General features: G+C 38.4%; 3 protein-coding genes and 1 pseudogene across 3 annotated transcripts; 1 reads left to right on the forward strand and 3 right to left on the reverse strand.

Moving 5' to 3' along the window:
* Positions 1-14,759: 14,759 nt before the first annotated feature.
* Positions 14,760-15,704, reverse strand: LOC133764465 (olfactory receptor 10A4). Its single transcript, XM_062198144.1, has one exon. The coding sequence runs from the start codon at positions 15,702-15,704 to the stop codon at positions 14,760-14,762; it is 945 nt and encodes a 314-aa protein (XP_062054128.1).
* An 8,503-nt stretch (positions 15,705-24,207) lies between these two features.
* LOC133763763 (olfactory receptor 10A5-like) lies at positions 24,208-25,176 on the reverse strand. The gene has a single exon (XM_062197513.1). The coding sequence runs from the start codon at positions 25,174-25,176 to the stop codon at positions 24,208-24,210; it is 969 nt and encodes a 322-aa protein (XP_062053497.1).
* Positions 25,177-31,724: 6,548 nt separating this feature from the next.
* Positions 31,725-51,123, forward strand: LOC133763765 (protein ecdysoneless homolog; annotated as a pseudogene).
* Positions 51,124-57,410: 6,287 nt separating this feature from the next.
* Positions 57,411-58,373, reverse strand: LOC133763766 (olfactory receptor 10A5). Its single transcript, XM_062197514.1, has one exon. The coding sequence runs from the start codon at positions 58,368-58,370 to the stop codon at positions 57,411-57,413; it is 960 nt and encodes a 319-aa protein (XP_062053498.1). The 5' UTR covers positions 58,371-58,373.
* Positions 58,374-72,089: the final 13,716 nt, after the last annotated feature.

Raw genomic sequence — 72,089 nt, forward strand, 5'->3', positions numbered from 1 at the left:
AAGGCATTTGGATCTGGCTGAAAAGCCCATGAGAGTATTTCAGGCCTGGAAAGCCAAGACACTCTGTCAAAAAAAAAAAATGACCTAAATGAAAAATCTCCGTGAGTGAGATCCCAATGGAAAGAACAGGTCATCAAAGAAGGAGGTACCTTTCTCTGAACAGAGGAGAAAACTTCCACTTTGACTATGACCTTGTCTTTTGAGTCAGCAAACTCAAAAGGCTTCCATAGCCTTGGCAACTCATGACAAGATCCTAGGGTGATTACTGATGCCATAAACAAGAGTGTCAATTTGTTAAGTCAACAACAGGAGTCACTATGCACTTACTCCTCATGTAGGATCTCTGTCCTTAATGTGCTGTACATTGTGATTTAATGCTATAACTAATACTCCAACAGTATTTTTCACTTTGTGTTTCTATGTGGATGCAAACTGTTGAAATCTTTACTTAATATATACTAAACTGATCTTCTGTATATAAAGAGAATTGAAAATGAATCTTGATGTGAATGGAAGGGGAGAGGGAGTGGGAAAGGGGAGGGTTGTGGGTGGGAGGGAAGTTATGGCGGGGGGAAAGTCATTGTAATCCATAAGCTTTACTTGGGAAATTTATATTCATTAAATAAAAGTTAAAAAAATAAATAAAGTTATAACTGCTTGAACTTTGTTCTCTACTATTCTACTTTTTCTGTCATTTTTGGGTTGATTTAAAACCATTGATTAGGTGCTGGTGCTATGCAGTGTGTTAATGCCCTGGCCTGAAGCGCTGGCATCTCAAATGGGCGCTGGTTCAAGATTCAGTTGCTCCACTTCCAATCCAGCTCTCTGCTATGGCCTGGGAAAGCAGTAGAAGATGTCCCAAGTCCTTGGGCCCCTGCACCTGCGTGGGAGACCTGGAGGAAGCTCCTGGCTCCTGGTTTTGGATAGGTGCAACTCCGGCCATTGTGGCCAATTGGGGAGTGAACCATCGGATGGAAGACCTCTCTCTCTCTCTCTCTTCTCTATCTATCTCTATCTCTATCTCTATCTCTATCTCTATCTCTATCTCTATCTCTATCTCTCTGCCTCTCCTCTCTCTGTGTAACTCTGACTTTCAAGTCAAATAAATAAATCTTAGAAAGAATTTCATTGATTATTCTCCTAATTATACATTATGCTTTCATGACTCTTTACATACCTCATAGTATGCATTGGATGCCACACTTTGTGAATTTAACTTTGTTTGGTGATGAGATTTTTTTTTGCATGCACCTAAATCTTTAACTTTGTTTTTAGGATTTAGTTAGGTTATTTGGAGACAATTTCATCTTGTGTTTTGCTGCATGATTTGTTAGGTGGATCTAGAATCATGCTTAGAATTCCTTCCTAGTATAACAGGACCATTTTTTTTTTAATATTCGGTCCAATATTCCATGAACTGAGTTTTTCCAGTCTGGCTAATGGGTACAGGAACTAATATGGACATTGTGAATGCCTGGAACTGTTTCCTCTAATCCTTTCTCATGGTCCTTTCCTCCCTCAGATAGTTTCTTCATATGGATATATGTGGTTCATTCTCTTGACTAGAGAGTGGGCCTTTGTACAGAAATGTTTGGGATTTTTCTCTTTGCAGAATTTTCTCCCTGTCATCCACTCATAGGGCTCACTTCATTTTTCTGCCTCTCAGTCACCATCGTCCTTTGTTGCCTAATATCCAGCATCTTGAAAGACCACTGTTTTATGTATTTTGCATTTATTTTATTGATTTAGATGAGAAGGCAAATGTAGTCCTTGTTGCTCTATTTTGACTGGAAATAGAAATGCTTAACATTGTTGTGAATGATAGTTTTGCTAATTTGGACGTTTATACAGACAATGCTTTTTTAGTCAGTTTAAAAAATTATTACAGGGCCAGTGCCATTGCTCACTTGGTTAATCCTCCACCTGCAGCACCAGCATCCCATATGGGTGCCAGGTTGTAGTCCCAGTTGTTCCTCTTCCAGTCCAGCTCTCTGTTGTGGCCCTGTAGGGCAGTGGAGGATGGCCCAAGTGCTTGGGCCCCTGCACCCGCATGGGAGACAAGGAAGAAGCACCTGGCTCCTGGCTTCGGATCAGCGCAGCACCGGCCATAGCGGCCATTTGGGGAATGAACCAATGGAAGAAAGACCTTTCTATCTCTCTCTTTCACTGTCTATAACTCTACCTGTCAAATATAAAAACAAAATTAATCCAATGCTTTGTCTTCCATTGAACATGTGTTTGCTTATAGTATATTCTGTGTGTCATTATTATTTTTCAGCATTTTGGTGTGATTTATCATTTTTTTTACTTGTTTGTTTTACCTAAACAGTTGATATTAACAGAGCAAGTATTTTTCCAGACATTGTGCCTCTTTCACCCTATTGCTAATTCCTCTGGAAACCTGGTTATACATTATTTAGAACTTTAGCTTGATTATATATTTTTTAATATTTATTTATAAGTCAGAGTTACACAGAGAGAGAAGGAGAGGCAGAGAGAGAGAGAGAGAGAGAGAGAGAGAGAGAGAGAGAGAGAGGACTTCCTTCTGCTGGTTCACTCCCCAAATGGCCGCAATGGCCGGAGCTGTGCCGATCCAAAGAAAGGAGCTTCTTCCGGGTCTCCCAAGTGGGTGCAGGGGCCCAAGGATTTGGGCCATCTTCTACTGCTTTCCCAGGCCATAGCAGAGAGCTGGATGGGAAGTGGAGCAGCTGGGACTCAAACTGGCCCCCATATGGGATGCCAGCACTGCACGTGGCAGCTTTACCCACTGCACCACAATACCGGCCCCCAGCTTGATTATATTTTAGAAATAATTTTACAGACTTTCTGATAGATTGAATATGAGGGATGAAAGGTGGTGTGTAAACAAGGATGACTTGCATCATTCAGTAAATAGTAATATTATTTACTGGTAAATGGATGAGTAAATAGAAAAACAAGTATAATAGAAGTCTTCAGCCCAAATTAAGTTTGAGATGTCTACTTGACAAACACAGAGACGTACATGAAGAATGCAACTGGATACTGGAGGATGAGCTCAGTGGAGCCATATCTGAAACACATCATAAGGAGTATCAAAGGCATGAAACTAGGTAATGTATTTCAGATTATCTCCAGCATGGAAATAATAATAATTTTAATTTATTCAATGTGCTGTTTTGAATGAAATTAGAATTTTAAACTATAGAAATGCATACATTTAATTATATTTTCTAATACAATCCTGTTATGTACTTTTTTCAGAAATGGCTAACTGATTTGGGTATAGAACAGATGGATAAATCATGCATTTTATAGGTTTTCTTGGCTATTATACTCTTTGGATAGGTATATATATACTGTTTTTGTCATTTTGACTATTTAATCAGAGATAAAAATTTGTCTCCTTCTTTAAAAAACTTCCTTTATGGACAACTTTAGATTTATAGAAAACTTAGAAAGATGGTATAGACAGTTCCTACAAAGTCTCCTTCTGCCCCAGTTTTCATATTACTAATATCTTATATTAGAATGGCAAATGCATTATAATTATGTATCAACTTTGATTTATTGCTATTAACTAAAGTTCATACTTTATTCAGATTTCCTTAGAACTCTCCTAAGTATTGGGGACTCTAAATATTGTCAAATCAACATTTCTCTGGAGGGATTATATGTGTATATATATACACATATATATATGATTATGAGGAATCTTAGGTAATTAAGTATTTGGACTTGTTAACATTTCAATTCATTTAATGGCAAATCAAATGTACATTTATTGTATTTTCACTATAATTAAGTTACATGTTAGGCTCTATAGGAGATATAAATATGATATAAAGCCTGTCCTTACAAAGAAACCACATACAGAAAAATGTGATAGGACAGAGAAGAGATAGAGTATGTATGTGTTTGTGTGCACATGTGTTGTGCACATGTGGGCATGTGTTTTCAGAGAAGAAAACACTCTCCGGTTGAAGGCGATTGAACTCATGTTATGAAAGAGATAAAGTTTAAAGGATGATGAATCTGTGAAAATCACAATATTTTTTTAAAAAATATGTATTTATTTGAAAGGCAGAGTTATATAGAGTCAGGGAGACAGATAGAGAGAGAGAGAAAGAGAGAGAGAGAGAATCTATCTGCTGGCCCACTCCCTAAATGGCTGCAAAAGATAGAGCTGGGCTGATCTGAAGCCAGGAGCTTCTTGGGGGTCTTCCATGGGGTGCAGGAGCCCAAGGATTTGAGCCATCTTCTACTGCTTTCCCAGGTGATAGCTGAGAGGTGGATTGAAAGTGGAGCTGCTGGGACTTGAATAGGCTCCCATAAGGTGTGCTGCCACTGCAGGCAGTGGTTTTATCCTCTATGCCACAGTGCCAGCCCTCTCACAATATTTTGAATGGATTGAATAGTAATATGATTTTTAAATAGGGAAAACATGTTGCAGTTTGAAAAAGCAGTAAACATAACTATTTTTTAAATATATTTTTAAGTTATGATCCAGAAAAAAATCCATATAGTCTTTACAGAATTTATTGAAGATTTTGTCTGATGCACTGTTGTGACACCATGATGTCAACAAGATGCTGGCTAGGAGAGGCTTTTTACCAGATTTCCTGGGGATTAAGGATGAGCCTCATTTGGCTATCAGGTTTCTAGCTTGGCTGACTAGGTAATATTAGAGATAGTCTCTGAAATAGGGATTCAGTTTGAGAAGATTTGGAAAGAAAAATAAGTATTTTTTGACATGAGTTAAATGATGTATTTAAAGTATCTTTGGGAAATAAATGTGGTTAAGTCTTATGAGCAGTTGCTAATACCTAACTCTGAAGCTCAGCGTTGATAAAGCATTCCCCACCCCAAAAAGAATGAAAAGTACTGTGACTGTTGTTGAAAATTTGTGTAGCACAAATTCCCAAATGGTTAAGTATTTGTCAGCCAGTTTCTTGAAGATTGAGAAAGTGTACTCAGAAATGCAGGAAGGAAATCAGGACAGAGTGGTATTTGGTAAATAAAAGGTACAGAAATTTTCAAAAGGAATGAATGAGTGCTGTAAGGGCTGCAGTAGAGAATGGCAAAAGTAAGATTAAATACTGGGGGCTAGCACTATGTCATAGCAGGTAAAACCACCACCTGTGGTGCCAGCATCCCATATGGGCACCAGTTCGAGTCCCAGCTGCTCCACTTCCAATCCAACTCTCTGCTATGGCCTAGGCAAGCACGGAAGATGGCCCAAGTCCTTGGGTTCCTGCACTCATGTGAGAAGACCGGGAGGAAGCTCCTGGCTCCTGGCTTCAGATCTGTGCAGCTTTGGCAATTGTGGCCATTTGGGGAGTCAATCAGTGGGTGGAAGACCTCTCTCTGTCTCTGTCTCTGTCTCTCTGTAACTTTGCTTTTCAAATAAATAAATAATTCTTTTTAAAAAAGATTAAACACTAATCATTGGACATGGCATTATGGAAGCCATTAATGACATTAAAGATCTATAAGTGATAGGGGCAGAATCTATATTTCAGTGAGAAAACAGTAAATGGAGAGAAGTTAAATGGAAATTATAAACTTTTCCCGCCAAGTGTCTGATAGTAATATGTATGTTTTATTTGGGATGTCAAAAATGTTCTAAGCTTAGGCTGTGATGATAACACCAGAAATATACTAAAAATCAATGAATTATAAACTTAAGAAAAGCTATATATATATATATATATATAGCTTTTCTTAAGTTTATAATATGCAGGGAGAGGGGGAGGGGGAAAGAGAGAAGGAGAGATCTTCCATACAAATTTTACTCCCTAAATGCTTGCAACAACTGAGGTTAGGTTGTACTTAAGCCAGGACTCAGGAGCTCAACCTGGGTCTCTCTCAGGGACACAACCATTTATTCAATACTTTCTACCTCCCAGAGCGTGCATTAGCAGGAAGCTGGAATTAGGAGTGAAGCCAGGACTCCAGTATTGGGTATAAACACCCCAACTGCTGTTTTAACCAGAATGAGGAAAGCCTGTCTTAATTATAAACTATCCATGGATGAATTTTGCAGTATGTGAGTTATCCTGATATATTTGTTTTTTTTTTAAATATTTTTTATGTATTTATTTGAAAGTCAGAGTTACACAGAGAGAAGAGAGGCAAGAGAAAGAGAGAGAGATAGTTTAAGACCCTACTACTGGCCCAAGTGCTTGGGTTTCTACACCTGCATGAGAGACCGAGATATAGCTCACAGTTTCTGGATTCAGCCAGATCCATCTTTCAGACCTGCATAATTTTCCTTCTTCCTGGAAAAAATCTTTAACCACGTGGAAGCCCGCCGCGGGAGCCGAGCCGCAGAATCTCGCCAGCGCGGGAACCAGAGGTAAGACAAAAGCCTCAGAAACCCGAGAAATTGGGAGGGAAAGGCAGACCTCTCTCTCCACTTGAGCAAAACAAAGAGCAGGCACCATTTTACATATGTAAAGCGGCAACGAGTACACAAACTCAGTAACTTTGGGTCTATGGTGAAACTTGAGAACACATTGAGGGCTGCATAAACTCTTTGTGTGGTCCCAGGGGTAGATCAAACGAATACTCACAGAGGCCAGATTTCAACTACCCTCAATTTCACTCAGCCATTCGGGATTACTTCCCAACTGAGTAAAAAAAAAAAAAAAAGAGAGAGAGAGAGAGAGAGAGAGAGATACAGCAAGGAGCAAGGGAGAGAACAATCTGGGTGAGTCACTTTTTGTACAGCCTTGAACCTGAAGAATCAAGCAGAGCTCTCTGGCCACACCCATCACAGCCTCTAAGGATCCATCAAAGCAGACAGCCCACTTAGAGGCATAGTATAACGAGAAAAAAACACCACAGCAAAAAAACAAAAAACAAAACTAAACAAAACAAAACAAAAAAAACCATAAATTATCCCCAACATGCCAAACAACAAACGTAGAAGCCGAGGTAACAAGAGCAAGGAAGACACTATGATGCCCCCAAATGAACAAGACACCCCAATGCAAGATTATGAAGATGAAGAGATAGAGGAAATGCAAGAAGCGGATCTCAAAAAATTGATAAGAACATTAAGAAGTTCTCAAAAACAAATTCTTGAACTACAGAAATCCTTAATGGACAAGATAGAAAATCTCTCGCATGAAAATGAAATATTAAGGAGGAATCAAAATGAAATGAAACAACTAGTAGAACATGAAACTGTGATAGTGACAAGAAACCATAATGAAATGAAGAACTCAATAGATCAAATGACAAACGCATTAGAGAGCCTTAAAAACAGAATGGGTGAAGCAGAAGAGAGAATATCGGAATTAGAAGACAGAGAACAGGAAAGGAAACAGTCAAATCAAAGAAAAGAAGAAGAAATCAGAAATCTAAAAAATACTGTCAGGAATCTACAGGATACTCTTAAAAAAACCAACATTTGGGTTCTAGGAGTTCCTGAAGCCATGGAGAGGGAGAAAGGATTAGAAGGCCTTTTTAGTGAGATACTAGCAGAAAATTTTGCAGGTTTGGAGAAGGACAGAAACATCCTAGCACAGGAAGCTCATAGAACCCCTAATAAACATTACCAAAAGAGATCCTCACAATGACACGTTGTAATCAAACTCACCACAGTGAAACATAAAGAAAAGATCCTAAAATGTGCAAGAGCGAAACGCCAGATTACTCTCAGAGGATCTCCAATTAGACTCACAGCTGACTTCTCATCAGAAACCCTACAAGCTAGGAGGGAATGGCGAGATATAGCCCAGGTACTAAGAGAGAAAAACTGCCAGCCCAGAATATTATATCCTGCAAAGGTCTCATTTGTGAAGGAAGGTGAAATAAAGACCTTTCACAGCAAACAGAAATTGAAAGAATTTGTTGCCACTCATCCAGCCCTGCAAAAGATGCTTAAAGATGTGTTACACAGAGAAACACAGAAACATGGTCACCAATATGAAAGAAGGTAAAGGAGGGAAAACTCACAGCAAAAGATCAAGGAATCTCAAACCATATATTAGAAAATATCTTTGGCAAATGACAGGGCAATGTTCCTCCTTCTCAATAGTCACATTGAATGTTAATGGCTTGAACTGTCCAGTTAAAAGACACCGATTGGCTGATTGGGTTAGGGAACAAAACCCATCTTTTTGCTGCTTACAAGAAACTCATCTTTCCAACAAAGATGCATACAGACTGAAAGTGAAAGGCTGGAAAAACATATACCATGCCAACAGAAATGAAAAAAGAGCGGGCGTAGCCATCTTAATATCGGACAACATAAACTTTACCACAAAAACTGATAGGAGAGACAAAGAGGGGCACTATTTAATGATTAAGGGATCCATTCAACAGGAATATATAACGATTATCAATGTATATGCACCTAATTACAGGGCACCAGCTTATTTAAAAGACTTGTTAAGGGACTTAAAGGGAGACTTAGACACCAATACAATAGTTCTGGGGGACTTCAATACTCCACTCTCAGAGATAGACAGATCAACAGGACAGAAGATCAACAAGGAGACAGTAGATTTAAATGACACTATAGCCCAAATGGATCTAACAGACATCTACAGAACATTTCATCCTACATCTAGCGACTTTACATTCTTCTCAGCAGTACATGGAACCTTCTCTAGGATTGACCACATACTAGGCCATAAAGCATGTCTCAGCAAATTCAAAAGAATTAGACTCATACCATGCACCTTCTCAGACCACAAAGGAATGAAATTGGAAATTAGCAACTCGGGAATCCCTAGAGCACATGCAAACACATGGAGATTGAACAACATGCTCCTGAATGAACAATGGGTCATAGAAGAAATTAAAAGAGAAATCAAAAATTTTCTGGAAGTAAATGAGGATAAAAGCACAATATACCAAAACCTATGGGATACGGCAAAAGCAGTGTTAAGAGGAAAGTTTATATCAATAGGTGCCTACATCAAGAAATTGGAAAGGCACCAAATAGATGAGCTTTCAAGACATCTCAAGGATCTAGAAAATCTGCAGCAAACCAAACCCAAACCCAGTAGGAGAAGAGAGATAATTAAAATCAAAGAAGAAATTAACAGGATTGAATCCAAAAAACATTGCAAAAAATCAGCCAAATAAGGAGCTGGTTTTTTGAAAACATAAACAGAATTGACACCCCATTGGCCCAACTCACTAAAAAAAGAAGAGAAAAGACCCAAATCAATAGGATCAGAGATGAAAAGGGAAATGTAACAACAGACACCACAGAAATAAAAAGAATCATCAGAAATTACTACAAGGACTTGTATGCCAGCAAACAGGGCAATCTATCAGAAATGGACAGATTCTTGGACACATACAACCTACCTAAATTGAGCCAGGAAGACATAGAAAACCTAAACAGACCCATAACTGACACAGAAATTGAAACAGTAATAAAGGCCCTCCTAACAAAGAAAAGCCCAGGACCAGATGGATTCACTGCTGAATTCTACCAGACATTTAAAGAAGAACTAACTCCAATTCTTCTCAAACTATTCAAAACAATCAAAAAAGAGGGAATCCTCCCAAATTCTTTCTATGAAGCCAGCATCACCTTAATCCCTAAGCCAGAGAAAGATGCAGCATTGAAAGAGAATTACAGACCCATATCCCTGATGAACATAGATGCAAAAATACTCAATAAAATTCTGCCAATAGAATGCAAAAACACATCAGAAAGATCATCCACCCAGACCAAGTGGGATTTATCCCTGGTATGCAGGGATGGTTCAACATTGCAAAACAATCAACGTAACACATTACATTAACAGACTGCAGAAGAAAAGCCATATGATTCTCTCAATAGACGCAGAGAAAGCATTTGATAAAATACAACACCCTTTCATGATCAAAACTCTAAGCAAACTGGGTATGGAAGGAACATTCCTCAACACAATCAAAGCAATATATGAAAAACCCACGGCCAACATCCTATTGAATGGGGAAAAGTTGGAAGCATTTCCATTGAGATCTGGTACCAGACATGGATACCCACTCTCACCACTGCTCTTCAATATAGTTCTGGAAGTTTCAGCCAGAGCTATTAGGCAAGAAAAAGAAATTAAAGGGATACAAATTGGGAAGGAAGGAGTCAAACTATCCCTCTTTGCAGATGATATGATTCTTTATTTAGGGGACCCAAAGAACTCTACTAAGAGACTACTGGAACTCATCGAAGAGTTTGGCAAAGTAGCAGGATATAAAATCAATGCACAAAAATCAACAGCCTTTGTATACACAGGCAATGCCACAGCTGAGGAAGAACTTCTAACATCAATCCCATTCACAATAGCTACAAAAACAATCCAATACCTTGGAATAAACTTAACCAAGGACGTTAAAGATCTCTACGATGAAAACTACAAAACCTTAGAGAAAGAAATAGAAGAGGATGCCAAAAAAATGGAGAAATCGTCCATGCTCATGGATTGGAAGAATCAATATCATCAAAATGTCTATTCTCCCAAAAGCAATTTATACATTCAATGCAATACCAATCAAGATACCAAAGACATTCTTCTCAGATCTGGAAAAAATGATGCTGAAATTCATATGGAGACACAGAAGACCTCGAATAGCCAAAGCAATCTTGTAGAACAAAAACAAAGCCGGAGGCATCACAATACCAGATTTCAGGACATAGTACAGGGCAGTTGTTATCAAAACAGCATGGTACTGGTACAGAAACAGATGGATAGACCAATGGAACAGAATAGAAACACCAGAAATCAATCCAAACATCTACAGCCAACTTATATTTGATCAAAGATCCAAAACCAATCCCTGGAATAAGGACAGTCTATTCAATAAATGGTGCTGGGAAAATTGGATTTCCATGTACAGAAGCTTGAAGCAAGACCTCTACCTTTCACCTTACACAAAAATTCACTCAACATGGATTAAAGACTTAAATCTACGACCCGAAACCATCAAATTATTAGAGAGCATTGGAGAAACCCTGCAAGATATAGGTACAGGCAAAGACTTCTTGGAAAAGACCCCAGTAGCACAGGCAGTCAAAGCCAAAATTAACATTTGGGATTGCATCAGATTGAGAAGTTTCTGTACTTCAAAAGAAACAGTCAGGAAAGTGAAGAGGCAACTGACAGAATGGGAAAAAATATTTGCAAACTATACTACGGATAAAGAGTTGATAACCAGAATCTACAAAGAAATCAAGAAAATCCACAACAACAAAACAAACAACCCACTTAAGAGATGGGCCAAGGACCTCAATAGACATTTTTTGAAAGAGGAAATCCGAATGGCCAACAGACACATGAAAAAATGTTCAAGATCACTAGCAATCAGAGAAATGCAAATCAAAACCACAATGAGGTTTCACCTCACCCCGGTGAGAATGGCTCACATTCAGAAATCTACCAACAACAGATGCTGGAGAGGATGTGGGGAAAAAGGGAAACTAACCTACTGTTGGTGGGAATGCAAACTGGTTAAGCCACTATGGAAGTCAGTCTGGAGATTCCTCAGAAACCTGAACATAACCCTACCATACAACCCAGCCATCCCACTCCTTGGAATTTACCCAAAGGAAATTAATTTGGCAAATAAAAAAGCCATCTGCACATTAATGTTTATTGCAGCTCAATTCACAATAGCTAAGTCCTGGAACCAACCCAAATGCCCATCAACAGTAGACTGGATAAAGAAATTATGGGACATGTACTCCATAGAATACTATACAGCAGTAAGAAACAATGAAACCCAGTCATTTGCAACAAGATGGAGGAATCTGGAAAACATCATGCTGAGTGAATTAAGCCAGTCCCATAGAGACAAATATCATTTGTTTTCCCTGATCGGTGACAACTGAGCACCAAAGGGGAAACCTGTTGAAGTGAAATGGACACTATAAGAAACAGTGACCTGATCAGCTCTTGTCCTGACTCTAGATGTACAATGTAATACTTTATCCTTTTTGGTATTTGTTGTTGTTGTTGTTGTTCTAGTACTGGTGGTTGAACTCTGTAATTAACACACAATTATTCTTAAGTGTTTAAATTTTAACTGAAAAGTGATCCCTGTTAAATTTAAGAGTGGAAAAAGAGAGGGAGGAGATGTACAATTTGGAACATGCTCAATCGGACTTGCCCCAAATGGTGGAGATAGAAAGGTGCCAAGGGATTCCAATACAATCCCATCAAGGTCGCATGTACCAATGCCATCTCACTAGTCCAAGTGATCAATTTCAGTTCACAATTGATGGCTCTGATAGGTCTAAGAGTCAAAGGGATCGCACAAACAAGACTAGTGTCTGCTAATACTAACTGATAGAATCAAAAAGGGAGAGAAAGATCCAACATGGGAAGCGGGATACACAGCAGACTCATAGAATGGCAGATGTCCTAAACAACACTCTGGCCTCAGAATCAGCCCTTAAGGCATTCGGATCTGGCTCAAGAGCCCATGAGAGTATTGTAGGCATGGAAAGCCAAGATACCATGGAAAAGAAAAAAAAAAAAAAGAAGAAGACCTAAATGAAAGATCTCTGTGAGTGAGATCCCAGTGGAAAGAACGGGGCCATCAAAGAAGGAGGTACCTTTCTCTGAAGGGAGGAGAGAACTTCCACTTTGAATATGACCCTATCGGAATAAGACCAAAGTCAGCAAACTCTAAAGGCTTCCATAGCCCTGGCAACTCATGACTAGAGCCTAGGGAGATTACTGACGCCATGAACAGGAGTGTCAAATTGTTAAGTCAGCAATAGGAGTCACTGTGTACTTACATCCCATGTGGGATCTGTCCTTAATGTGTTGTCTAATGTGCAGTGATGCTATAACTAGTACTGAAACAGTATTTTTACACTTTGTGTCTCTGGGTACAAACTGATGTGATCTTTACTAATTATATACTGAATTGATCTTCTGTATATAAAGAGAATTGGAAATGAAAAAAAATCTGGTGTTAAATTGGAAATGGCATAGAAAAATAATTAATTTTTTTAAAAAAAATTATGTAGGATCTCTGTCTTTAATGTGCTGTACACTCTTATTTAATGCTATAACTAGTACTCCAACAGTATTTTTTTCATTTCGTGTTGCTATATGGGGGCAAACTGTTGAAATCTTTACCTAATATATACTAAACTGATCTTCTGTATATAAAGAGAATTGAAAATGAATCTTGATGTGAATGCAAGGGGAGAGGGAGTGGGAAAGGGGAGGGTTGCAGGTGGGAGGGAAGTTATGGGAGGGGGGAAGCCATTATAACCCATAAGCTGTACTTTGGAAATTTGTATTCATTAAATAAATGTTAATAAATGAAAAAAAAAGAGAAAGAGAGAGAGAGAGGTCTTCCATCAGCTGGTTCACTCTCCAGATGGTCGCAATGGCTGGAGCTGCGCCAACCCGAAGCTAGGAGCCAGGAGCTTCTTCCAGGTCTCCCACGCGGGTGCAGGGGCCCAAGGGCTTGGCCATCTTCTACTGCTTTCCCAGGGCACAGCAGAGAGCTGGATGGGAAGTGAAGCAGCCGGGTCTTGAACCAGCGCCCATATGAGATGCTGGCGCTTAAGGCCAGGGCGTTAACCTGCTGTGCCACAGCACCAGACCCCTGATATATTTGTTTGAAAAGTAGGTTGTTTTAGAGTAAATGAGAAGGATGGGAGGAACATGGGACCAACATCGTGATCTATTTTTCTTTTAAGAATCAGGGCATTTTTATAGCTTGAGGGTAAACTAATACAAGGATATATTGAAGTAATTATTTTCCCCAAAGTTGTGGTGTCTATACATGAGGCTGCTGTTTACTAACAGTGCAGAGCTGAACTATGTTCACTGAGAAAAGTCACAAATAGAGGCTGCTGTGTTGATTGAATAATGTGCAAGATTGTAAAGGATAATTGATTTCATCTAATGACAATGAGATTGCAGAAGAAAATCTAAAATATGATAAACGAAGAATCTCTGGATTATTTACAAACTGTCCCCAAATTTATTCATTTGTACTTGATAAATGAGGGATTTATACTTGCAATTGGGAGTTCTTTATACTTTTATGTCAAACAGATTTCATATTGCAGGTAGATAGTGTGAGATGTAGTGGTCAGTGTGGAGAAGTTTTTCTTAAGATGAGGTACGGGTGGACTATGTGGCAGAAGAAGAATGGCTCAATTGCTAGCCCCCTGAGCATCCATACTTTATAAACCTCTGGAGATCTTGAGTGCCTTTTTATGTAAATTTTACAGGGCAAGAAGTTTATCTATTTATTCACCACTGTATTTTAAGACCTAAACAGGGCTTGGTAGTGCTTAGTGATGGATAAAAATCTATTTAAATTTTGGTTTCAAGTTCAAAAGTTGTTGAAGAAGTGAAAGAATTAAACAGAATTATGTTGTTTATTATCACAATTATTTAAATTACCTTGTAAACAAAGACATAGTAGAAATATGCAAGTAGTGATTCTGGATACATAGAAAAAAGTAGAGCAGAAGATTATAAAATGAAATGGATGAAAATTTTTGAGAAATATATAACTTTGGATTGTAGCAAAGTTATCAAGCTTCAGAGTCCTATAATTTATGAAAACTAGCAGAATTGTCAGTGATATTGGAACCACAGTCCCATAGAATACTGAACCTATCATAAGGCTTTCTTTCATTATTCATGTCTTTCATTTAGGAATGACTCCTGGGGGAAAATTCAAAGTCCCAGTCAGCATGCTGTATTTCCTGGAAAAAGTGGAGACCCACAACCCACAAGAACTAAGTTTCCTTTTCTTTGGTCTTACATTGTACTCCTTCAGGTTCCATAAGTCGGTTACAGTTTCTGAAGTCCCAGGGTCCTGTGGATGATCCGCCTCAGCGCAGCCTTCACTTCACTATTCCTTAAGCTGTAGATGATAGGGTTCAACATGGGAGTCACTACCGTGTAGGAGAGTGACAGTAGCTTCTTGTTCTCAGGAGAGGTGTTAGAGCGTGGGCGGAAGTATGTGAGGATGGCAGTGCTGTAGAAGAGGGAGACGACCAGGAGGTGGGAGGAGCAAGTGGAGAAGGCTTTGCGCTTCCCTTCAGCAGAGGGCATTCTGAAGATGGTGGAGAGGATGCGAACATAGGACCCCAGGATCAGCAAGAAAGGGAAGAGGATGAATAAAACGGTGGCCGTGAGGGCCTCTAGTTCAAACAGAGAGGTGTCAGCACAGACCAGTGCAATGACAGGAGGGCTGTCACAGAAGAAGTGGTTTACCTTGTTGGGGCCACAAAAAGGGAAACTGAAAATCCATGTGGTTTGCACAGTGGCCACTGGAAACCCTGAGAACCAAGAGGCAGCTGCCAGCTGGGCACAGGACTTGCGGCCCATGATGACTGGGTAGCGCAAGGGGTCACAGATGGCTACGAAGCGGTCATATGCCATGGTGGCCAGGAGGCAGCACTCAGCAGCCCCAAAGAAGAAGAAGAAATACATCTGGGTGGCACAGCCAAGGAAGGAGATGGTTGTGTCTTGGATGATCAGGGTCCCCAGCATTTTGGGCACAATGACCAAGTTGAAGCCTATCTCCAGAAACGACAAGTTTCTGAGGAAGAAGTACATAGGACTTTGTAGGGCAGAGTCAACTGTGGTGACCAGGATGATGAGGACATTGCCCATCAGGGTGACCAGGTAAATGATCAAGAAGAGCAGAAACAGTAAAGCCTGTAGCTCAGCGGACAGGGCTGAGAAGCTCACTAGGACAAACTCACTGACAGTTGTCCAGTTTCCCCACATGATTATTCTGCCTGGAATTTCTTTGAGCATTCAAACTCTAAGCAGGTAGAAGTCTCCATATTTACTCTTCTTAAGGGAACTCCCTTTGGTCTCATTCTCTGCCTTTCTTGTGATAGTTATTGAAGATCAAACATGCGTCCTCTCTAAAATGAAAAAAAAAAAAAAGAAACTTTACTGTAGGATTTACAAGTTTTTTTGGAATAATTTCATTTTGTTTTCATGAGAGTCACTATATGTATCTATACATGTTCTGACTTTTCTGTACAGAAGATGCCCAAAGCCACAGCTTCAATTTTCTGTTCTTACCCTATGTCTCAATAGTCAGTGTTGCTACATCAGGCAGTCCAAATGTTTCTAAAGAGCGAGGTCTCGACACCTAATGAACGGTGCAATAAGGCAGGTATCAATCTGCAAAATGGAAGGGTGAGAAGGAGAAAATCAGGGAGAGTGAATCAACAACTTCCAATTAAGTCCAGAAGAGGAGACTGAACATGTGTTAGGTCTCAAGAAGCACATACTTGGGAAGATTTCATTCTACATTCAGAAAATTTCAGTCTAAAGAGAAAGACACAATACAGAAACTGTGGTTTATCTTTATCCCAAGGCTAAATATTCTTCATGTGGCTGTATGTTATCAGACAAAAGGAAACAGTCTCAGGGTAGTGCCAGAACCACAGAGAGAATCCAGATGTTTTAAACGTAACCTGTCTCATCAGTTTCTCTTGGTTGACTTGTTTCTTGACTCCCAAGAAATATGAAGATCATATTTAACATGTTAATTAAGTTCAACTCAAAGACGTGGAAATTAGGATTAAGATAGAACTCCATGACAAAGTAACAGAAGATATCATCATTACATCAAGAACTAAGCTTCAAAATTGGGACCCTGAACTTCTTTCTGGTGACTATGAACTGAAACAAAGAGAGATGGCTAAAGCCTTTGGCATGTTGTCTGGTACATAAATGCTCAAGAAATCCTAACCGTTATAATTATTATGGTATAATATTACCTTCCAAAATTTTTTCTTATCTAACCCATTACCAAGATATACTGTAACTCTAATTATTCAATCCCTAGTACAAAGGAATAATTGATTCAATAAATGTCTTGTGTGTCAGGTACTGTTCTAGATACTGAAGATGATACATCAGTAAATAAATAAAAATATTTTTCCTCAAAGAACTCATCCTCTCATGGGGAAGACAGCTTACAAGCAAATTGTGTTCGTAAAATACATAGTCCAGTAGATAGAAATAAGAGCAAGGAGAAGAATAAAGTAGCAGAGAAGGAGATAGGCATCTGGGATGGGGCAGTGTCAAGCAGAGCTTTACTGAGAAGACGTTAATCGTTTCCCGTCCTGAGCAGCAGTGAGAGGTGAAGTCAGGAAGTTGAAGGAAGGAAAAAAAAAAACAGGGAAGTGCTTTAACATTTTTTGCAGGCTAATTCCTTTTTTAAACATGTTTATTTTTAAAAATTTATATAAAGGTAAAAGTCTCATGTATCTCATATATACAGTTTTAAGAACATAAAATATACTTCTACCCTACCCTCCCTTGCTCCCACTCTCCCTCCTCCTTCCTTCACTATTTTTCTTTTTAATTTTTGCAATGGCATGCTTTTAATTTACTTTATAATCACAAGCTTAACCCTTCATTGAATAAAGAATTCAATAAGTAGTAAGTAGAAAACCACACTGTTCCTCAGGAGGTGACAAGGGCTTGAACAATAATTAAATCTCAAAGTGTCAATTTCACTCCACTACATAAAAACTCAATCGCAGCATCACTTGTTCTATGAAAACTTCCTTGATACCTCATGCATTTTCATGGTAAAAATTAACATAATTCCTACAAATTATTTTTATGTTTGTTTTCCTCATATTATCTTTTTTTAATTTTCATAAACAACCTGAAGATAAAAATGCTATTTTTAGGCAGATTTTATAATCAAAGAGTTTGAGGTACAGAGAGGTTGAGTAATTTTTTCAATGGTAGGCAGTCAGCATGGTTTCAAGATATTCCTGTTGAGCGGAGTCTGACTCCAAGTCATGAGTTTAATCATCAGAGAACACATTCACTCATTCTTGCAGAATGGGAGTAGGTCTAAGTCCACAGATAAAGACAAGCTGGCATAGCATGGTATTAAGAGAAAAGCAAGACAGTTTCCAAAGATGAGCAGGAAGTTTTTATACATATCAGAAACTCTGGGAAGTGGAATGCCACGTTTGCAGTCATTATTTTGGAATAATTATTAATTTATGTTTTTTGCTCATACCATAGTTGGTGTGCTCCTCAAGAGTAGGAGCTGTGTTATTCAGGTTTTTATCCAAATTCTAGAGTGGTGGATGCTCAGGAAATTGTTTCTGATTGGATTATTGGATGATGAAGAAAATATGAATAACCAGGAAAACACCCATCTTGATAAAAGTTAGGTATGGTAACCGTCATTCATAAGCAATTTAGACACATACAGAAAAGAATATCACCTAGCCTCAGACAACATGAATTTAAAGAGGAGTAAGAGAAATAACCCGAACCTGATATTTGTATCCATCCCACGTTAGTAAATGGTAGCACCCGAAAGTACGAGCTGGAATATAATCATCGTTTAATCCACCCCCTCAGTGGGTTATGTGTGATCAGACTGATCCAAGCTACCTTCTCCATCTCTACCATCACTGCCTTTACTTTCTGGCTTTGGTTTTCTCTGGGCGGGGCAGGAGAACAGTTTGAACCCACTTCCAGTTCAATTTCTTTTCTTCTTGGGTTTTATGTGATCTGACAGCAACCCTGTATCAGTCACATAACAGGTTACCAGGGCAGTAGGGAGGGAAAATCAAATAAATAACTTTTTAAAAAAGATTTTTTTATTTTGGTGCAAAATTTGAAATCCAGGCATAGTTCTTTTCACAATACACACTTTTCATGAACTTTTTGAAGACCCTTTTGTACTGTCATCTGGGAACATACCACTAACATGGCAACAAAGATCTCGTGAAAGAGTTTGTCAAATGCCTTAGTGAAATGCAATTGAATCCATATCAATGATTATTCTTTAATATGAGATCTAACATCGATTTCTTTGAAATGCCTATTTTTTACCACCCAAATCTCTCTGCTAGATATAATTAATTACTCTTCCTCTGTGTTCATCATGGCATTTAAAATTATCCTTATGGTAACAATGGTTTTACATTGTTCTCTCCTGTAGACCAAAGCAAGTTATATTCATCACTGCATACATATTATATTGCCTAGTGCCCATACATTAATATTTATGAATTACCATTTAACATTTATTTTAATGACAGTTAATTAGACTAATATACTACTATTTATAATAAAAAGTCAATGAAATTATTTTTCATAAAATTGTCAGCAAATCCACGGTGGATTAAAGTTACCAGATGGAAACAAATGTGGAATTACAAAATAGTAGACAACTTTGAATTCTGGTCATTATTATTATTGATAAAATTATAATGTATAGTATTGTCACTAGTTATCATATACTTATTATCGCTTTTTAGCTGTGAAGCACTGAGCTCCTGAAGTATCTTTTTATGGTTTTCTCGACTGCAAAATGGTAGTGGTAATAAAAGCCCTAACTACCTGACAGGGTGGTTATCAGTGAAATGAGATAATATATCAACAAACACTGAGTGTTCTATGTGTACAGTAATCCCTATATGTATATATATATATATATATATATATATATATATATAAAATCATTGCTTTCTGTCCTTCCTCAGTTTCCTAATTTGACAAGTCCAGTAAAACTCCATATTCTTTACATGAGACACCTAATCTTTTTTCTTGTGCTTCAGAAGAGAAATGTCTCGAAGACACAGGTTTGTTAGTGAGCCATCATTCTCCTTACAAGAGATTTCACATCTGCACTCCACCTGTCACCCTTTACTCACCTCCTACAAGTGACACTGCGTGTTTAAATTCCAGAAAAGCCTTGGTCTCTATCAGTCACTCTGGAAAGTATTTCTAATGAGTAACTCCAAGGGAGTCCTAAATTACGGCTTTTCCTGTGCAAGCCATTGCAGAGACTTCCCAAGCAGCATCTGTGTCAGTCATTCTCAAGACACTCTTGGCTGTGCTCTTCTCAGTCCACATTGCTGGCCAACTGTGGATTGTGCCTCTGGCACATTCTCCATCAAGCTTTGTTCCAGATCTCACAGATAAATCCTGGGCTGAGGCTTGGTCAGTCCCTGTAAAGAAACTCTGAGCTGTGTAGCCTTTGTCACCCCAGAGAAGCTCTGGGCTGGGCCTGTGTCAATCACTCTTGAGGATTCCAGCCTGGGTCTCAGGACTATTCCATTCCCTGATGTTTACTGCAGGGAAGAGATTCCCCCAATGCTTCCTTTTCTTCAGATAAAGTAATGGATTCCGAGAGGTATGAGGTTTGAGGAATACCTAGGGGGACAAAGATTCATGAAGATTTTGAAGTCCTAAAATTGGATGAAGGACTTGATGGCACCTGAAACTTTTCTTACATTTGTGAGGCTAACAAGAGCAAGGGGACAGAACACAGTGATCTATCTATCCTCCAAAGTGCAGGCCCAGGAGATAATAAAGAAGAGTGCATTCTTTTTTTTTTTTTAGGTTTGCCTTCATTGTGATTCTCATTGGGTTCATTCTCAGGAGTGATTCTAAACTGGACTCTGGAGAAGTTATCAGGCATGGGGAAGAGAATCTATTAATAATGATCTAAACCAAGTGAAGAATGTTAACAAAAACCCTGAGCAGTTAGTTTGATGGTTGTGGAGGTTATTAACCTGACGCTATGATGAGGAGATGAATGTCAAGCAGTCTGAAATCTTAAACCTTTTGGAATAGAAATTGATGTTGCATGAGTAAGAAGAAGCTAATGCTTTAGGATAAAATCTGCCCAAGATGATAAGAGATTCATAAAGATGAATCTTTATGCAAAGATTCTCATGGGCATCTGAACAATCCTCATGGTGCTTTTGAAACAAATGTTTTATCGCATGTTTCTTTACCAAAAGCAATAACTGTATATGGCTTGTTATTGTTTGCTTGGTATCTGGTATGGTGCCTGTACGTTAATAACTGAATTTTCCCATGAGGTATTTAACATATTAACCATGTGTCGCAGTCTTACCTACTAACTTGGCATTTTCTATATTGATTGATGAGGATGACACATTCATATTGTTCTTTGTTGTATAGAAATGTTACATGGATAACAGTATTTCTAAGACAGATGTGATTCTATGGATGAAAAACAACAGCTATGTTGGGGACTACAACGTGGCTGGAATTCTGCTGAAGGCACACCTGGCCAGATTGCAAAGGTGATGGATGAAGTTATGTTGACAATGGCAAAAATCATTTGACATGTATGCTGAAGCAGCTAAGGAAATGCTGTGGTCTCCAGTTAATAGCAAGTGGGACATTTGCCCAGTTAATAATTAGTATCCCTCAAGTTTCCCCCATATTGTATTGTTTTCTTAATCCTAGCTTCTAAGCAAATGCGTCTTTCTTGTAAACACCAAACCTTCCCATTGTTTCCTGATTTTCTATGTTTAAACTCCTTCATCGTGAAATCCTGTTTTCACAAAACTGCACATTTTTTATAATTAATCGATCACATCACCATTGATTATGAATTCTTGGAGTAACCAGACATCTGGGCCTCTGCCTCTGCCTCCACCTTTGTCAGTGGACAGAGTATCCCCTGGTGTCCTCACATTAAAATCTCTAATCTGAGTCTGCTTCCTTAATCTAGGCAATGTCGTTCCTCTGTGATCCTCTGTCCAGTTAACCTGACACCTGGTCATGCTGACTGCAGTACAGCTACTATTCCCCATGGTGACTGTTTTCTTTGTCTAGTATTTACTTTAAATTCAAGGACCCTCCATGATTCTTTGGAATTACAGTTAGAGGTAATGTGAGAATAAGTATGACTACCAGATTTCTCTGTCATGCTTCCTCTCCCTCTCTCAAATTCACCCTTTACCATATGGAGGAAGAACACTTCTATTGGAAGCTCTAATGGACAATGAACTTTAAATATTTTCTTCTTTTACATATTTTATCACTCAGTCAACAAATATTTATTGGCTGCCAAATCTATGCTAGACACTAGAGATTCTGTGGCAAATTTAACAGACATTGCTCTTGGCCTCGAGGAACACTTCCTCGTGGAACAGGAAGACAAACATTAAAGAACCACATAAAAATGTGAAATTATTGTTGTGATGAACATGTAACTAGAAAAAATTATGTAGCTGGAAAAATACTGCCACCATGTCTTCTTTTCCTGTACATAAATATGAACATGTGATACTTGGATAATAATTTGATGAAGATGTTAATGGAAGCAACCTCAAGGCTTCAGCAATATTTTAGGATGGCTAGGATCGAAGATTTTAGAGGCAACTTAATAATCTATAGCTCTTTTCTCAGTTCTAGCAATCCCAAAACAGATAATATCAAAGTGGGTGGTAAAGAAAAAGAACTATCACTGTTCACTGTAATAGTGTATGGTTTTGAGTCCATTGTGAAAAGTCAAGATGTCTTGAAAACGATGATTTAATAAGAAAATAGTTTTCTACTTATGTGTCAGTGATATTATTCTTGATAATGTAATCTATATTTTTGGGAGATGAATTCAAATATTTGTGCTTAGTTGAGATTACACGTGGAATAATCTGGAAAAAATAGACATGTCAGCAACTTGCTCTGAGTTGATATTGATCATAGAGAGGTCATCACACATGTTCTACTTTTAGAGATTTCCCTACGCTCATTTTTTAATTCTGAAAGGACTGTAGTGGCCACTGTTAGAATTATTCTTCAATCCTTTTGGATAAACATAGTGTGCCATCTCTACAAAATAGAGTACTGTGAAGTTATAGCAAGAATGAGAACTCATTTTGTGGTTAAGGAAACCCTATGTTGGAATCAACCGTGCTGATGCTATACCCTTCCTCAGCTTCTGCAAGCTCTACTTTTTCAATTTCATCAAAGTAATAAACATATCTATCACCTCTAAAAGTGTGTGTGTGTGAGAGAGAGAGAGAGACAAAGAGAGAGAGAGAGAGAGAGAGAGAGAGAGAGAGAGAATGAGAACGTGACAAGAATGCTCAGGACAACTTTTACTCAGGACAACTTTCCATTATGAAAGCTTGTATCTGAGGTCTTGTGAAGCGTTTCCTGGGACCTCTCTAGAAGACAGAATGACCTGGCATTTCTTTTCTCCTTCCTCACCACCCCATACTTTCCAGTAATCAGCAGATGTCTGAGGCAGAAGTAAACAACCTTACTTCCTGTGACCTGACACAGAACAAACACACTGAGGATTAGTTTATGCTCTGGGGTTCCCTGATGTGTCAGGCTGAGACTGGGATTTCACCTGAAATTGCACTTTTGCTTAGCTCTCCATTCCTAATCTACTTTCATTAATTAGTTAATGGGTTCTCCTTGGTAAGTCAATCTCAGTTGCATCCTTGGCTCCACATTTGATTCCTGGAGAACCTGGCCTGGGATGAAAACCTGCAGTCCTGAGGAAAGATCAATTCCAGCATGTTGGCAGAAGATATTCTTAGAAGGTGGAAGGGAATGCATAACAGAGATACTAATGTAAAAGCTTTAGGCTTGAACTTCTGTAGAAAAAAAAAAATCATGTCTTTAACACTTCTTGTATGGGTCTTCCACAGACTTTATTAGAACACCTGTGTTCTACCACAGGAATTGGTCTTAGTTCAGAATCAGTCCTCCTCTCTTGAGCAGTGCATTTTCCCACATGTAATGCACTATCAAATTCTATAAAATTTTCCTTCTAAAATTACTTAGAATCTTGGCTTATATCGCTCTACTCCATGTCATCACTTCCCAGTTGCACTATGCATTTATCTATTAATCTTTCATATACTACTGAAAAATTGGAGAATTATTTCACTATATGTAACGTGAAAGTCTTTCTTGGGCAAGGCAAACCATGACAGAAAAAGTGATAACCATTAACATTTAGGTAAATGTCCCTATGCTCAGGCATCAGGAAGCACTGTGAAAAAATTTAATAACAATATAAAAAGCATGCCTGTACCTAAGGCTCTTTCCTAAGATTTTGGTACACCTTATTTTGTGCAGGTTTTGAACCAAAGCATATAGCATTGAATCTCATGACCAACAAAAGTCTTCCCATTATCTTACTAATATGACAGAATATATACAGTCCAAAATGTATGTGAAACAGGGATGTAATATCTGGAAATACTTTATCATAGAGGTATTGATATATCAACTGAATTTACAACAAAAAGAATAAAAGTATAGAATGGACAACTGGAGGAGATATTGTAGGTGATAGTAACAGGTCTAAAATACTTCTGTGTTCTTTCTTTTCTACTGAGCTTTCAAAAAGCCATTTACCATTGGGTTTCATCCCAATGGAGATGTAAAAAGCGGTAAAGAGGAATTTCAAATATGAGACTGTTTGTTCTCTATTCAATAAAGTGTAGTCTTACCTCTTACTGCATAGGGGGACATGGTGTCTGAAGGCTAGAACCTTGTGGAAGGTCCTGCCAAGGGCATTCTTCACCTCATTATTTCTCAGGCTGTAGATGATAGGATTCAACATTGGAGTCACAACAGTGTAGGACAATGATAGAAGCTTCTTGCTCTCAGGAGAATTATTTGACTTAGGCCGGAAATAAGTAATGCTTAAAGACACATAGAAAAGGGAGACAACAAGGAGGTGGGAGGAACAGGTAGAGAAGGCTTTACGCTTGCCCCTAGCTGATGGAATCTTGAGGATGGCAGCAGTGATGCGAGTGTAGGAACACAAGATCAGCAAGCAGGGGATCATGACAACCAGAATGGTTCCCACGATGGCATAGACCTCAAACAGTGCTGTGTCTGCACACACCAGCCTTAGCACAGGTGGGCTGTCACAGAAGAAGTGATTCACTTTATTGGTGCCACAGAATGGAAAGCTGAAAAGCCATGTAGTCTGCACAGTAGCTACAGGAAAGCCTGGAAACCAGGAGGCAGCAGCCAGTTTGGCACGTGTCCTTTCATTCATGATGACTGGGTAGTGTAAGGGACTGCAGATGGCTACATAGCGGTCATATGCCATGGTGGCCAGGAGGAAGCATTCAGCCACCCCAAAGAAGAAGGAGAAATACATCTGAGTGGCACAGCCAAGGAAGGAGATGGTTGTATCCTGGGCAAGCAGGGTCCCCAGCATCTTGGGCACAATGACTAGGTTGAAGCCAATCTCTAAGAAGGACAAGTTCCTGAGAAAGAAGTACATGGGACTGTGCAGCATGGGATCTGCCAGTGTAACCAGAATGATGAGGCTGTTTCCCGTTAGGGTGACCAGGTAGATGATTAGAAGTGTTAAGAAGAGCAATGATTGAATTTCAGTGGATAGGGAAGAGAAGCTCATGAGGATAAACTGACTTACTCTTGTCCAGTTTCCAGCAGCCATATATTAGGCATAAATTGCCAATATGTTTTTAAAGAGAGGTCTTGATTGAAATAATCAAATGCTGGTTTTCATACTTCTTCTTAGTGTCAGGAAGGGTAGCAAGATCAGAATCTCACTTAGAAGAAGGGCTTGTGCTGTCAATAAATAGACACAAAGAAAAATGCCTAGAGATTAAGCAATGAGATGGGAATGGGCCAGTGTCTTTAAGGGTTGAAACTTCCCCATCTGCACATTTTCCTATATAAGGGTACCTTCAAAAAGTCTTGCAGTTGCAACTAGTGCTTACCCTAAATATTACAATGCCAATAATGAAGTCTGCTTCTCACAATGGAGTATCTAGGTTCAATTCCTGACTTCTGTTTTTGACTCCAGCTTCCTGTTAATGCAGACCCTGGTAGGAAGTGCTGTTGGGTCAACTAATTGGGTTGCATATCCAGTTCCAGGCTTTGGTCCCTGGCATTTTGGGCATTTGGGGAATGAATTAGTAGATGAGAGTTCTTTCTTCCTCTTTCTCTTATCTTTCTTCCTCTCAAATAAATAAATAGTATCTTAAAGTTTGTGGGAAACAGAACTAAAAGAAAAGTTTCTTTGGTGACAAAAATGTTTGAATTCCATGTGTAGAAGAATCTTCAAAAATTTCATGGAAAGACATATGATAAAGATAAGTACAGGTTAATTTAATTTTTTTCCCAACAAAGTAAACTTATCTTTTAATTCCAGTTTTCCAGGAAATTTTGAAGTTCCTTCCTACTGAAAGATGTACAAAGTCAGAATCATGAGTCTTTCAATGTGCTACCAAAAGACACATTTCAGAAGGCAGTGATATTCCTAAAAATCGTAGACCTTTGAGAAACATGCTCGATGTTCATAATCTCCTTACAGAAGACATAAATATGACTTTATATAAACTTTAGAAACATAGTTATTATGTAGAATGAGGTTACAGTAATTTCCCATTCTTTATGTATTTTTCTTTCCTGACTAGAACTTGGGAGGCGAGGTGTTAGGATGTATTAATACAGTTTACATGTACAGGTTTGTATCCTCTTATACCTCTATTTTGTAGATGAGGAAATTGATCTCAGGGAAGTTAAGGTACAACAATTACAGCTGTTTGCAGTAATTATCGATGATTCTTTTTATTTCTGTGGAATCCATTGTGACATCTCCTTTTTCATCTCAGATTTATTAATTTGGGTATTCTCTATTTTTTGTTAGTTGGGCCATTGGCATATCAGTTTTATTTTTTTCAAAAAAGAAGCTCTTGATTTCATTGATCTTTTGTATTTTTTGTTTCAATTTTGTTTATTTTTTCTCTAATTATTTCTTTTCTCCTAATTTTAGGTTTTGTTTTTCTATGTCTTGGATGCATTGATAGCTTATTTGTTTGATGCATTTCCAATTTATTGACGTAGACACCAATTGCTATAAATTTCCCTCTTAATATTGCTTTTGCTATATCCTATAAGTTTTGATATATTGTACTGTCATTGTCATTCATTTCCAGAAATTTTTTGAATTCTCTTTTGATTTTTCCTAATGGCTTAATTTTCATTCAGGAGCATATTGTTCAGTCTCCATGTGTTTCCATATTTTTTTTTGACAGGCTGAGTGGATAGTGAGAGAGAGAGAGAGACAGAGGGAAAGGTCTTCCTTTTTGCCGTTGGTTCACCCTCCAATGGCTGCTGCGGCCGGTGCATCTCGCTGATCCGAAGCCAGGAGCCAGGTACTTCTCCTGGTCTCCCATGGGGTGCAGGGCCCAAGGACTTGGGCCATCCTCCACTGCCTTTCTGGGCCATAGCAGAGAGCTGGCCTGAAAGAGGGGCAACCAAGATAGAATCCGGCGCCCCGACTGGGACTAGAACCCAGTGTGCTGGTGCCGCAAGGTGGAGGATTAACCTGTTAAGCCACGGCGCCGGCCGTGTTTCCATATTTTTAAGAGATTCCTGAGTTGTTAATTTCTAGTTACATTCCATTGTGGTCAGAAAAAAATGCATAGTATGACTTCAATTTTTTGAGTTTGCTGAGACTTGCTTTATGGACTAGCATATGGTCTATGCTAGAGAAAGTTCCATGCACGATGAAAAGAATGCGTATTCTGCAACTGTGGGATGAAAGGATTTGTCGATATCAGTTAGGACCACTTGGTCTACAGTGTATATTAACTTTGTTGTTTCTTCAATGATTTTCTATCTAGTTGATCTTTCCATTGGTGAAGGTGGGGTGTTGAAATCCCCTACTACTATTGTATTGGAGTCTATGTTTCCCTTTAGATCCATTAACTATGTCTCTTCATTCTCTCCTAACCTGTAGGGTTTCTTTTTCCTTTTCCTAAAGATTTATTTATAATTATTTGAAAGGCAGATTTACAGAAATGTAGAAAGAGAGAGAGAGAGAGAGAGAGAGAGAGAGGTCTTCCATCCATTGGTTCACTCCCCAAATGGCTGCACCTGCCGGAGCTGCACTGACCAAAGCCAAGAGCCAGGAGATTCTTCCAGGTCTCTTATGCGGATACAGGGACCCAAGGACATAGGCCATCTTCTACTGCTTTCCCAGGCCATAATAGAGAGCTGGATTGGAAGTGGGCAGCCAGGACTTGAACTGTCACACATATGAGATGCTGGAACTGCAGATGGCGGCTTTACCCCCTGTTCCACAGTGCTGGTCCCCCCTGTAGGGTTTCTGATGAGAAGTCAGCTGTGAGTCTAATTGGAGATTCTCTGAAAGTAATCTAGTGTTTTTCTAGTACATATTTTCAAAACTTTTCTTTATGTTTTACTATTGAAAGTTTGACTACACTGCGTTGTGGTGAAGATCTTTTTTGGTCATGCCTATTAAGAGTTCTATGTTCCTCGTGTACTTAGACATCCCTTTCTTTATACAAATTAGGAAAGTTTTCTGTAATTATTTGACTGAATAGGCCTTCTAATCCATCCTTTCTTTCTATACCTTTAGGAACTTCTAAGTCCTAAAGGAACTTCTAAGACCCATATGTTGGGTAGTTTGATAGTATTTCATAACTGGCAACTTAAAAATTTTTTTTTCTAATTTCTAATTCTTCCTTTTGGTTTTACTGAGATATTTCCAAAGTTCTGTCTTTTTGCTCACATATTCTTTCTTTGCCTCACCAAGTCTGTTGTTGAAGTTTTTGCTATATTTTTTATTTGACACACTAAATTCTTCATTTCTAATATTTCAGACTGATTTATCTTCAAAATTCCAGATTTCATAGAAGATTTTTCTTCCATGTCACGTATTGATCTCTTCAACTTGTAAATTTGCTTCTCATCAGTTCTGAGTAATCCTATGATCAATCTTTTGAATTCTTTTTCAGGCATTTCATCAGTTTTTTCATGCTCACATTCTAATATTGAAGTGTTGATGTGTTCCTTTAGGAGAGTTGCATTTTCTTCCTTATTCTTGCTTCTTGAATTTCTGCATTTATTTTTAAGCATTTTTGGACATACTTGTTGTTTTTCTCCTTTGATGGCTTTTATCTTTGAACTATGCCTCTGTGGCTTAGTGGAGTGCTTGTTCTTTCATTGAATACACAGAAGCACGGGCTGGGTGTGGCTAGGGAGTTCTGGTCAGTGCTCCAGAGAGAGAGGAATATCCAGGGTGACAGGCAAGTTGGGCATGGTAGATGTCCACTATTTCCAGAAGGGGGGAGGATACGATCACCTCTATGGGCATAATCCAAGCCTCACCTCCTCTTTTCACAGGTGATCAACGCATAGGGTTAGCCCACAGTGGGTACAACACCTACCCGCACTGCTGCATGAATCACACGAAGAATCTGTGCAGTGCTTAGTGTGAGCACAGATGGTGATGAAATGACCCACCCCAGGCAATCAGGGAGCTCTGAGCCTTTGGTGACAGACTCAGTGATTGCCCAGCTATACCCAGCAACCTATCACAAAGTCATAGATTTCACGCATTTTCAGCACAAAAGTTCCCATAGTTATGGGCTGCAGAGGATCCACTCTGCCCTGCTAGCTTGTCCTGTCCACAGAGAGAACAATGATGTTCCCGGGCCACTGACTATGGATTTTCCACCTTAAGGTCTAGAAGAAAGGATTCTTAGACACATACAATCTAGCAAAATTGTATCATGAAGACACAGAAAACCTAAACAGACCAATAACCAAGAAGGAGATTGAATCAGTAATAAAGAACTTCCCCAAAAAAGAAAAGCCCAGTACTGTATGGCTTCACTGCTGAATTGCATCAGATTTTTAAAGAAGAACTAATTACAATTCTTCTCATGCTTTTCAAAACAATTGAAAGGGAGGAAATTCTTTGAAAATCTTCTATGAGGACAACATCACTTTAATTCTTATACTGGAAAAAGATACAACAAAGAAAGAGAACTGTAGATGAACACCTATGAACATAGATGCAAAAATCCTCAACAAAATACTGGCTAACTAAATTCAACAACACATCAGAAAAATCATTCACCCAGACCAAGTGGAATTTATCCCTGGTGTGCAGGGATGGTTCAATATACACACATCAATAGATGTAGTACATTACATAAATAAACTGAGGACAAAAAATAATATGATCATGTCAGTTGGGGAAGAAAAAACATTTGATAAAATACAACATCCTTTCATGATTAAAAACCTTAAGCAAACCGGTGCCACAGCTCACTTGGCTAATCCTCCGCCTGTAGGTTCTAGTCCTGGTTGGGGCGCCAGATTCTGTCCCAGTTGCTCCTCTTCCAGTCCAGCTCTCTGTTGTGGCCCAAGAAGGCAGTGGAGGATGGCCCAAGTGCTTGGGCCCTGCACCCACATGGGAGACCAGGAGGAAGCACCTGGCTCCTGGCTTCGGATCAGCCTAGCATGCTGGCCAAGGGGCCATTTGGAGCGTGAACCAATGGAAGGAAGACCTTTCTCTCTGTCTCTCTGTCTCTCTCTCTCTCTCTCTATCTAACTCTGCTTGTCAAAAAACAAACAAACAACAAAAAAACCTTAAGCAAAATGGGTATAGAAGAAACATTCCTCAACACAACCAAGGCCATTTATGACAAACTTGCGGCCAGCATCTTATTGAATGGTGAAAAGTTGGAAGCATTCCCACTAAGATCCATAACCATACAAGGATGCCCACTTTCACCATTGTTATTCAATATAGTCCTGTAAGATTTAGCCAGAGCCATTAGACAAGGAAAAGTAATCAAAGAGATATAAATTGGAAAGGAGGAAGCCAAACTATCCTTATTTGCTGATGACTTCACTAAGAGACTATTGAAACTCATAAAAGAGTTTGGTAAAGTGGCAGAATATAAAGTTAACACAGAAAAATCAGTAGCCTTTGTACACACAGACAATGCCATGGCTGAGAAAGAACTTCTAAGATCAGTCCCATTCACAATATCTACAAAAATAATAAGTACTTTAGAATACTTTTATCCAAAGTAGAGAAAGATGTCTATGATAAAAGATTACAAATATTAAAGAAAGAAATAGAAGAAGACAAAAAAAGTGGAAAAACCTTCCATGTTCATGGATTGGAAGAATTAATATCACTGAATCATCCAATTAACATCTAACATAAAAGTAATTTATAGATTCAATGCAATCCCAATCACAATACCCAGGACATTCTTCTCAGATCTAGAAAAAATGATGCTAAAATTTATGCAGGAACACGAGAGACTCCAAATACCTTAAGAAATCTTATACAAGAAAAACAAAGCCAGAAGCATCAGAATACTAGATTGCAAGACATACTACAGGGCAGTTATAATCAAAGCATCCCTGTTAGTAGCACAAAAATAAATATTAGACCAATGGAATAGATTAGAATCACTAGAAATCAATCCACACATCTACAACCAGCTAATCTTTGTCAAAGGAGGTAAAAATCAGTTCCTGGAGAAAGGACTGTCCGTTCAACAAACTATGCTGGAAAATTTGGATCTTTGCATGCAGAAGTATAAAACGAAACCCCCATTTTATACCTTATACAAAAATCAACTCAATGGATCAAGGATCTAAATCTATGACATGATATCATCAAATTACTAAAGGAGAACATTGGGGAAACTCTTTAAGACATTGGTATAGACAAAAACTTCTAGAAAAGACCCCAGAAGCATGGGCAATCAAAGCCAGTCCCCAAAAGACAAATACCATATGCCTTCTGTGATAATGAATACAGTACCAAACATGCAATGCATAGGAGTGAAATTGACATTTTGAGCTTTGTTTGCAGTCCTTGTGTCTATTGCTGAGGAACAGTGTTTTTTTTTTCTTGCTACTTGTTGAACTCTTTACTTAGTGTAGGGTTAATCTTATAAAGTAAACAGAAAGTAGAAAATTGTAAAAACTAAGAGAGGGAATAAGAGAGGGAGAAGGAGGAAGTGTAGGGGTGTGGGTGGGAGGGAGGGTATAGTGGGAAGCATCACTAGGTTCCAAAATCTGTATATATGAAATACATGAAATTTGTTTACCTTAAATAAAAAGGAACAAGTAAGTGGTAGATCTTGATTCCAAATCACATCCGTTGGATTCCAAAGCCCTTCTGATCTCTACTAAATCATGCTTCACTTGCCTGTTCTGTTTGATCTTAGTACTCACTCATTGACACCAAAGAGAATTAAGTGGGGAGATCGGCAAAATCAGAGTGAAGATAGGGAAAAGGTAATCAAGAACATTAACATCATTAACATGAAGATGTTCAGGAGATTCCCTAAACTCAACTGGATCTCAAATTTGTATTAGTTTTTTTCTAATTTTTATCTAATTATCAAGAGGCTCTTTTTTTTTTTTTTTTACTGTTTTGGCAATGTAGAATATTGAATTCTAATGGGCAAATTATGGGATGAAGTTGGCAAATGAAGTTGACTGAAAGGCTGGGAAAAATTAAAAAGGAACTTGATGTGTGTATGGAACTATTTTAAGAAAAATAAAAATTTCAGAATCAAAAGTATTACCAGAATTAACATAAAGTCAAACAAACAAACAAACAAACAAGGATTTGGTTATAGTTTTGGATTTTAAATCAATTTTGTTATGATCCATGTTCTATGGAATTGGTACTCTATTCTATGGATAATGAGATTTATGTGAATATTTGAAGCAATGAAATGAGATTCTCATATATGCCATGTAGAGAGATTATGCTATCACCTATATTGAGGAATAGTGATGGGGTGGATGTAGGGGAAGGATCAAAAGTTATATTTCTAGGATTAATGGTGGCCAAGTTGAATGTTCATTGTTATATTGTTAGTCCTAGTGTTCCTGTACAATCCTTTTTCAAGTAACAGACAAACTTAATGAAGAGAGACTAAATATTTGTCATGTCCTGGTCAATAATTCATTTTTCAAGGATATATTTAAAATTCTAAAGCATTTATGTAGGAAATAAAAATCACACTTTCAAAGAAATTTTAATCAAACTCATCTAAGATTTCTCCATGCCACACAATATCTGCAGATTTAAATTCAATTTCAGGAAAACCATATGCAATTTTTAAAAAGTATAAACAGGTCAATGATACAACATATACTCTCAACTAGAAACTCTCTTTGGCACTGACCCTCTGTCTTTCAGTAAGTGTTAGGTATATGAAGACACAGAAGTTTAATGAGATGAATCCAAAGCTTCAGAGCGGTTGTTTTTCTTCTCACAAGAGTCTGAAGGAAAGCTGGAGAGACACTGAATTATCCCCATAACTTCTCAAAAAAGCCCTGGAAAATAGTGAGTGTTGAGTAGGCAGTCATGAAAGTGAAAGCCTTAGATCAGAAAAGACCACCTGGAGAAAAACCGTAACTATCAAATTAAAAGGCTGTGGAACACAGTGCTATTAACTTAAGAAAAATGAATTCATCAGAATACAAACTTGAGAAATTGCACCTAAATTCTGGGAAAACTTATGAAAAGAAAAAGATTATGAGAATAATAATTAAAAAATTATTAATATAAAAACAGATTTCATGTATTTCTAATTGAATTTTTTTTTTTTTTTTGGACAGGCAGAGTGGACAGAGAGAGAGAGAGAGAGAGAGAGACAGAGAGAAAGGTCTTCCTTTGCCGTTGGTTCCCCCTCCAATGGCTGCCGAGGCTGGTGCGCTGCGGTTGGCGCACCGCACTGATCCGATGGCAGGAGCCAGGTGCTTCTCCTGGTACCCATGTGGTGCAGGACCCAGCCACTTGGGCCATTCTCCACTGCACTCCCTGGCCACAGCAGAGAGCTGGCCTGGAAGAGGGGCAACCGGGACAGAATCCGGCACCCCGACCGGGACTAGAACCCGGTGTGCCAGCGCTGCAAGGCGGAGGATTAGCCTAGTGGGCCTTGGCGCCAGCTGTAATCGAATTCTAAGAAGATAACCATACTTCCCTCCCACTCTCTCTGAACAAAATATAGGAAATAAAAATCTACTTAACATGCATTTCAGAATGACAAAGGAGGGGAAAAAATAAGGGAATAACATCTCTGAGCCAAAGGAAAATATTTATGAAATTAGATAATCCCTAAGTACAAAATAAAATAAATTTTAAAATATTCATACAAACATGTATCTTTATCTTAATGAATGTTTTTAAAAATATTTGAAAACAGAGGAAAATATGCTAAGCAATCAGACTATTTAGATGATTAAAATGCTATAAAAATACCCATTAAACAAAAAAATGAAAAAAGTCTACTCCCATTCACCATATTAAAATAAATTAATAGTATATCAGTACATACATATTAGAATGGTTAAAAAAAAAGACAACACCAAGAAGTGTTGCAAGGACTGAAATAACAGGATCATTCATAAATTTCTAGTGAAAGTATAAATGGTGCTGCCACTCTGAAAAACATTTCCATAATTCTTTAAAAAACTAAACTTTGCAGCTGTGATACAACAATTGCAGTTCTTGGAACTTATACTAGAGTGCATGTGCACAACAGGCTATTAAAATATTTAATACTGGTTCATGACATTTTCTCATATTATCTCTTTTAATAAAATATTTTATGTGTATTTGTGCATGCTTTGGGGAAGTAATTGACAGAAACTGAAGCTCAGGAGCAATGCTGACATAAGAATTCAGTACGCAGACTAAGAAAGCTGGAGGTGAAATTAAATGTTACATTATCATCTTAAACAATACAACAAAATAGACTCAATATGAATAATGATTTAAATGTAAAAAAATTAAATAGAATTGGAAGAGAATTTAATGCATTTAAGCATTTCACATTACTTCAATAAATATTTACTTTAGCATTCTGAGATTTTTCTTGGGAGTCTAAATGAGATCCCATTAAATAAACGATTCATGCGGCGCCGGCACACCGGGTTCTAGTCCCGGTCAGGGCACCGATCCTGTCCGGGTTGCCCCTCTTCCAGGCCAGCTCTCTGCTGTGGCCAGGGAGTGCAGTGGAGGATGGCCCAAGTGTTTGGGCTCTGCACCCCATGGGAGACCAGGATAAGCCCCTGGCTCCTGCCATCGGAACAGCGCGGTGCGCCGGCCGCAGCGCGCTACCGCGGCGGCCATTGGAGGGTGAACCAACGGCAAAAGGAAGACCTTTCTCTCTGTCTCTCTCTCACTGTCCATTCTGCCTGTCAAAAATTAAAAAAAATAAAAAATAAAAAAATAAACGATTCATTGGTTTACCACATAAAAATTAGTTTGAGTGTTAAAAACTTATTATAGTAATTAAATATAAATTACAAATCAAGACATCTACAAATTAATGTCCAGAGATTCTTACAAATTACCCAAGAGAAAATTAAGAAAAGATACAATACTCATTTCATATGAAATCATTTCAAATCATCACAGAGCAAATATAATTTTTATAAGGGAGATTACTTTTTTCTTCAAAGAATTTAAATATTACAATACTTCATTTCAGTAAAAGTGAAAGAACCTAAACTGTGGCTTCAATAAGTGAATTTGACAATATTTATTAGGATCCTTGAAGTAGCAATTTCACATTTAAAATATTAGTTATTTGCAAATTTTAGCTACCAGAACACTCCTGTCAACTTTATTTATAATATAGAAATTTAAATGAAAAAACAACAATGGACATTCCTAAATACAAAAATGGCAAATTGGTTAAATTAATTTTGTTCTATATGTATTATGGAACACTGTGTAGTAATTTAGAATTGTCTTATAGAAGAACATTAAATGGCATGAAAAAATATAAAAGATGTTACCTTAAAAACTAAAAAAGTGAGGGAGAGGGAAAGAGGGAGGGAGGAAGACAAGGGGAGGGAGTAAAGAAAGAAAGAGGGGGAATATCATTATATTCTTAGAAATGTATCTACAAACTGTATGGAGTCTGTTAAAAACTAATTAAAAACTTAAAAATTAAATTAATCAATTAAAATAAAAACAAAAAAGAGTACTTCAAAATCTAGAAAACTGGAAAAAGATGTTTGTTTTGGTGCAAAAGTTTTTGAAATCCATGCAGTTTTTTTACAACATGCATTTTCCATGAACTTTCTAAAAACTTCTCATATGTTTTGCTTAATTGATAAAGGAGGCTACAAAAAACTATTTTCCTCATATACTATTCACTGTAAAATGAAAATTTATAATACATGTGCATATATATAAACATATATATATAAGTGTACTGGTACCTACAGACACATGTATTTAATCACATGCACACTTAGCCTTCAGTTCTATCCCTTTATTAATATTCAGTGGTGCAGTTACAAGTGTCTTTAATTACTTTTTTGTATTTTATATTTTTACATTATCCACAGTGAAAATATACTAGTTTTTATTTGCAGAACAAATATTTGGATACTATTGAGAATAAAACACTGATAACACAAAATAACCCATAAACAATTGGAAGGTATTTGGTATAATGACAACACATAAACATATTTTTCTGTTTTCACATAGCATGTTACTTAAATAAATCTTTTTTTTTTTTTTTTTGACAGGCAGAGTGAACAGTGAGAGAGAGACAGAGAGGAAGGTCTTCCTTTGCCGTTGGTTCACTCTCCAATGGCCGCCACGGCTGGCGCACTGTGCTGATCCGAAAGCAGGAGCCAGGTGCTTCTCCTGGTCTCCCATGGGGTGCAGGGCCCAAGCACTTGGGCCATCCTCCACTGCATTCCCGGGCCACAGCAGAGAGCTGGCCTGGAAGAGGGGCAACTGGGACAGAATCCGGTGCCCCGACCAGGACGGTGTGCCGGCGCCACAAGGTGGAGGATTAGCCTATTGAGCTGCGGCGCTGGCCTTAAATAAATCTTAAAAAAAGACACAATTTGCCCTAAAGAAACATTTTCTAAGGATATATATAATTTACCAAGAAGTGCCAATGGCCAGTAAGTATATCAAAATTTTTGCCTTTGCTAATAATAAAAATCAAATTAAATCAACACAGAGATTCAATTTCTTTACCACATTTGAAGTATTGATAAATATAAATTCAGTGCTAGTAAGGGGTAGAATAGTATGCACTATTTTCGTTTGTTTAAAGATTTATATCATTTCTAGGAAAGCCAATTTGACATTTCTAGGAAAATCAATCTGACCTGATTACATAAAGATCCTTTAATGTTTGCACTTTTCATGGAAGGACCCCTTCCCTTCTGACAGAAGACACATGCCGCAAATATGTGCCCCTGTGTAGAAAACCAGAGGGCAGTGTTTTCATTTGTATGGTTGTTTAGTGCTGATGAGTATCGTGATAAAGTGAACTGATCACTATTAGAGATGATTGGTTCATTTACGAGACCATGTATTTAAGGAAATATTTTGCAATAATTAATTTTTGGAGGAGATTTAGTACTTTTGTGTTATAATCACCATATAATATTAAGTGAATAAAAAGAACATAACGGTCGGCGCCGTGGCTCAACAGGCTAATCCTCCGCCTTGCGGCGCCGGCACACGGGGTTCTAGTCCCGGTCAGGGCACCGATCCTGTCCCGGTTGCCCCTCTTCCAGGCCAGCTCTCTGCTGTGGCCAGGGAGTGCAGTGGAGGATGGCCCAAGTGTTTGGGCTCTGCACCCCATGGGAGACCAGGATAAGCACCTGGCTCCTGCCATCGGAACAGCGCGGTGTGCCGGCCGCAGCGCGCTACCGCGGCGGCCATTAGAGGGTGAACCAACGGCAAAGGAAGACCTTTCTCTCTGTCTCTCTCTCTCACTGTCCACTCTGCCTGTCAAAAATAAAAAATAAATAAATAAAAAAAAAACATAACATTGCTTACTAATGATAAATTTCTGATTTTAAATATGTATACTGTATAAAATACTAAAAGCTCATAGGCAAAATTTAAAAGTGATCTACTTTAAGTGGTAAAAGGAGATTTCCTTTTATTGTTCTAGATTTCCAAATTTTCGACAATGAACTACATTTGTTCTATATTAGTAATAAAGTCATTAAAAAAGAAAATGATGACAATATAGGTAATATATTTTGAGTTTATAATAGATCTGTGCTTACATTTTCTTCTCACTACTATGGTTTAGTTACCATGATTATATTCCTCATACTAGATAAGAATAAATTGAAATTTGGAGCTTCATATAATTTTGCAGTTAAAAGATTTTGTAATTATATGGATAGTAAATGGCAGGACCTGCACTTAATAAAGAAATTATAATGAAAATTTAGGCTTTCAACAAGGCATATGAAATTTAAATTAGCTATAACTTAAGTGCATGTCTCTTTCCACAGTGTTGACTTTTTACTACTTATTGCACGTAGGACTTTAACAGTCTATTGCACATATCAATTCTTTTTGTGTCTCTATGCTTTTGTACGTGACATCACTTCTGCCTGATCCCTCTCCTGCTCCACTTGTCTGATCCCTGATTCTCAAAACTCAGCTCTGCATGATGCTTCCAGAGAAGACTAGTCATCTTACCTATTTTTACACATCCTTTAAAAATAGCTTAATTGGACATTTTCATTACCAATTTGTACCCCAATCTGTAAAGTCTGTCAGTATTAAGTGTCTTAGTTATCTTTATAGATAGGAGCTTGTGTTTGTCTAGAATAATCTTTGTATATGTGTTTTGGCACAATTGATTGGATTAATGAATGACAGAATTCATTCTTTGTGGTGTTTCCACTCACCACTAGAGACTTGTTGTTTTCCATGACTGTTCTTCCTTTGTCAGAACTCCCTTTACATTAGCAACTGCGCTTAATGACTCATGTGAAGTGTGTGGTGCTGGTGTTGAGGTTTGAGAAGGCAAAGGAGGCAGAGATGAAAAGGCTGTCTCAGTTTCCACTAGGCTTCTGGGAATTACAGAAGGAGTGCTGGCTCCCTGTCTCTGTTGTGGGTGACACTGCAGAAACTAGGGGCCATTGTTGGCCCATGGGTTCCTTGCCAGTCCCTCCAGAACTTTCCTAGGGATATCCCTTTTTCTGCTCATTTGACTGACTGTTCCAGGAATAGGGCTCTGCTTCTTGAAGACCTCAATAGCCAGATAATCGTCCTAAAACAGTAGTGCACCTTGATGTCCTATGCCTCACGAATGTTCCACCAAGGCAAGTCTTCCTTGAGTTAATCAGAGGCAAGTCAAGGCTGAGAGGTGGGTGTGTGACCTGCTGAAGCTGCAGGGCCTGGAAACTTTCTGACCCAGGAAACCTCAGAGGACAGGACTGGAATAATATGAGGAATACCAATCTTCTTGAGCTTCAGATCTCGTTTATGGTGCACAGTGGACAAGCTGAGGTCTAGGGAAGAAAGGACATGATGAGATCTTCCCAGTGTGCACCCTGTAATAGAATAAGGTGTATATAAAACCTGCCTTTTAAAATCTCATCTAACTGAGCCACTGAACTTGAAAAAGGGCCCTGGGGTGATTTGGTGCTTGCTAAGGAGCCTTACCTGTGTCTAACGGGGCATCTGCTGGTCAGCTCTGTCGACTCCCTTGCTTCATGCATGTTCTTCAGTATGTGAGGAGCTCTTCCTCTGTCTCAGAAGAGCCACTAACATCTGGAGCTTCGACCAGTTCCCTGCTGTCTTCTCTGCCAGTCTTGAGTGGATATACTATGTGAGTGGGCCACACTCCCAGCTCTGACGTTGAGAGTTATTCCCAGCTGTGTCTCATTTTCCTTGGGGCTGGTAGAAAGATTGGAGTTGGAATTTTCCCCATGGTATTATTGGGTTAACCTAAACTCTTCTTTCCTTTCCTAAGGGAGCCTGACCTCTCTTAGGTTGATTGTCCTTTGAGACCATGATGAATTTCAGATGTCAAAATTCAAGAATGGGGGAAGAGGGTGGCATAGTGGGTAAAGCTGCCACCTGCAGTGCTGGCATCCCATATGGGTGCCGGTTCAAGTCCTGGCTGCTCTATTTTCGATCCAATTCTCCATTTTGGCCTGGAAAAACAGTAGGAGGTGTCTCAAGTCCTTGGGCCCCTGCACCTGTGTAGGAGTCCTGGAGGAGGCTCCTGGCTCCTGGCTTTGGATTGGCACAGCTCCAGCAGTTGCGGCCATCTGGGGAGGGAACCAGCAGATGAAACACCTCTCTCTCTTTCTCTCTCTGCTTCTGCCTCTGCCTCTCTGTAACTCTGCCTTTCAAATACATAAAAATAAATTTAAAAATTCAAAAAAGGAAAACCAAACTTAAGGGAAGAGGCAATAGCACTTTGTTGAAATAAAGCACCAAAACTTAAAAGTCAGAGGGACCTAAGATTAATCTCAATTCTGGTACTGTCTCATTCATGATACTTAGAAATTTTGTCAAACTCTCTGGAATTCAATCTTAGATTGCTTGTTTCATAGGACTGGTGTTCCAATGACATGAAATGACAAAATAATTGAATCTATTACAGAGCTAATAATAAATATTCATTAAGTATGTACTAAATGTCAGGTGTTCTAAGCATTAGGTTACAGAAGTAAAAAAAAAAAAACAAAAACAAACAAAAAAAAACCACCAAGAAACAGATATGGTTCTTCTGCTCATAAACCTTGCATTTCATTGGGAATCCAGGTAACTACAAGTGAACAAATAATAAACAAAGAAGAACATAAAGCTAAATGGTAGTTATTAAATACATGATGAAGGAAATTGGGACTATGGTAGAAGAGAAAGAACTCAAATGTATGGGTTTTAATTAAAAGATTTTGATTATTATATGGTCCTATGCTAGTCACCATTATACAGGAGACAGATCCCTGGGACCTTGGTTATTCAAGTGAATTGAGATTAATAAATTTTTAAATAGCTAGTGAACAATACAAAAAAAAAGCAAAATGGTATCAAATAGGTTGATTTGGGCTTTTAAAGTCATTTTGCTTCAGAGAAAAGAAAGCTTATGATTTTTTATGTAGCACCATTTTAATGGCAAAACAATGTGGAAAATCCTTTAGTTACATCAATAGGGAATTGATTAATAGTTGTGTATTTTCCCATGGAATTTAAAGGAATAACCTGTCAATATATACTAATATTTATATTAACAATCAAGGTGGACACCTAGTGCCCCCCCCCAGTTTTTTCTAATGTGCTTTCTCAGGCACATTAGCAGGCACATGAGCACATTAGCTAGACTGGAAGTGGAGCATTAGCACTCAAACTGGCACGCAAATGGGATGCCAGCACTGCAGGCAGAGGCTCAACCTTCTATGACACAGTAATGGCCCCATAAAATTTGTTATTAGGAAATTTCTGCACGGATATATAAGAAATTTATAATAGTTGTTGGGTCTATGTGAGTGCATGGGGAAACATAGATCAGGATTGGGAGATATGTATTTTTTTTAAGGATTTTGTTTATTTACTTGAGAGGTAGAGTTACAGACAGAGGGAGAGACAGAGAGAAAGGTCTTCCATCCACTGGTTCACTCCCCAGTTGGCTGCAATGGCTGGAGCTGGGCTGATCTGAAGCCAGGAGCCAAGAACTTCTTTCGGGTCTCCCATGTGGTTGCAGGATCCTAAAGACTTGGGTCACCTTCTACTACTTTCCCAGGCCATTGCAGAGAGCAGGATCAGAAGAGTAGCAGCCAGGATATGAACTGGCACCCACATGGGATGCCAGCGCCTCAGGTGGAGGCTTAGCCTACTATACCACAGCACCAGCCCTGAGACTTTTGTCTTTGACTGCTTATTATTTTATACTGATTAGACTTTTGACTTAAACTACTTGATTTGGAAGTAATTTTAAATTTACAGAAGAATCAAAAAGTAATTTGGAGAGTTCCTACATACACTTCACTCAGTTTCACCTAATTTGCTCATCTGACATGACCATGGTTCATTTCTTATTACTACAATATTAGCGTTGATACAATACTCTTAAATGAAGTACAGGCTTTATTTGAATTTGATCATTTTTCCAACAATTGTCTTTCTTTAACTCTAGGGTTCAAACCAAGATTACATTTAGTTATCATATATTTTTATTTTTTCCTCTAATCTGGGACATTTTCTTGGCATTCCCTTATTTTTCCTAACCATTAGTATTGCTTGGGTATTTTGTGGAATGTCCCTCAGTGAGGGTTTGTCTGTTGTTTTTTCATGACTAGACTTTTTATAAATTTTTTTGAGGTAGGGGCATGTGAAACAGCACAGATGTGAGGTGCCCTTCTCATAACAAAATATCCCCATGTGTGCAATATTGGCATAACTTAGTACTATGCTATTAACCTGACTCAATGGTTAAGGTGAGGTCTGCTGGTTTCTCCACTGTAGAGTTACTCCTTTTTCCTTTTTGTTCTTTATTTCTTAGAAGTGAGGTACTAGGTCTAACTTACACGCACGGGAGAGTAATTAATTCCAACCTCCAGGAAGGAGTCTGACTGAATTCTTATTATGTACACATCTCTCTTATAATAAAAAAAAGCACTATTTGAAACAAAGCCAAACTTACATTTTACCTCTTCTTCAGTGATTCCTAATCTGATGACTCGTAAAAAACTTGTTCCATGTCTCAGGTTTTTTTTTTTTTTCTGTATAAAATACATTGAAATCCATGCATGTAAAGGGACATCAAAATTTTGTGGAAAATGCCTATTATGCAGAAATTTGCATGAATTTCAAAACTTTTTTTGCACCCCAATAAACATATTTTCTTAAAACATTGATTTATTTGAAAGGCAGAATGATAGGGGAAAATGGAGGGAGAGAGTAAGAGGGTGGTGGAGTGGGAGAGAGAGATTGATCTTCCATATGCTGGTTTACTTCCAAATGTCTACAACAGCTAGGGCTTGGCCAGGCTGAAGAATGGAACAAAAGACTCCATCTGGATGTCCCATGTGGGTGTCAGTGGTCTAAGCACTTGAACCATAATCTATTGCTTGCCTATATATCTTAGCAGGAAGCTACATTGGAAGTGGAGCAGCTGGAACTTGAACTGGCACTCCAATATGGGATACCAGCGTCAAAAGTAGTGGTTTAACACACTGCACCACAATGCTGGCCTCTAAACTTATGTTTTTCTTTCTTCTTTTATTTTTAAAGATTTATTTATTTATTTGAAAGGCAGAATTACAGAGAGGCAGAGGAAGAGACACAGAGAGAGGTCTTTCATCCACTGACTCACTCCCCAGATAGCCTTGATGGCCAGGGCCGCACCGATCTGAAGCCAGGAGCCAGGAGCTTCTTCTAGGTCTCCAATGCAGGTGCAGGGGCTCAAGAACTTGGGCCATCTTCTATTGCTTTCTCAGGCCAAAGCAGAGAACTGGATAGGAAATGGAGCAGCCAGGACTTGAACCAGCGCCCATATTGGATGTGCCACTGCAGGTGGCAGCTTCACCCGGTATGCCACAGTGCTGCCCCCCTAAACTTATCTTTTAATTTCTCTTTCCAGGAACTTTTTGAAGCACCCTTATAGGATGCTTTTTGACTGGGGACTTGAGCTCTGCCATCAGGAAGGGAAATGGGCTTTCCAGTTGATACCAGGATGGTCACTACCCCTGCTATTGTTGTCTGCCACACCATTTCTGCAATTACTGAAGATTTAGGATATTTGTATATACTAATTCTTCTGCTTCAAATATTGTTCCTCCAAATTTTTACATTAATTCCCATACAATTATCTAATACCACTCCATATGTCTTTTTTTTTTTTTTCAGGGAAGTATTCTCCGATCCTGGATGTAAATCAGGTCTCCCTCTTTTCTTTCTACTCAGAGAACTGTGTCCTTTTCCTTCATAGCAATGCTAACAATTTGAGAATCTGCATTTATTTGTGCAGTGCTTTGTTTAAATGTTTTTACCCTCTTTGGTCTGTACTCTCCTAAGGACAGAGCCTCAGTTTTGCCTATCACTGTAAATCTAGTACTTAGCGCTATTGCTAAGGGTTGATAAGTGAAAATGAGTGCCATGAGGACAGTGAGCAGGCTTTTCAGCAATATTTTAGAAATAAGGATTTAGGTGAATGGCAGTGGCAGTGAAAATGGAAATTGAACCAAGGCTGAGTAAGAATAATTTTGTCAAGGAAAAATTAACAATGTTAGAATACTGGTTGAACTCTTCTACTTGTAGCACTTATCTGCATAGAATTATAACAAAGTACTTTGTACAACATCCATTTGAAAGTATTTATTTATTCTATTCTAAAGGCAGAGGGACAGAGAAACAGAGAAAGACAGAAAGAAATCTCCTACTCACTGGCTAACTATTCAAATGCCCACGATGGCATCCTGGGTTGGGGCTGGGCCAGTCTGAGCTAGAAGCATAGAAATCAGTCTGCCTCCCACATGGATATCAGGGACTTGGGCCATCACTGGTATGCATAGCAGGAAGCTGGATTCAGGAGAGGATCCAGAACTACAGTTCAGGCACTCTTGGGGGGTAGCATATCAACAGTTATGCCAAATGCCTTATTTATTTATTTATTTATTTATTCATTCGTTTGTTTGTTTATTTAATTTTAAAGACAGAGGATATATAGAGAAGGGAGAGGGAGAAAGAAACAGCCAGAGAGAGTGAGCTTTCTGTTCTATATCTTTTTTTGTTTGTCTTCCCCACTGAAGCAGGCAGGAGCTCCTAGAGAGCTGCTCTTGAACAGCTGTACTCCTAGGATTTAGTATAGAAATTTTCACTGATTAAATTGAAGAATATAGCAATAACACATAGAGTCAGAAAAAGGAATAAATAGCAAGCAAACATGTTTTTCAATATCTTGAGATTTGGAGACCAAGTCTGTCTGGGAGCTTTTTGTTGCTTAATGTATGGCACTAAACAGAAATGTCCTGGAGACAATTGGAAATATGGAACTCATATCTCAGTGATGGGTCAGGGTTTTACAGAAATAATTTAGCGATTTTGCATGCATTCAATCATTTTTTAATACCTTCTGTATGCTGGGCACTGGATCAGGTCTAAGAAATAGAAACACAAATGATAAACTGTCCTTACTGTGTCCTCAATGCATTTAGATATACAATTATATTTAATGCTTAACAGTTATAGGCATGACATACAATATCTGTACAAAGGAGAATGAGGCCAGTGCCGGGGCTCAATAGGCTAATCCTCTGCCTGTGGCATCAGCACACCGGGTTCTAGTCCTGGTTGGAGCACTGGATTCTGTCCTGGTTGCTCCTCTTCCAGGCCAGCTCTCTGCTGTGGCCTGGGAGTGCAGTGGAGGATGGTCCAAGTGCTTGGGCCCTGCACCCACATGGGAGACCAGGAGAAGCACCTGGCTCCTGGCTTCAGATCAGCGTGGTGCGCCAGCCGCAGTGCGCTGGCAGTGGCCATTGTGGGGTGAACCAACGGAAAAAGGAAGATCTTTCTCTCTGTCTCTCTCTCACTGTCCACTCTGTCAAAAAAAAAAATGAGCCCAATATTAGAGTTGAATCTTAAATGATCCACAGGAGTTAGCTTTGTATGGGTAATACAGGGCGAGAGGCAGGAATTATAGACAGAGACATTTAGTAAGCATAGAAATTTTATAATTATGTCTACTTTATTCTGAGTAGTTTCTTAGGGAAAAATGTAACTTTATTAGTTCTTTCAAAGACATCAAAGAAATAGTTTGCTATATATGCTAATAGCTCACTCATTCATACCTATTAGTCTCAAAGTTATTACTCTTATGAACTTCCTGAAGCTTTTTGGGCTTCATACTGCATAGAATTCTTTTCTTTATCTCCTAACTTCTTGCTAGCTTTTGTCTCTATATCTTAGAGAACTAACATGCTATGTTGAAAAGAACACAATTTTTGAGGTCAATTAGACTTGGATTCAAATCCAGATTCTGATATTTATTAGATGTTACTTTGTCCTGTATAAATTCCTTGATAATACCTCTGAGTAGTAGATGATTCTTTATTGCCAAACAGGCAGTCCACTGGGAACAAGTGGGATGCTGGGATGGCTCAACACATGCAAATCAATATACATGACATTTCACATTAACAAGTTGGTGAATAATAGATATTTCAATAGATAAGAGGAAGCATTTGATAAAATACAATATCCTTTCATGATAAAAACCTTACGTAAACATTGTATAGAAGGAACATATCTCAAAACAATTAAGGCAATGTATGACAAATCCACTGGCAGCATCATATTGAATAGGGAAAAGCTGGAAGCATTTCCATTAAGATCTGAACCAGACAAGGATGCCCATTACTATTCAATATAGTATTGCAAGTTTTAGCAAGATTCATTATCAAGAAAAAGAAATCAAAGGGATATAAAATGGAAAATGCAAGTCAAATTATCCCTGTTTGCAAATGACATGATTCTATATATAGGGGAACTAAAGGACTCCATGAAGAAACTATTGGAACTCATAAGAGAGTTTGGTAAAGTTGCAGGGTATAAAATTACCACACAAAAATCAGTAGTCTTTGTATGCACAGACAGTGTCCTGGCTGAGAGAAAGAACTTGTAACATTGGTACCATTCATGAAAGTTACAAAAAATTTAAATACAATGTGAAAGACCTCCACAATGAAAATTTTAAAAAAAGATAGAAATAGACACAAAAAAAATAAAAAAAAAAACTTCCATGTTTGTGGATTGAAAAAATTAGTATCACAAATGTACATTCTATCCAAAGCATTTCCAGATTCAATGCAATCCCAATCAAAATACCATTCTTCTCAGATCTAGACAAAAAATGCATAAATCCACATGGAAACCTAGGAGGAGAGCCCTAACACCTAAAGAAATTTTAAACAGCAAAAACAAAGCTGGTGGCATCACAATACCAGATTTCAAGAATACTACAGAGTAATTATAATACAAACAACCTTGTACTGATACAAAAATAGACATGTAGACCAATGGAACAGGATAGAAATCCCAGAAATTAATCCATGCATCTATATTCAACTAATCCTTGATAAATGAGCTAGAATCATCTTGCTGAGTAAGTACAGTCTCTTAAACAAATTGTGCTGGGAAGATCGGATCTATGCATGCAGAAATATCAAGCACGACCTTTTACTTTATACCTTACAAAAATCAACTTACAGTGGATCAAAGATCTGAATCTACAGCCTGATACCATCAAATTACTAGAGAAAAACATTGTGGAAACTCTGCAAGATATTGGCATAGGCAAAGATATCTTGGATAAGACTTTAGAAGCACAGACAATAAAAACAAAAATGGGCAAATGGTACTACATCAAGCTAAGAAGCTTCTGAACAGCAAAGGAAATACTTAAGTTATGAAGCAACATTTAGAATGGGAGCAAATATTTGCAGATAAAGGATCAATATCCAGCATATATAAAGACCTCGAGAAATTCAACTACAAAACAAACAATCCAGTTAAGAACTGGGCAAAGGACGTGAACAGGTATTCCTCAAAGGATGAAATACAGACAGCCAACAGGTACATAAAAAGATACATGTGATCCTTAGCTATCAGGGAAATGCAAATGTAAACCACAGTGAGGTTTAACCTCACTCCAATTAGAAAGGTTATCTTCTAAAAAAAAAAAAATACGCTGCAAGGATGTAGAGAAAAAGGTACCCTGACACACTGTTGGGAATGTAAACTAGTTCAGCCAATCTGAAAGACAGTATGGATATTCTTCAGAAATCTGAAAATAGATCTACCATATGATCCAGCCATCCTAAGCCTGGTAATTTTCCCAAGGGAAATGAAATCAGTGTATGAAAGAGTTACTGGTATCCCCATGTTTATTGCAGCTCAGTTCACAATAGCTAAGATAGGGAATCAACCCAAATGTCCACCAACTGATGACTGGATAAAGAAAATATCTGCTGGTTCATTCCCCAGATGCCCTCAACAGCCAGAGTTGCGCCGATCCAAAGCCAGGAGCCAGGAGCATCCTTGGGTCTCCCATGTGGGTGCAGGGGCCCAAGGACTTGGGCCATCTTTTTACTACTTTTTAGGCCACAGCAGAGAGTTGGATTGGAAGTGGAGCAGCTGGGACTCGAACCGGTGCCCATATGGGATGCCAGCACTATAGATGGTGGCTTTACCCACTATGCCACAGTGCCAATCCCACTACAAGGGATTTTTTTATGAAGTGCTAGAACATTCATTTTACTGTGATGATGATGGTTAATTATAAGGAATTTAATTATAGGACAGATCATCAATGAGTGTTTAGGAAGAACCCTGAGGAGGTTAAGGAGGATGTATTGGAACAAGGTGTATATCTAACTCTGCAGCATGATTAGAGGCAAGGAAATCAATGAGGTGGCTCCTGCAATAATCCTAGTGGAAATATAAGTCAAGCTCAAGTTTGTCTCCACAAGGTGATTGGTTGAAACCCTGGAAGCTGTTGGGCTTAGAGAGCACACAGGAAGAGAGAAGAAGGCCAATGACTGAACTCCCACAAGAATAGTTTAAAAGGACTTGGAAAATAACAAAAAAAATCTGCACTGGGCTATATAGGAGGATAACAAAGGAGCCATGGTTATGAAAGGCAAGATGACAGAAGGCTCCAAGAGCAATGTCCCATTTACACAAGCATCCAAGAACATCTTCCAAAATTTGATTTCCTTCAGAATTTCTCTAGACCATGAGCTGGTCCAAATTCAGTGTAGCTTGACTGCTGTCACTTGGTCTCTTCAGATCTCTATCTCCAGGATCCTACTCTCTGAGAGCGCAAACATGCTAGAGATGAAACAGTAAAAGACCAGGAGTCAGCTAAGTTTCTCTCCTTCCAATGCACAGACTCTTGACTGAGGTCTGTTATCACTGACTCCTGTCCTTCACCCTCGGGGTTGCTGATTAACCAGTCTATTAATGAGCAGTCACTGGCATGGCCTCATTAAAAACGTTGTTAATGAGGCACTCTGCTGTTTAGGGAGCAGAGCTGACTGAGGGTCTCTGTGGCCTATCCTGGGCCTGCAGGGAAAGCTGAGATGAGTAGACAGGATCAGACCTAGAGAGAGGGCTACTGGCTTAGGCAGAAGAGCTGTGAGTCCTAATGAATTCATCTTGGCAAGAGGCCATCTCTGAAGCTCAAGTGCCTGCTGGTCTGTAGGTGTGCGGAGAGTCCAGGTCCTAGAGCAGAAGTAATTTTCCTCTGAGCTGTCTCTTCTGCTTACTGCCTGCTCTTTGACCCATTTTTCTGGTGTATTTTAAATTCTGAAGCTAAAATGTCGCTTTCCATGTACTGAATTTTGGTCTCCTCTCTTTTTTTTTAATTAAAAAATGAATTACTTTTGTTTTCTTTGAAAGGCAGAGTTACAGCTTGAGAAGCCCCAAGGTCTCTGATCTCCTAACTGATGAATTACAAATGTCTTTTGACTGGCTCTGTTTTTCAGGTTTCCCCCTTGTCACCCATTCTCCACACTACTACCAAAATAACGTTTCCAAAATACAGTTATGTTTCTTACTTTTTGTCAAAAATCCTTGAATTAATTTACATAGTTCACAAAATAGTATTCAAACTTTACTTCAACGTAGAATGCCTTTCGAGACTCTTCCTACCTCCCCACATCATCTCCCTTGTTTCCCTCCTACATCATAATCTTTGTTCTTATTATCACCAGCCACCACCAGTGCCGTCACATCATCATCATGTTTAACATTTCCATAGAAACTATTACATGTCTATCTTTGTCCTTTAGTGGTTCACATATTTTAATCCTCTCAACCAAGCTGTGACATAGATGTTATGACTACTCCCACTTTACAGAAGAGGGAACTGTGGTACAAGAGATGCTAAGTAACTTGCCCAGTGTCACATAGGTGTTAAGTGACAGGATCAGGATTTAAACCTGGGCATTAGGGGTGGCCAGACAGAGCCTGGACTAGGCTGTGGCGGCTGGTGGCAGCTTCTTGATCATCTCACACAGAAGGGGCAGCCGAGGAAAGGTGTCACAGCAGAAAGGCACAGAAGAGGCACTAGAACCATTTCAAAAACCTCATGTTTGCTACTGTGGAAGACACTGTGGAATACTGTCTGTTCCTGATACCAGGTCAACTAAGGGTCCCAGAAAAACACAGAGGTTCTTCAGAAATACTTATTTTTATGACCAGTTTGTACCCATGCTGGTCTCCTATAACTGGCAAAATCAACCTTTCAGTTTCAAATATAAACCTGGGAAAGGAGATATTCCAGCTCATATGTTCGATATGACAAAGTTTGGGGATAACACTGAGGATGAATGGTTTATTTTTTATTTAATAAATCAGATTACAAAGGAATTTCCAGAATTAGTAGCCAGGATTGAAAACAATGATGGTGAATTCTTGTTAATAGAAGCTGCCAACTTTCTTCCTAAATCCTGATAGTAGTATCAGCAGGGTGTTTTTCCACCATGGGGAGTTGTGCATTATTCCTGCACCAAGGAAATTTGGAGCAGAATCCTGGTTACCTACCATACCCCCAACAGTTCCACAGGCATTGGATACAATGTCAATACATCTGGAAAAAGCTGTGGCTTCAGAAGCTATACGAGCTGCTATAAATAGAAGCATCAGAAGGTACCCAGAAAAATTAAGGCTTCCCTTCACTGAGTATACTTTTCCTTCCAGTTGGCATTGCAGCAGTGCTAAAGCAGTGCCCCAGACCAGTGCAGCCATCCAGGTTCTTTTCCTATGGGACCCCATTGATCTGCAAATGTGCTGTGTTTTTAAGACATTCTTGCTCAAAACACAAATAATGACACCAGCCACTTTCATTAAATGTCTGTATGCACTGTTGGTATAACAAAGGTTTGTGCCTGACAGGAGTGGATAGGGGTTGCCTCCTCCACCTCATCCCCAAGTACCGGGCCCATGAATTGGGCATGAAGTTGGCTCATGGATCTGAGATCTTATGCTCCAAATGTAGCCCACATTTTTCTGACTCCAAGAGATCCTCATGACTACCTCACCACTCTGGGCCAGCTTCCTCCAAAGTGTGAAAAAAGAACTTTTAAGGAGCTGATAGAAGCTTCTGCTCTGTACCAGAAAAGGTTTGAAATGGCAAATAACTACTTCCAGCTCTCAGCAAACTGGCCAGAAAGTTCTCTTGCTATGAGTCTAGGTGAAGAAATCTTAACCTTATGACAGACAATACCATTTGAAATAGAGGAGCTTAGGAGAGAAGAGGCTGATCTTCCCCCAGAGGGTAATGATAAATGGCTAGATCTCTCATCAGATCAGTTGGAGCAGCTACTGCAGGAAGCTGCTGATAAAAAAGAATCACAACCCATGGCTCAGCTCTGGCCATTGTGGACATTTGGGGAGTGAACCAGTGGATGGAAGATCTCTATCTCTGCCTCTCTCTGTAACTCTTTCAAATAAGTAAAAAAAAAAAATCTTAAAAAAAGAGATAATTTGAACACTTTTAGTGGCATATATCATCCCAGCAGATTTCTTCACAAAAATAATAAAAAAAGAACATGAGCCTGAACCAAAGGTGATTCCAGATGGCTCATTTGTTAGCCAAACAAGGAAAGTTTTACGAATGATTACTTAATCAAATCACTTTTTATTGCAAAAATAAAATGTGTTCATAGAGAATGAACTTGACTGTTACTCTTTTGGTCAGAACAGATTCTTGAAGAACTGAAGATATTGGGAGCAATCAACATTTTGAGTGGTTTCTTTGATTGTGGCTCTTGATGAATCAACCGATGTAACTGATGTCACTTATTTGTTTCTTCAAAGAGTTAATGCAAGATTTAAAGTTATTGAAGAATTAGCCTCATCATGGACAAACAGGAAAGAATAATGCTCAATGAAGCTGAGAAAACACAAAGTCCAGTTTGTTGTGGAATCTGTTAAAACATGTTACAACTGATGTTAAAAATACAGGCAGAGAAGTAAAATATATCCAAGCACTTGGGCCCTCTTTTGCTGCTTTCCCAGACTCATTAGCTGGATCAGAAGAGGAGCAGCCAGAATTGGAGCAGCCAGAACTGGAACCTGCACCTATTTGGGATAATGGCACTGTGGAAGGCAGTTTAACCTGCTACACCACAGTGCCAGCCTGTGTTTTTTATTTCTGTCTCACCAGTAGACTACATGGACTGATTCAAACTCCATATGTATTTTTAGTGACTTAATTATATCTTATAATATCCATTTGAGTGAATTAAGAATAGTGATATCATTGTATGCACAGAAACTGATTTCTAGGAAAAAACTAGAAACTGAATTCCATATCTCTCTGCCATGCCCCCATAATGAGAGATGCTCTTCTATATTTTGCCATTTCAGTAAAGGTGAATTCTGTCAATTTGGTTGCTTATGCCAGAATGTGGACATAGTCTTTGCTGCCTTCTTATTCTTCTTCAAATGACAGATACAATCTGTCTTAACAAATCTTGTCAATTTTATATTCCAAATGGGTTTAGAATCTGAAATGTCATCTCCACTGGTACTATCCTAAACTAAACCAGCACTATGACAATCTTTCTCTTACATTCTTGCAAAAACATTTTCTACCTACTAGCTATTCATTTCTTTTTATGTTTTTTTAATCACCCTCTTAATGAAACCGTTTCAGTGATTACCATCACATATGAGTATAGGTTAAACTCCAAAATACTTAACATAATAAAAATGATTTCCTATATAAGCTGACCTCTACCTTCCTATTATAACTATTTTCCTCTTGTTTCCCATCTTTACAATGTTTCAAGCAATAATAGGTTTTCTTGTACTTTTACAATGCACTCAAGTTCTTTTTCACCTACAACTTTCGGGTGTTTTTCCATCAGTAGTACCATTTTTATATCTTATATAAATTAGTTTGAAATCATCATCCAAGGAACTCTTATTTCTTTATTACTATTTGTTTTAACATCCTTTCTTCCTTCTATGGGAAACTTAATTTTATATGTGAGACTATTCAGATACTCCCCAGTATAATCACATGGCCCTAGCACTTGCTGAAAGCCAATTTTCTGAATGATGGCCTTATTAGTTTTCCATCCTGTTGATGAATTTTAGAAAAATCCAGGTGGGCATATTGTGATTGTTCTAATACATTTGTGGATTTCTATGAAGTTATAGTTGATAATTTTTTATTGTTTCTTTGTGGTAACAAGTACAGTATTGTTAAATTTCTTGGAGGCATCAAACATCTCAAAAATTTTAAATGTCTTCTGTTGTCCAAACTTTTAGTGCATATCCTTATGATTATTATGACAAAATGTAAAAATTGCATCAATGCTTCAAATTACTATGAATTATTAGATAAAGGTGTTGAAAGCACTAGGCAGGTCATCAGAGAAAAAATTAAATATCTCACACATCACACCAGAAAAATTCCTGTTTGCAAAAAGATTGAAATATTAAATGATAAATTCAGAGAAGCAATGATAGAAATAATAATAAACATCGGAACGGCGCGGTGCGCCGGCCGCAGCGCGCTACCGCGGCGGCCATTGGAGGGTGAACCAACGGCAAAAGGAAGACCTTTCTCTCTGTCTCTCTCTCTCACTGTCCACTCTGCCTGTCAAAAAAAAAAAAAAAAAAGAAAAGAAAAAATATTTTTGTAGAATCAAGTGTGACACTTAAACCTGAGGGACAAAAGTAAGTAGAGAAAGAAGTAACAAAAAGATAAAATTTTTTTTTCAATTCATTTCAAGAAGCCTATTATCTACCTATTATACGAATAATCAGTACTAACAGAGCTACCATATGACATATTTGTGCACAAAGGATATAGAGGAAAGAAGAAATAGATGCAATGACTTTCAATATGATTAGAAATTAAGACAGGTAAAATTAAAACTGTAGGTAGAAAAATTTTTCACCTTTAAAACTGGCATAAATCCAAAGATTTAAAACAAATATTTTTGAAAGGCAATAAAGAATAAGACAAAATCATTATTCATAGAAATGCAAATTGGTACAAGCTTTCTGTAGGGTAATCTGTCTTCATTTTTTTAATATTTGTTTTAATGAATCATCAAGGCTAGTTCTTATTCTTGTCATGTTTTTATTTCAAGTTATACTAGAGATCCTAGATAGTACAACAAGGTAGTATAAAGAGAAAAAGTATGTAAAGCTTAGAAAGAAAGAAGAAAACTATATTGGCACATTATATGATTATGTAGAAAATTCAGATAATTTCATGGGTTTTCACTCTAATTCTATATTTGGAAATTGATTTTAGTATGGTTAGCACAATTACAATTAAATTATAAAAATGTTCATCATATTACATTTTATACTGGACAAAACTTGGATTATAGAAAATAGAGTTAATATAAGAAAAGTAATTCATGACACTTAAATACATATTGATATACTTTACATATTATTTTAAAATTACATAGTTAAATATCATTCTTACAAGTATAATATTATAAAATAATTATAATTAGGTTTATAAAGGTTACATTTATTATCCAACTTAATTTTTACAGCTATCCTGTGTGGAAATTCTCATGGTTATCTCCACTGTTAGATTAAGAAACTGCTTTAGTGCTTTAAATAATTTATTGTGTTGCAATCTGGCATTCCTAGTTAATTATTGAGTGTCAAAAATAATTCTAAAAATGTCCATACAGTATGGATGCAACTGTCAGAAATCATTACAAATAAGTACAGTAAGTATTATTATCATTTGTCTCTGGGTAATAAGAATTGGGTGAATTTTTTCTTTTTACTTTCAATTCTTTTCTCAAGTTGTAATGGGAATGGTTTTCTGACTATACAACGTAAACCATCTCATTACATAGAATTATATCAGAGACATTATCCAAAATAACTGCATAAGGATGTCCTCTACAGTAATGGCAAGTGGTCAGAAAGTTTGTTTCTTTTATTATAAAACTATGCACTTACTTTTATGAAAAATTATTCTATTAAGCTCTTCATTGTATTAACATAACTCCTAGATAATTAAAATGGGAAAAATTATAGTTCTTGTGAGAATATCAGTTTCAAATGCCTGATCTACTATTTGCTCACTGTATGATTTTGGGGTTCTCTGAACCTGTTTCAGCCTTTTAAAACGACTATAATAAATATAAGTAGTAAAGGGACTATGGCAGCATCAATTCAAATAAAGTGTGAGGTATTTGGTGAATGCTGGGAGTTGGAGAAGAAACAAGAAAGCAAGGTAGAAGCAAATTATGTGTGGATTCCATGTATTCCTAAGGAAAAAAAAAAAAAGCATGTGGAAGCAACGTGATGTTGGGCCTTGGAATTTTAGTATTTGTTCAAGGGCAGGATGAACTGAGTCAGAATTGTTTTATACTTCAGAATAGGTCTAGTTTAGGTATACAATCTTGTGTGTTGAGAAAAGTAGAACATGATACACTCTTAGTTTCTAGTGCCTTAATACATCAAGTTTCAATTTTTGTGTATTTCCATCACTAGTGCTTAAATGACTGAGATCCATAGCTCAATTACTACAGTAAAAATGATCAAGAAATGTTATAAAAATACCCCATTTTTAATTTACACCCATTATTCTACTGACCTTTGAAGATAAAGAGGTCTGTATTTTCTTTTCTGCTTATTACGCAAATATTTGAAAACAGCACGTCACAGATTCTTACCTTAAATCATTGCTCCTACAGTCTCTCAATCTCTAAATGCTCTGATCATACTTGCGTGTTACTTTCTAAATTTGTTTACCAATATTTGTCTTACAAAAGGATATTCCAGGTGCTGGTGTTGTGGCATAGCAGGTTAAGCCGCTGCCTGTGATGCCGGCATCTCATATGGGCACCAGTTTGAGATCCAGGTGCTCCACTTCCAATCCAACTCCCTGCAAATGTGCCTGGGAAAGCAATGGAGGATGGTACAAGTGCTTGGGCCCCTACACCTACATGGGAGACAGAAGAAGCTCCTGGCTGTTGACTTTGGCTTGCCCCAGACCCAGCTGTTTTCGACCATTTGTGGAATGAACCAGCAGATGGAAAAATCTCTCACTCTCTCTCTGTGAATCTGCTCCTTCCCCTGTAACTCCTTCAAGTAGATTTAAAAAAATAAATTAAAAATAAAAAATAAAGATATTCCAAATGAAATGAGATCATAATGAAATAATATGATACTATTTTTTGGTTAAGCTATACAACTCTAATTATATTTCTGCTAATGCAGTTTAAAGTGGTTTCTCACATCTTTTTCGCATACAGCAGTGTGCACTACGGTCTCTCCCACTGTTTTTTTTTTTTAAGATTTATTTTATTTATTTGAAAGAGTTACAGAGAGAGGTAGAGACAGAGAGAGAGATCTTCCATCCACTGGTTCACTCCCCAGATGACCGCAAATGGCTGAGCTGTGCAGATCCGAAGGCAGGCACTGGGAGCTCTTGCCGGGTCTCCACATGGGTGCAGGGGCTCAAGGACCTGAGCCATCTACTACTGCTATCCCAGGCCATAGCAGAGAGCTAGATTGGAAGAGAAGCAGCCGAGGCTAGAACTGGTGCCCATATGGGAAGCCGGCACTTCAGGCCAGGGCTTTAACCCGCTGTGCCACAGCACCGGCCCCTCTCCTACTGTTTTTATAAGATGTTCTTTAATCTGAATCTGAATTACTTAATTAGCTATGCATTGAACATTACTGAAAAAATCAAGGAATTAAGATTTAAATGACTGAGTTTTAGTTCTAATTATATATGTGACCAAATACCTTTCAGTTTTGTTTTCCTTAGCCAGAAAATGAATTTTCTCTTAGAATTACTTCATATGGATATCATTGATGATTAAATTATTAACATCTGATAGCAATGATTGAAAATTATGGTCCTTTGTATTTTAACATTGGCAACATGCAAAATTAAAATAAAGTCACTAAATGAAATATATTAAAGTTGTTTAAAAGGCTTATATTGGAGTAAGCCGAGATCCACTCTAAGCCTTGAATAAAGCAGTACCATGATTGAAATTCTGTTTGTGAACATTTGAAATGAATTAAAAAGACGAAAGAACCTGAAAATGGATTTGGGGAGAGGATTAGAAATTCAGGTCTCTCTACTTGTGAAGAATATCCTGAGGAAGAGTCCATTTAGGCTTTTCGGGTTGTAAAAGAATACTCTTAGGGATTAGTGAACCACGTTTCTCTAACTCTGTTAAAGCAATCCATTGTCCTCTATGCATGATAAATATCAACAAACCTAAGGGTCACCTCTGTCTCAGAGGTATGAAAAATGAAATGAAGGAGCAAGGAAGGCTATGTACTAGTAGGAATGACATCAGTTAGTTATTCCTGCTGAAGAGAGTTAGACTTGTCCAAAGGATGTTAAAAGGACAAGATGACCCAATGTGTCATCTTTTTTTCTTTTTTTAAAAAAGATTTATTTATTTATTTGAAGGCAGAATTAGAGAGAGAGAGAGAGAGAGAGAGAGAGAGAGAGAGAGAAAGACAGCGAAAGAGAGAGAAAGAAAGAGAGAAAGAGAGAGAGACTTTCATCCACTGGTTCACTCCCCAGATGGCTCCAACAGCCGGAGCTGCACTGATCCAAAACCAGGAGCCAGGAGATTCTTCCTACGCAGGTGCAGGGGCCTAAGTACTTGAGACATCTTCCACTGCTTTCCCAGTCCATAGCAGAGAGCTGGATTGGAAGTGGAGCTGCCAGGACTCAAACCGGTGCCCACATGGGATGCCGGCTCTGCAGGCAGTAGCTTTGCCTGCTGTACCACCCACAGTGCCAGCCCCTTTATGCTTTTTCTCATTTTGTGTCCCCAAATTCACATCACAAGGAGTTTTTAAATGCCCACAATGCATGTCATATTGTGCATATTAGCAAAGTAAATACTCAGAAAGGATGGGCCACAGAAGTGTCAATATTAATTTTATCAATAAGGAAGATAGAGTAAGTTTCAAGTTTGGCAGATTGTAATTTTAGGTCTAAGCTACGTTGGTGCTCTTTTATCTTCCCCAAGATCCATTGCAATAGCTGGGATTCACTCCAACGGAGCCATGAAGAGAGGCAGAGAGGATGTCTACAGCTTGTGGTTTCTCGGGGCTAGTGCCTTGTGGAAGGTCCTGCCGAGGGCATTCTTCACCTCATTATTTCTCAGGCTATAGATGATAGGATTCAACATTGGAGTCACAACAGTGTAGGACAATGATAGAAGCTTCTTGCTCTCAGGAGAATTATTTGACTTAGGCCGGAAATAAGTGAGACTTGAGGATACATAGAAAAGGGAGACAACAAGGAGGTGGGAGGAACAGGTAGAGAAGGCTTTACGCTTGCCCCTAGATGATGGAATCTTGAGGATGGCAGCAGTGATGCGAGTGTAGGAACACAAGATCAGCAAGCAGGGGATCATGACAACCAGAATGGTTCCCACGATGGCGTAGACCTCAAACAGTGCTGTGTCTGCACACACCAGCCTTAGCACAGGTGGGCTGTCACAGAAGAAGTGATTCACTTTATTGGTGCCACAGAATGGAAAGCTGAAAAGCCATGTAGTCTGCACAGTAGCTACAGGAAAGCCTGGAAACCAGGAGGCAGCAGCCAGTTTGGCACGTGTCCTTTCATTCATGATGACTGGGTAGTGTAAGGGACTGCAGATGGCTACATAGCGGTCATATGCCATGGTGGCCAGGAGGAAGCATTCAGCCACCCCAAAGAAGAAGAAGAAATACATCTGAGTGGCACAGCCAAGGAAGGAGATGGTTGTATCCTGGGCAAGCAGGGTCCCCAGCATCTTGGGCACAATGACTAGGTTGAAGCCAATTTCTAAGAAGGACAAGTTCCTGAGAAAGAAGTACATGGGACTGTGCAGCATGGGATCTGCCAGTGTAACCAGAATGATGAGGCTGTTTCCCGTTAGGGTGACCAGGTAGATGATTAGAAATGTCAGGAAGAGCAATGACTGAATTTCGGTGGGTAAGGAAGAGAAGCTCATGAGGATAAACTGACTTACTCTTGTCCAGTTTCCAGCAGCCATAGGCATGGGCATAAATCCTGAGTGTGGTCTTGGAGAGAGGTTTTTTTTCTTGGATGTGTCAGATTCTGGATTTGCTTTTCACAGTCCTCCTTAATGTCAGGGAATGAGGAAGTCAGGATTTCAGATATAAGAGAAAGGGTCTTATTCCTCTAAGAATAAAGATACGAGAAAAAATGCCCAGAGTTTAAGCTCTGTGATGGACAATGGTGCATCCTTCCTTATTATTATACATTTTTATAGTCCATTGTCCACATTGTCACACTATTTCCTATTTCCACAAATACTGCTTTCTTGCTGAATGATTACTTTTGTAATGGAGTTAACTGAGAGGGATTCACAGACAATAGGGTAGAGTCAGTTTAAAAAAAGAAATTGACATTCATATCTCTAATATATCTTCCTTTATCAAAAATTCATTCTTTTTGTCTCCTTCGTAACTATCAGAATTAATTCTTATATCTATGGACTGTACTCCAAAAACAATTTGATAGGGTATGCACTGGAAAGCCATGTATTTTTGTACTATATATATATTTTTTATTTGACAGATAGAGTTAGACAGTGAGAGAGAGAGACAAAGATCTTCCTTCTGTTGGATCACCCCGCAAATGGCCACTATGGCCGGAACTACGCTGATCCGAAACCAGGAGCCAGGTGCTTCCCCCTGACCTCCCATGTGGGTGCAGGGCCCATGCACTTAGACCATCCTCCACTGCCTTCCTGGGTCACAGCAGAGAGCTGGACTGGAAGAGGAGCAACCGGGACTGTAACCTGGCACCCATATGGGATGCCAGCACCTCAGGCAGAGGATTAACCAAGTGAGCCACGGTGCTGGTCCCTGTACTATATTTTCTTTTGAGATGACACAAAGTAGGAAAGGGAAGATGAGATGATGCATTAGGGTATTGTCATTTAAATGAACTTCCCCCACCCCAATGTGGGAACTATAGACTATTTCATATCACATGATAACTTTCTGGCATAATCAGACTGTGGAGAACAACTTAAGCAATTTTCTCTTCAGATCAGCAAACATATAATTGACAATTGTCAGTAACTGCATTATGCTGTAATTTTGTTTTATATCTTTATTATGTGAAATATTTTATAGTTTCTTCATGCAGCTTTAAGTTCAATATATTTGAATGAAGTCCTAGGCATTTTATATGCAAGAAGAATTCAATAAAGAATCTTGGAGTAATGCAAAGAAACCTAGTCAAACTCTTACCTTTAATCATATAAAATTATTTTAAATATGGATAATGATTTAAATTTTGAAATAAAGCATTGGAAAGTAACTTTATATTTAGTTATGGATGCTGATGATTTTTCTAAACAATATACTAAACAGCATTCACAAAGAAAAAATGATTGTCCAGTTCAAAAATTAAATGATGCCAAACATTTTAAAACTCCAAAATAAAATAGATTAAATAAAAAATAAGTATATGGCAAAAAATTATTCTATTAATTTCTAAAGAATAGAAAATTAAACAAAAGATGCATAAAAACAGATATGTGGACCCATAAAACAGAAAGTTAGTTTAAGAAGTTGGAAAGACAAAGTAAGAGCTATAACTATAAAGTTTCTAGAAACAAAGGGAAAAATCATCACATTTTTCTTGATGATGAATTTTTGGATGTGATTAAAAATGTATAAGAAACAAAAGCAAATTGGGCACAAACATACCGTTTGTATTGATTATGGCAGATATTTCATATATGTAGCTAGGTGGATATTATATGTTACAAAATAGAATGCTCAGTGGAAATACATTAATTTTAAAACATTGAATTATACCCATATAGAGAGAAACTGCAACTGTATTCATGTCAATGGTAATATCTTAGTGGTATAATTATTAATATTTAAAATTTTATCTTCATATTTCATATTCCAAATATTATTTACCTTACATATTACTTAGCATTTAGATCAATAGTCACAAATTGTATTGAGAATAAAATACTGATGTAACTCACACAATTCAAACTTACAAGACAAATGGAAAATTTGGAATAATATTTGTAGTAATTAATTCAGCAAGTAAAAAAATGTTTAATTTATAGACAGCTCATACAAATCATTAGGAGGAAAATATCCCTCCCTCCAAAAAATAGAATGCAGAAATATTAAATTCACTGAAAATTCTAATAAGGAATAAACAGAATTATCCATTTTCCAAGGAATAAAATAAAAAATTTAAAGAAATCAGAAAATTGATAACTTCAATTGTTTTCATCAGATTTAGAAAAGCAAAGATAATCATAATGTTCAGTGCTAATGAGGGGACAGTATGATAGATAATATAATGATTTTGGCTGTAAATTAGTATGTTTTCTGTAAAGCAGTTTATAATATTTACATTTAGTCTTTTAAAGTTTTCATACATTTAATTTTGAGAACCTCTTCAGAGTCTCGAAGCCAATAATTAGAACCATAGACAGATTTCACATGTATACATATTCATTGTTGTATCATTACTGCACCAAAACTGGAACCAACCATTAATCCACGTATTACTATATGTTATGACCGAAGCATTGAAGAAAATGTAATGTAATAATACAACTCATTTTGGAAGAATATTTATTGCTATTGAATGATATCTACCCTATAGCCTTAAGTTAAAAGTACACAAAAATATATGCAAATACCTAGCTTCCAATTTTATAACTCCATGCATATAAAAAAAAGACTGAAAGGATATGTAATATTTTAGTAATTATCACCTCCTAGTGGCAGAAAGATGGGATTATTTCCTTAATTTAATTTTGTGATTTTCTAAGTATTCTGTAATAAATGTTTGTTGTATAGCAGCAATGAAAACAGTAATGATAAAAATGAAATTTATGATTATATGTTGGTAACATCACCTAAATATATGATACATTTTTGCTCTGCATTTTTTTCATATTATTCTAACAACTGTCTTATTTATATCCACTATCATCCATCTCATATTGCTGATGGATAAACTGAAGTCATTTGGTAAATAATTCTGTATTCTTTTTACATAGGCAATAAAATGCAGAACCTGCATTCAAAACCATGATTGGAAATGTAAATTGAAAGTAATACTTGGATTTTTGGCAAAGCAGACACTATGTATACTGCAACATATCCTTAAATTTAATTGTTTTGGTAAACTTGCCATCCAGGTACCTTGATCTCCAGCAACACTGAGCTTATCGTTTATTGATCAAATTGCCGCCTTTCATGGTTCGATACCAGAGGTTGGAAAACTTTGCCTGTTAAAAGCCATATAGAAAATATTTTAGGCTGTGTGGGCTGTGTGATTATTAATAATTACTCAAAATTTAAACACATAAGAATTATGTAATATCATACATATAGGAAGTCACAACATAGATACAAAAACAAGCAATTTGGAGCATATGTATACATATGTGGCTGGGTTTCAATAAAACTATTTATAGACTTCAAAATTTCACATCTAAAGAATTAAATTTAACTTTCAAGTACCATGAACTCTTGATTTTTTAAAATCATCTGCAAATGTAAAATCCTTTTAAGCTCATGAACTATATGAAAGATGGAGTTGGCCAAATTATACCTGTGAGTTTTAATTTGCTAATTCCTGCCCTGCCTTTGCTCATGACCTCAGCTCTGGTTGCATGACCCTACTTCCACCTGGCTGACTTCCTTCTTCTCACCTTTAAGACTCAAATGTGTCTCCTCTGCTACATTTCCAGATAGAATTATTCCTATATTCTTTTTAAAATACTTTATTCAATTATATTTTAATTATCTATTGATATCAATTTCTCAGTTTAATGTGAAAAATCCTTCAGACTAGAGCTGCTTATTTTATTTACAGAAATAAGACCCACATATGACCAGATTAAGCCATTTATGTATGTTTTTGGATGAATGAGTATAAGAATAAATACATGGAGTAGGCATTTGGTGCAGTGATAAAAATGCTGCTTGGAGTAGATGCCACATCCCCTTACAGACTACCTAGGTTTGAGTCTTGCCACAGCTCGATTCTGACTTCCTGCTATTGCACACCATGGGAGGCAACTTAAGTAGTTAAGTACCTGGCACCAATGTCAGAAACTTGTATTGAGGTCCAGGCTCCTAGGTTTGACCTGCCGCTGCCCCTGCCTGGCCTCTTTGTGGCATTTTGGGAGTGAACCATTGATTGGAAAACCTCTGGCTCTGTTTCTCTACCTTTCAAAAAAACAAGAAGAATACATAGATTTCAGAAAGTGCATTATTTATTAGATTCTGTGTCTGCTCACCTCCTTCTATGAGCACCGTTTTAACTGGAATCCAGCCCATTTCATGACAGATGTACGATAGTGGTGAAGAGGGTTGAGAAGGACAAAGAAGTAAAGATGAAAAGCCCTGCTGGATATCACAGGGAACTTCTGCAAACTATTGGCCGCAGGTCGTGGGCCACAAATTCCGGTGGCTCTGGGAGCTGGGACACCCTCTCCTGTGGCTTCACAGTCCCTCCCCTTGGTGCTCACTCAACAAGGCCTCTCATGCCTTGTCTGGTTTTCTGTAGGCTCAATGGCGAGCAGGCCTTGGTGGGGCCATCTGCAAGTGTGGATTGTGCACAGGAGCCTGGTGCTGGAGTCTGTGGCAGGGCAGGGGTTTCTGAGGCAGACCCGGGGTGCAGGGTAATGGGGGAGGGGTCCAAAGTGAGAGACACTGCAGAAGCTGGCAGCCAGCCCACAGGCTCCTCGTCAGTCCCTCCAGAACTACCCCCTCTGCCGCTTACACCCCCCACCCTGCTTCAGAGCTCTCTTTGTTAATCATTTGTCCCAAGAACTGGAGCCTACTCATCTAAGCCTTTCATAACCACAGTATTGACATAAAGAACAAATATACCCCGATATCTCTTGAGTGTTCCACCAAGGCAAGTTTTCCTTGAGTTAATCAGTGGAAAATCAGCACCTGGTGGCATATAGATCCTGTTAAGTCTCCAGACTCTGTAAGCTTCCTGACCCAGAAAAATTTAGAGACAAGAATTGGAAAAACCTCGATAATATAAATTTTTGGGGGGTCTCAGATCTCATCTTTTTAAAAAAGAGTTGATTTATTTATTTGAGAGGCAAAGTTACAGACAGAGAGAGGGAGAGCCAGGGTCTTCCATCTGCTGCTTTACTCCCCAAATGGCTACAATGGCCTAAGCTGAACTGACCAGAAGCCAGGTGCCACATGGGTCTCCCATGTGGGTGTAGGAACCTAAGCACTTGGGCCATCTTTCACTGCTTTTCTAGGCCTCAAGCAGAGAGCTGGATCAGAAGAGGAGCAGTAGGGACAGGAACCTGTGCCCATACGGGATGCCACTGTTGCAGGTGGAGGCTTAGCCTGCTATGCCACAGCGCTGGGCCCCCTCAGATCTCACTTATCATATGACACAGAAAGGGAAATGAGGTTCAAAATAGAAAGGAACCTAGAGAATCTTCCCAGAATGGATAGATAGAATTAGATGTTCTCTCAAAGCCTGCCAAAACCTTGTCCAGCTTAGTAACTGAACCTGATCAGGGCCCCTGGTTGATTTGTTCCTTGGTAAGGAGCCTTACCTGTATCCAGTACCTGTGTCCAGTAGGGCCATCTGCTTTGATCCCCTCTGCCTCATGCCTGTGCTTCACACTTGTCCTTGAGCATTTGAAGAGATCTGGCTCTGTTTCAGAAGAGCTGGAGGAGAAACCCAGGAAGTCTTATTCCCTGAATCATTATCGGCTACACCTGGGTTTGCTCACGGTTTCCCTCTCCATCAAACAAGAGTGAATCGGTATGTGGGTTGGCCATGCTCCCCGTTCTCACTTTAGGAGAACTATTCCCAGATGTGCCAACTTTGTCCTCAGGGTCAGTTGGAGAGCTGGCACCTGTGTTTTCCCCCAGGTATCTCTGGGCTCACCTAAGTGCCTTTTCCTTCTCTTTCACATGGGGACCTGAACTTTCTCATATCTGCTGTCCTTTGAGGCCCTAAAGAATCTCAAATGCCAAGAGGATGATTGTCAAAAAAGGAAAACCATGCTACAGGGGAGTTGGGTTCTATAGACAAAAGCACAGAAGTTCCTGACTCTAAGTAATGTAAATTTAAAGCCAACTTTGGAACTCACTGACTTGGGATGTTTATCAATCTGTTAAACTTTGTGTTTCAGTCTTCATATTGCTCAAATATAATAAGGCTTATTTTATAATATTGGTATGATGAGATTGGATATATTAACATTGATATATTATTAATATTATTATATTATTAATATATTAAAATTGATATTAATATATAACATATATAAATACCTCATGTTAATAATGTAACCATAACCTATCATACAACCCATACTTGTTCATTTATTCAACAAACATGAATTGAGTGATTACTATATGGCAGGCATTGTTCTAGACACTGAGACATAGAAATTAACAACAAAGTCCTTGTGGTCATAAAGCCTGACATTTTAAAAACAGGCAATTTAGTAGACAAGACCAAGTAATTACTGTAAATAAAATCCAGGAGGGGAGAAATGGGGAGCTGCTGAAAGGACTCAGTCGAGGAAACTTTGTTTACTATAGGTTTTTCTTTTGTTTGCTTTTTGGCTAATATTAAGCAGGTGATCATAAAGGAAGATGTATAAACAGAAGATATAACCTCTTGTTTCAAGGTTGATCAAACGAATGGAGGCTGTCAGATCGTGAAATGGCTAGTGAAACGTGCAAGCTAGAGATGATGATTTAGCCTTGGAGTCATACAATTTAAGAGAGGAAAGATTATGAGTTTTTCATTGTAACACAATTTTAATCACAAAAGAATGAGAAATTATCTTAATTTCATGAATGGGGGACAGATTAAAAATTGTAGATTTTCCCACTGGAATCCCATTTAACTGTGAATAGATCATATATATGGAATAAACTCCCAGATAAATATTGATATAAAGAATCAAGGGGGCTGGTGCTGTGGTGCAGCAGGTTAAGCTGCCCTCTCAGTGTTGGCATCCCCTATGGGCACTGATTCAAGTCCCGGCTGCTCTATTTCTGATCCAGCTCCCTGCTAATGTGCCTGGGAAAGCAGTGGAGGATGACCCAAATCTCTGGGCCGCTGTCACCCAGGTGAGAGACCAGAACAAGCTCCTGGCTCTGGGCTTGGACCTGGCACAGCCCTGGTCATTGTGGCCATTTGAGGAGTGAACCAGCAGATAGAAGATCTCTCCTACATTTCTGTAACTCTGCCTTTCAAGTAAATACACCTTAAAAAAAGAGACATCAAAGTAAAGTACATTACATACACATCTTACAAATTCATGTATATATAGAAGTGAACATTAAACAAAGATACATATAAAATATGAGGACAGAAATTTCTGTGAAGAAGAAATTGTCAGTGGTCATTGCCTCTGGGGCAGGAAAGTAAGCGTTTGAGGGAGTCAATATTGAGAAGTTCTTTGGATTGTGTTATTTTCTATGTAGTTTTATCATATGTATTTATTATTTTTTACAGAAATGAGACATGAAATAAGTCAGAGATTTTATTCTGCTTCTTCACTTGTTAATCTCTATGGTTATTATCCAGAGGAAATATTAAAATTACTCCATGCTCAATTCCATGTTATGAGAAGGAAACAAGATAAAGTACCAAATCCTGGCAAATGCCACAAATGGTAACAGTTCATCATGACACTGTCTGACCTGGGACTTGAAGTTGGCATATGGAAGGGAAGGAGGATTAACTCTGGGTGTATGATGACAACAACTGCGTTTTCTGTAATCACATTAAGGCTTTGCCAGTGTGACTTCTTCTTTCTTTTCCTTCAATACAACAAACTTTTTCTTGTCTTGTCTTAGGGTATTTGCATGAGTGAATCCATTTAGTTTTACGATTTTCTTAATTTGTCCCTAGTTAATTCCTACTCAGTTTTCTGTTATCACATCCTCAGAATGTACTTCCCTGATGCTCTTCTATTAGGACCCTCAAATTTTCTTTCTGAGAGAATAGTATTCCTCTCATTCATAGCAATGTTAACAATATTCAAGTATATTTTTACTTGTGGATTGTTTGTTTCCCTTCTTATTGGGCTGTAGTGTCCCAGTGCAGGGACTTCTTTGGTTCATCACTAAATTCAGCATTTAGGAAGATTGTGTACTAAGCATAGAATCTGTAAGAATAGTGAAGAGTTTCTTTCCATAATAATCCAGAAGTAAAGGTCTAGGTAGGCTAGTGGTGGTAGAAATGAGAATGGAAGTTGAAACAAAGGATGAGTAAGAACAATTCTGTCAAGGAAAAATGAGCAGGATTTGGAGATTACTTGAGTATTTTTATGATAGCAATTATCAAACTGTTTTCATTTGGTAATTTTTTTTGTTTTTTTATTACTGGACCAGCACCAACTAGAAAGTAGCATGTTTTTCTTTTTAAGATTTATTTATTTATTTGAAAGGCAGAGTTACAGAGAGGCAGAGAGAGAAAAAGAGAGAGAGAGAGAGGTCTTCTATCTGCTGGTTCATTCCTCAGATGGCCACAATGGCCGGAGCTGCCTGATCCAAAGCCAGGATCCAGGAGCTTCCTCTGGGTCTTCCCACATGGGTACAGGGGCCCAAGGACTTGGGCCATCTTCTACTGTTATCCCAGGCCATAGCAGAGAGCTGAATCAGAAGTGGAGCAGCCAAGACTCGAATCGGTGCCCATGTGGGCTGCTGGCATTGCAGGTGAAGGCTTTACCTGCTATACCACAGCACCAGCCCCTATAAAGCAGAATCTTTTTCATCATTGTACCCCAAAGACTCAGTGTTCAACTGATCCCTGATAGAATGTAGAAATTAATCAATCAAAAATTGAGTACAAAAGATAGGTAAATAATAAGAAAAAATGATAATTGGAACAACAGGTCTTATAGGTTTTTATTCTGAGTGATCCATGGGATCATAATGTCACCATGTAGGAATGCTGCAAGAAAGATTAGAATTGCCTCAGGATTTGTATGTGATGCTAAGCTAACAAGCTCAGCATACTCCTGACAGGTGCAATCCTTAATTAACGTTCCCCATGGTTTGGAATTTCATGCCACGTGACCCACAGTGGCATCATTCATATTTCTTTTGGTTATAGCCAAAGTGCCCTCATATATCACATAGCTATATAAACTCTTTCCAAATCTGGGATTCAGTAGGTATTCATCATTTTGAGTGAGCCATCTCAGTGCATGCAAGCAAACGCCATCACAACACATGCTTTTATTTATTTATTTATTTATTTATTGACAGGCAGAGTGGACAGTAGAGGGAGACAGAGAGAAAGGTCTTCCTTTTTGCCGTTGGTTCACCCTCCAATGGCCGCCGCGGTAGGCGTGCTGCGGCCGGCGCACCGTGCTGATCCGATGGCAGGAGCCAGGTGCTTCTCCTGGTCTCCCATGGGGTGCAGGGCCCAAGGACTTGGGCCATCCTCCACTGCACTCCCTGGCCACAGCAGAGAGCTGGCCTGGAAGAGGGGCAACCGGGACAGGATCGGTGCCCCAACCAGGACTAGAACCCGGTGTGCCGGCGCCGCAAGGCGGAGGATTAGCCTACTGAGCCGCGGCGCCGGCTACAACACATGCTTTTAAATAAAGGAGTGAACATCTTTTTGTGAGCATTTTGGGAAACATCTGGTGGGGTTTTTGAGTTAAAATTTGGGAGACTTTTGAGAAAAGCAATTTTAAGAAGAGTAGCATTTAGTTGATATTTGCTTACCAATTTCATCCATATTTGCTGTGTCTATATATCATTCTTTTCAGGGAAAATCAGGTATCCTTCATAAAAGTTTATTTCATACAATAGTGTTTAACAGTCTTGTTGCTTTAGCAGAAATGTCTTGGAGGCAGTTGAGTGAGAGTTTACACCAGAGATGGTGATCTGGGAATTAATCATTCACCTAAATATTTATTGGGAGTTAGTGAATGTCAGGCACAGAAGTGTGAACATAAAAGAGAGGCTGTCCTTACTCAGGTGATAGACATGCAAAATATAATTACATTGTGTAAGTGGTTTAACAGTAATAAACCCGGGAGACTACATGTGGGAAAGACAAAGGAATTCAGCTTTGTTTAGAGGAATAAGTTTGTAGAAGAAAAATACATGGGAGATGGATGTGTGGCATGGTGAATAAGTTGCCATTTGGGATACCTGCATTCCTTATTGGAGGGCCTGGTTTGAGTCCTGGCTACTCTTGATCCAGCTTACTGCTAATGCACACCCTGGGAGACAGCAGGTGATGGCTCAATTTCTTGGGACCCTGCCACCCACATCTGAGTGCTGGTTAGAGTTCTGAGACCCTGGCTTTGGTTTGGCCAAGCCTTTGCTATTATAGGCATTTGAAAAGTAAGCCAGCTGATGGAAAAAAAAATCTCTCTATTTTTCTTTCTGTTTATCTTTGTCTCTCTGCTTTTCAAATAAAATGAAAATAAAAAAGGGTTTTGTATGGTTTATTCAGAAGTGCCAAATTTCAAGGAGCTCAACCAAGATTACTGAAGACAGCAGGAAAAGGAGGCACACAGTGAATGGAAGAATAATTCAATGACTAATACTATGGGTAAAGACACATTTGGACCAGGTGGAAATGGTATTCAACTTTGCCCTGAATCACAGGGATACAAATTTTCATATGCTGGTAGAAGCAGTGTGGTCAGGCATCCATAAATCCACAGCTGCCAGGGACAGCCAATGACCAAAAGGTCATGGCCACAGTAAGTAATGGCAGGGCCCTTGGAGACCCTTTAAAGGTTGAGCTATGCCAAATACTTGCATGTAGTTCTGAAACTACATGTTCTACTTATTGCTTATTGCACTTTTATTTATTGTTAACTGTGAAAACTATGTCCTTCATTGGTTTCCTTTTTCCACTTTTGGTTGGTTAAGAAAAGTGATTTATTTTAAAAGCAAAATTCTTAAGCTGCTCACGTCTTCTGTTGAAGAATGTGAATACTCTGAAAAGTAGCAGCATTTATTTTTAGGAGAAAAAAGATTGGATATCCTGCAAAAACTTGTACCCATTTCATGGGTGAGTTACTTAAGATGTCAGTTTTGTAGACTCTATGAGTCTGTCTTCTACATAAATTTTTAATTTTGTAACATCAACATTAGGCTTTGTAGGAGATGTCTTTTTGTTTTAAATCAGATAATTGCCAACTAAATCAATAACTACAAAAAATCACAACAAAAATAAAGGCAAAACCCCACACAAACCTGATTAGTGCTAATAGCAGTGTTTTGAGTATTTGTGATTCCTGGGAATGATTGACTTCTTCACTGAATGACTGCCACTAAGATGGTTCCAAGGACTAGGCCAGTGCCGTGGCTCAATAGGCTAATCCTCCACCTGCAGTGCTGCCACACCGGGTTCTAGTCCCGGTCGGGGCTCCAGATTCTGTCCCGGTTGCCCCTCTTCCAGGCCAGCTTTCTGCTGTGGCCCGGGAGTGCAGTGGAGGATGGCCCAAGTGCTTGGGCCCTGCACCCCATGGGAGACCAGGAGAAGCGCCTGGCTCCTGGCTTTAGATCAGTGTGGTGCACCGGCTGCAGCACGGCAGCCGCGGCGGCCACTGGAGGGTGAACCAATGGCAAAAGGAAGACCTTTCTCTCTGTCTCTCTCTCACTGTCCACTCTGCCTGTAGAAAAAAAAAAAAAAAAAAGATGGTTCCAAGGACTGAATCCTCTTATTGTTATTTTTAAACCAAAAGTGAGATTTTTCCATAAGAATTATGGAATAGAACGTGATCTGTACAATAAGAAGTTTTAGAAGAAACAGACATTTCCTTAATTAGGATTGTGCTGTTAACCTTTGTTATCTACTTGGTGGATTACATTGAAAGAAACTTTAAAACTGAAGCCTTGAAAATGCATTTTTTGAAACTGCCATGCTAAGTATTAAAGTGCAATTTAAAGGAGTTATAAAGTCATTACATATGTTAACCTAATTTTTTTAAAAAAATAATTGTGGTAACTATGACAGTGAAAGTTATTCAAGTTGAAATCAGAGTTATATAGCAGTCTTAAGTTATAGATCCTAGGTACCTACATTTTTAGAGCCTCAAGTGCAAATATAGGTACTTTATTTGAGATGTGTGTGTGTATGTGGTCAAAGATTCTGAACACAATTCATATAGCCTGATCAGCAAAAGTTAAGAAATGACTCTCAACAAATCAATTACAGCTTTATTCAGAAATGTAAAGGGGGGATTTATTTATGTGCTGTAAATGGTACCAATGTCCACATTTTACTTTATGTAGAAGTGAATTTCTGGTAAGTATTACCTTTGTTAGATTTAAATTTGTCGGGAATACTCTTTACTGAATAAAATCTGCATTAATGCTGATCAGAAAAAGAATGATAAGTATAACTTAACATGGGGAGGATATGAAGAGAGGGAGAAATTATAGACAGAAATTTGCATAAAAAAGAAAGGCAAAATCATACTATCTGCCACTTATTAAACACTCACTCATTGCCAAGGATCTTTTTCTTTCAGAAAATAAAAGTCACTTTTTAAGTCCTTTTTTATTTTATTTTATTTTTTTAGTTTCTTTTTTTTGTTTGTTTGTTTTTCACTTTTTTTTATTTAATAAATGTGAATTTACAAAGTGCAACTTTTGTATTGTTGTGGCTTCCCCCCCAACCTCCCTCCCTCCCATGTCCCTCCCCTCTCCCTCTCCCTCTCCCATCCCGCCCTTTATCGAGTTTCATTTTCAATTGCCTTCATATACTGAAGATCAACTTAGTATATACTAAGCAAGGATTTCAACAGGCTGCACTCACACAAGCGCACAAGGTATAGGGTACTGTTCGACTAGTATTGTTTTTACGTTTCATAGTAAAACACATTAAGGACAGAGATCCTACGTGGGGAGCATGTACCCAGTGACTCCCACTGCTGATTTAATTAAGTCCTTTTTTAAAAAAGATTTATTTATTTATTTTGAAAATCAGAGTTTCACAGAAAGGGGGAGTCACACACACAAATACACACACAATGAGAGAGAGAAAGATTTTTCTAACTGTTCAACCCCCAAATGGCCACCACAAGAGCCAGAGTTGGGTCAGGCTGAAAGCAGGCTCCAGAAGCTTCATCCAGGTCTCTGATGTGGGTAGCAGGGGCCCAAACACTTGGGCCACCTTCCACTGCTTTCCCAGGCTATGAGTAGGGATCTGGGTCAGATGTGGAGTAGTTGGGACATGAACCGGCACCCATAGGGAATGTCAGCAACACAGTTGGTGGCTTGACCCTATACATCATGATGTCGGCTCCAATAAATATTTTTAATAATTTTAAAGAAAAAGTTCTTCATAAGTTAGAGCAGATAATTTCTATGCAATTTGGTCTCAGTGTTGTTTCTTGTATTTTGCTTCCTCTGTTGCTCTCCTAAGGACTCTTTAAATCTTCATGTTAAACTTTATTTTTCCCCTTAACACATCTCAAGATTCTATTCCTATATTTTAGACAAGGAATATGTAGTAATTTAAATGTACATGATATTTTATTGTATTTTATTTATTTATTTATTGACAGGCAGAGTGGACAGTGAGAGAGAGAGAAAGGTTTTCCTTTGCCATTGGTTCACCCTCCAATGGCCGCCGCGGCCGGCGCACTGCGGCCGGCGCACCACACTGATCCGAAGCCAGGAGCCGGGTACTTATCCTGATCTCCCATGGCGTGCAGGGCCCAAGCACTTGGCCATCCTCCACTGCACTCTCGGGCCACAGCAGAGAGCTG

The sequence above is a fragment of the Lepus europaeus genome, chromosome 7 (genome assembly GCF_033115175.1).
Source record: "Lepus europaeus isolate LE1 chromosome 7, mLepTim1.pri, whole genome shotgun sequence".
NCBI classification, from domain to species: domain Eukaryota; kingdom Metazoa; phylum Chordata; class Mammalia; order Lagomorpha; family Leporidae; genus Lepus; species Lepus europaeus.

Excerpts from the sequence above, each read along its gene's own strand:
- LOC133763763 (XM_062197513.1), bottom strand. The coding sequence starts at position 25,176 with ATGGCTGCTGGAAACTGGACAAGAGTAAGTCAGTTTATCCTCATGAGC.
- LOC133764465 (XM_062198144.1), bottom strand. The coding sequence starts at position 15,704 with ATGTGGGGAAACTGGACAACTGTCAGTGAGTTTGTCCTAGTGAGCTTC.
- LOC133763766 (XM_062197514.1), bottom strand. The coding sequence starts at position 58,370 with ATGCCTATGGCTGCTGGAAACTGGACAAGAGTAAGTCAGTTTATCCTC.